The 51,687-nt window shown below is 46.7% G+C and overlaps 2 protein-coding genes across 3 annotated transcripts; both read right to left on the bottom strand.

Moving 5' to 3' along the window:
- Positions 1-229: 229 nt before the first annotated feature.
- CASC3 (CASC3 exon junction complex subunit) lies at positions 230-27,416 on the bottom strand. Of its 2 annotated transcripts, none has more exons than XM_049779130.1 (14): positions 27,152-27,416; positions 26,894-26,921; positions 26,358-26,395; positions 11,931-12,092; positions 11,687-11,838; positions 10,912-11,088; positions 7,491-8,176; positions 4,241-4,305; positions 3,965-4,079; positions 3,470-3,568; positions 2,623-2,837; positions 1,780-1,902; positions 1,586-1,650; positions 230-931 (listed from the first exon to the last, which is right to left on the bottom strand). In XM_049779130.1, the coding sequence occupies exons 1-13, from the start codon at positions 27,395-27,397 to the stop codon at positions 1,627-1,629; spliced, it is 2,130 nt and encodes a 709-aa protein (XP_049635087.1). In that variant the 5' UTR covers positions 27,398-27,416; the 3' UTR covers positions 230-931; positions 1,586-1,626. The 2 variants fall into 2 exon arrangements, with proteins under 2 accessions (XP_049635087.1, XP_049635096.1); XM_049779139.1 differs by having other exon boundaries at positions 230-926.
- A 6,648-nt stretch (positions 27,417-34,064) lies between these two features.
- On the bottom strand, positions 34,065-51,404 carry MSL1 (MSL complex subunit 1). The gene is made up of 9 exons (XM_049779918.1): positions 50,544-51,404; positions 47,736-47,956; positions 43,751-44,133; positions 41,799-41,846; positions 41,256-41,320; positions 40,050-40,117; positions 38,492-38,616; positions 38,081-38,153; positions 34,065-34,852 (listed from the first exon to the last, which is right to left on the bottom strand). The coding sequence occupies exons 1-9, from the start codon at positions 51,402-51,404 to the stop codon at positions 34,762-34,764; spliced, it is 1,935 nt and encodes a 644-aa protein (XP_049635875.1). The 3' UTR covers positions 34,065-34,761.
- Between the last annotated feature and the right edge of the window lie 283 nt (positions 51,405-51,687).

The raw sequence follows: 51,687 nt of genomic DNA, 5'->3' as shown, positions 1-51,687 counted from the left end.
GATGGAAGCCTGCCAGGGTGCAGAGATGGATGGAGACTCAGGTTCCTAAAACATGGAAGTCAAGAAGAGGGGCCAGAGCGATAGCAAAGCGGTAGGGCAGTTACCTTGCACTCGGCCAACCCAGGATGGACGGTGGTTCGAAACCCGGCATCCCATATAGTCCCCTGTGCCTGCCAGGGGCAATTTCTGAGCACAGAGCCAAGAGTACCCCTGAGCGCGGCCAGGCGTGACCCTCTCCCCCCAAAAAAAGAACCTCCAACCATCCACTTAAGAGCGTTTCTCCACACAATTTAGAGATGGGTCTGACACTCATTCTGTACAGATTAGCTGTTTCCAGGGAGGAAGAGGCAGTATGATAATTCAAGAATACAACAGTAGAGGCAAACCACAAAGAAAAGGTCAGCTCTTGGTAGAACTGGTGGGGGAACACTGGTACACTGTCAATAACTGGGATGTAGAAGAGCCAAAGGGAGCTCGGAGAAGCTAGCAGACCAGAAGGATGAACTTGTCCATTTAAAATCAAAGAGGAATAGAAAGAAATAAGGATATCAATATATAAGAATAGCAAGCCCAGGCTTTTAAAATGAACACATTAGGAAACAAAACAAAGAGACAGTATCCCTGGGAGCTGACTGGAGATTCCCAGGTAAAAGCAGAAACCAACAAAGACCTGGGCTTCCGGCGTGGACTTCGAAGCTTAGGCTGTCTGGGTCTCTTGCTCCTCAGACCACAGCCAACTAAAGTCAAAGGGGGAGAAGGGAGCAGGTCCACTGGGGCTGCCTTTCTCCAACAGAGCCTGTCCTCAGAGAAAGGCAGGGCACCTCCTCAGTCAGCTCTCTGCTGGCAGGAGTCACCCTGGATCTCTGAGGTCTCCAGGTAGTGGGTAGCCACTTGTATTTCTCTTCTCTCCTGGGCTCTCCCCTTTGCTGTGCTGACAAAGGTGAGGGAAAAGGAAAAACCACCAGTGTTAGTGGATCTTCTGGGAACATACAAGCTATTTTCAAAATCACATTTCTAAATTATGTGTTTTAAATAATGTCCCTAAAAAGCAAAGCAACAAAACACCTGTGGTCGTTCTTCTCCATGACATTTATAATAGGTTTCGCTTAATACCTCCAATTTATACTTCCACTTCCTTAATAAAGAATATACCCTTTTGTATTTTTGTTCCTTGCAGTTTCCCAAATGAAATTCTGCCAAGTTAACCATGGATTCTCTAGGGGCCTGAGAAATAGCACGGCGAGTAAGGCATTTGCCTTGCACACCGCTGACCTGGGTTCGATCCCCACACTGTTTCCCCAAGTCCTCTTGGAATGATCGATGGATGCAGAGCCAAAAGTAAACCCTAAACACTACTAGGTGTGGCCCCAAAAGCTAAACAACAACAAAAGACAATGCTTTCTACTCCAACCCTACTCAATGCATTCATGAAATAAAGAACCTGGCAAGTTCTGAGAACCTTTAAAGCCTCCACCACTAGGTACACCATGATTACACCAGAAAGTAATAATTAAGTGATTTTGTTTGTTAAGCAATTAAGTATGTGTTTAAAAACGTTACGGGTCTCAGTAAGTTGCACACTTACTTTTCATATGATGTCACATCAAAAATATTCAGAAACTCGTATTAACTGGAACCCCTGCTTACAACCTGGAATAATCGAGTTGGAATTAGTTATTAGACCTTTTTTTCCTTTTAAAAAGTTCTTCTCTACACATGCAGGAAAGGAAAGCCTGCAGCAGTTAGTGGGGGTCCCCAGCATGGAAGGCCAGCTCCTACCTCAGGGGGTGGGGGCTTGATGGTGACTGGCTGGGGAGTCCTGCGGGGTGGGGAGGGCTTTGGCTGCACTTGTTGCTGGGCAGGGTTATAGTAGGTCACTCCTCCATACACCTGTGATGGGGCCTATCACACCCAATAAGTTAGGAGAAAAATATATTAATCAGTCTAAAATACAATGAAATGAAAACAGTCACAAAAGCAAGAGTACTAAAGAACATTTTATTTTTTAAATCTCTAAGATGCCCCCCCTTTAAAGAAAGTAACAATTTCTGCCTTAATTTGCCCTATTTATATTCTGGTTCCTACTTCAACATATTCCCCTGCTTTCTCTAATTCCTACCATCAGCTGACAAGTGGAAGAGGCTGAGCTCAGTAGTGACACTCCAGATATCAGATGGTGTCAACCTGTGGGGAGTTAAGCAGCACAGGATGGGTAGGGCTGGTAAGTAGAATACAGTCTTATGCAGTATAATAAATAGTGACGTGGTCAGTTAAGATGCACCAAACCACAGAAATATTATTAGGGCAGAACGAGAGATTTCAAAGGGCTGGAAGTGTGTGCTTCGCATGTGTGAATCTTGGGTTCAATCCCTGGCACATGGGTCCCAGAAAAAGAAATATAAAAATAAATGATCACTAAAAATACTGAAGAGAATAAGCAGCAATTAATGGACATTACATAAGCTGCATTTCTAGCTCCTGACCACCATGAGGCGTCCTAGCACCAAAAGCACATCAGCTCTACTGAAATGCTTTCCAAAACTTTGAGCAGGACTCTCATAGTGCATTTCTGTATGATTTGAAATTGAGAACTTAAAAGAATTTTCTCGTTAGTCAACTCACCTGTGTATTAGGATATAGATGAGGCGGTGGTGGGGGAGGCAGTCCCCCTGGAGCATAAGGGTAACTGGGATTACCAAAGTTCATGACACCCGGAGCAGAAAAGTAAGTAGGAGCAAGCAACTGTTGAGGTGGTGGCTGTCCTGGAGACATGGACACCGGTGGGGGGTAGAGGCCTGGACTGGCCAGAGGTGCCGGTGTCTGGTGGGGATGTAAACCTAAATAAAATAAAATAAAATAAAATAAAATAAAATAAAATAAAATCTGAATGAAGTAGAAGATAATATCATCTCCATGAGATGGACGAACTGCTAAGCACAAGTAGACAAAAGTGAAGTCCTCTGGATGCTCCAAGCAGCCAGGCCTCACAGGCAGACAGCATAAAGCTTAAAAAGAAAATGGGTGGGGGAGCTGGAGTGCTACCACAGTGGGTAGGGCGTTTGTCTTGCATATGGTCAACCTGTGCTCAATCTCATGTATTCCCCTAGTGATTTTTTTTTTTAATTTTTAATTTATTTATTTATTTTTTTTTTGTGGTTTTTGGGTCACACCCGGCAGTGCTCAGGGGTTATTCCTGGCTCCAGGCTCAGAAATTGCTCCTGGCAGGCACGGGGACCATATGGGATGCCGGGATTCGAACCGATGACCTGCATGAAAGGCAAACACCTTACCTCCATGCTATCTCTCCGGCCCCCCCTCAGAAATCACTTTTCTGAGCGCAGAACCAGGAGTAACCTTGAGTACTGCCAGGTATGCCCCCACAAATAACAACAAAAGAAAGAGGTTTATGAAGGTCCTGACATACAGCTTCAAGTACTAGAAGCTTATAAGCAAGAGGTGCAATACTTACCTGGGTGGGGAAGGTGCATTTCAGGCTGCACAATCATGCCCTGAGGAGGCAGTGGGGCAGGGCTGTCGCCATGGGTATAGATTGGTCCCTGGAACTGCACTGTAAGATATCACATTGGAACTCTCATAAACCCTCACTCCTCATACCACAGAGATAAGTCTTACTCCCCAAACCTTTTAAAAGATGTTTGCAACCCGGGGCTGGAGAGATAGCACAGCAATAAGGAATTTGCCTTGCAAGCGTCGGACCCAGGACCAATGTTGGTTCAAGTGCAGGCATCCCATATGGTCACCGTGCCTGCCAGGAGCAATTTCTGAGCAGAAAGCCAAGAGTAACCCCTGAGCACCGCAGGGGGTGCCCCCCCCCAAAAAAAAAGACGTTTGCAATCAGACGTCTATTTGAGAACCACAAGGCAAATCAGGAAGCAAGAGGTTCATTGTCACTTAGCTCACTGAACCCCGCCCAGAAAGGAACCCTCAGGAAGGAAAAACTCACATGGATCATAGTAATGTCCCTCCATGATGCTGATATGCACAGGAGGGGCAGGGGGCTCTGGAACAGGTCTCTGGCGCTGGGATGAGTAGCGTTTGGCTCGCCCACCCTGGACACCCTGAAAGAAAAAAAAAGAAAAAGTGAAAAAATATTAGATTATGATTTGAAGCTATTATCTTTTACTCCACATTGTGGAAACCCAAATTAAAAGAAACATGGGTAATAATGTGTGAAAAAGTAACATTGAACTCCCTCCTTAAACTCCCTTCCCATGTATACCATTTCTTCCATCCGGTTGAACTGTGGTGGAGGTCCTGCTCCCACATGTATGTGGCTGGGCATGCCTACAACACAAGAAAGTCACTGCTGCAGAGCAGACTGATGATAGGAGACATGCAAGGACAGCACCAAGGAAATAAAGACAAGTTTTAGAACTAACATGGTAACTGCCTCCTAGATTTGAATAAAATTAAATTTCATATGAATTATTTAAGCTTCCTGTCAATACCAGCATTTAAAAAAAATTGTTCTCATTTTCATTGCTGCCTACTATAACATATCAATGGAAGCCTTTCTTTTTAAATTTTCGTTTTTTTTTTTTTTTTTTTTTGGTTTTGGGGTCACACCCGGCGGCTCTCTGGGGTTACTCCTGGCTCTGTGCTCAGAAGTTGCTCCTGGCAGGCTTGGGGGACCATATGGGGTGCCGGGATTCGAATCCCCGTCTGTTCAAATCAGCTGCTTGCAAGGCAAACGCCCTACCACTATGCCATCTTTCCGGCCCCCTTAAACTTTCTTTTACACCTGATCGTGCTCAGATCAGATCGTACTCCTGAGCTCAGAAGACCATATGTAGGCAAGGGTGGGGAAAGCGATAAAAAAAAAAAAAAAAAAAAAAAAAAAAAAGAAAAGAAAAGAAAAAAGACAATCTTGTAGTACCAGGGACCCTGGTCAGCCCAAAGGGAAGACAAGTGCCTTAATGCTCGTACAGTTTCTCCAGCCTAAAAGGTAATAACATTAGGGCCTGGAGAGATAGCACAGCAGCGTTTGCCTTGCAAGCAGCCGATCCAGGACCAAAGGTGGTTGGTTCGAATCCCGGCATCCCATATGTTCCCCGTGCCTGCCAGGAGCAATTTCTGAGCAGACAGCCAGGAGTAACCCCTGAGCACCACCGGTTGTGGCCCCCCCCCCCCAAAAAAAAAAAAAAAAAAAAAAGGTAATAACATTAATTTGGGAGGGGGTCATACCCGGCCACGCTCTGCGCTCCTGGCAGGCACACGGGGACCATCTGGGATGCCAAGATTCGAAACACCGTCCATCCTGGATTGGCTGCTTGCAAAGCAAACGCCCTACTGCTGTCTCTCTCCAGCTCTAACATTATTATTTTTTCAGTGAGAAGATTGATTAAATAGACTCTCTACTGGAGAGATTATAGCCAAGATATATAACATGATCAAATATACTTAAATAATCTCAGCTCAAAGTCTAAACAATGAGAGAGAAGGGATATTGTAAATCAACCGATTATCTTTGATCAGTAAGATCTGGGTGGAAATTTGGGAGAAAAAAAAATTTTTTTTAATTTTGGGCCCACAACTATGTTATTCAGAGGATACTCCTGCACTCCTGGAAGTGCCTGGGATACTCAAATCCATGGTCTTACACATAAAACAAAGTGCTTTGCAAAAAATTAAAAAAAATTAAAGTTGGGGCCGGGCGGTGGCGCTAAAGGTAAGGTGCCTGCCTTGCCTGCGCGCCAGCCTTGAACGGACCTCGGTTCGATCCCCCGGTGTCCCATATGGTCCCCCAAGCCAGGAGCAACTTCTGAGCACATAGCCAGGAGTAACCCCTGAGCGTTACTGGGTGTGGCCCAAAAACCAAAAACCAAAAAAAAAAAAAAATTAAAGTTAAAAATAAATAAAGGTGGGCCCGGAGAGATAGCACAGCGGCGTTTGCCTTGCAAGCAGCCAATCCAGGACCAAAGGTGGTTGGTTCGAATCCCGGTGTCCCATATGGTACCCCGTGCCTGCCAAGAGTTACTTCTGAGCAGACAGCCAGGAGTAACCCCTGAGCACCGCCGGGTGTGGCCCAAAAACCAAAAAATAAATAAATAAATAAAGGTGGGGGCAGAGCAATAACACAGTGGTGAGGCATTTGCCTTGCACTCGGCCAACAGAGGACAGACAGCTCAGGATAGAATTCTAAATGCAGAGTCAGGAGTAACCCCTGAGCACTGCTGGTTGTGACCCAAACACCTAAATAAATAAATAAATAAATAAATAAATAAATAAATAAATAAATAAATAAAGGGAGCTTGAGCCATATAACAGTAGGTAGTAGGACATTTGCCCTGCAAGTGGCCAATCCATGTTTGATTCCCAGTATTTTATGTGATCCCCTGAACATCACAAGGAGTAATTCTTTTTCTTGAGTGTAGAGCCAATAGTAACTTGAGCATCACCAGGTGTAGGCAAAAAAAAAAAAAAAAAGATGGGGGAAAAGCAGACTCTCTTCCAATGGCAGTTTAGGGCCTATAAAATATACTAGTAGTTTAGGATATACTAAGTTTTTAATGTTTAAAAAAAATCCTATCTAGGTGCCAGAGTGATGGTGCTGTGTTGCCTTGCACACAGCTGACCCAGGATGGACCATGGTTCGATCCCCTGATGTCCCATATAGTCCCCCAAGTCAGGAGTGATTTCTGAGTGCATAGCCAGTAGTAACCCCTGAGCATCACCGAGTGTGGCCCCAAATAAAAACAAATATAGCATCTAGGGGACTGGAGCAATAGCACAGCAGGTAGAGTTTTTAACTTGCACAAGGCCGACCTGGGTTCGATCCTCGGCATCCCATATAGTCCCCCGATCCTGCCAGGATTGATTTCTGAGCACAGAACCAGGAGAAACCCGAGCACTGCCGGGTGTGGCCCCAAAACAAAACAAAAATCATATTTAGGACCAGAGATACAGAGTAAAAGGATGAATGTGTTTTGTCTTGCACTGCTGTCCATACCAGTAAGATCCTCACACTTTATAATTCTCTAAGCAAGGCAAGGGATCACAACACTACTGAACAGAGAGCCAATAGCCTTTTACGAACTCCAAATACTAGGAAAGGCTTTCTTATCAAAAAAGATTTGAAGATGTATATACAGAATCAAGACTGAGCAATTATTGGGCCGGAGAGATAGCATGGAGGTAAGGCATTTGCCTTGGATGCAGCCAACCAAGGTTCGATCCTTAGCATCCCAGAGAGTCCCGAGCCTGCTTGTGTGGTTACAGCCAGGAGTAACCCTGAGCATTGCCGAGTGTGGCCCAAGAACAAAACAAAACAAAAAGTCTGAGCAATTAATAATAGGCAAAGGGTAGTCTTGGGTAACAGTTACTACCGCTTAGAGGTCTTTGAATAAACATTTGAGTCCATCTGTTTCCTGCAGTTAAAGAAACAGTTATTTGTCAGTCACATAACTTCCCTACATGGAGTCTATACTCTAAAACCCAATAAAGCAAAGAGTAAAGCGTCAGGCACCTACCCCGAAGCTCACGTGGTTGCAAGAATGAAGGCTGTCCCGGATTCCAATTCTGCTCTGTTAAGTTTAGTTGTGCCATGTCCTGCTCAAGTCCACCTGCAGTAGAATCCACTGGAGTCTCCCAGGTGCCCGTCTTCGTAGGTGGTGGGGGAGTTGTTTCAGAGACAGAAGGTGCTGGGATTAGCCCCTCGGGTGGAGGAGGCATCTCCTCTGCAACCTTGACCGCCTCTCCAGCTTTAACTCTGGTTCTTCTTGCCCGAGAATAAGATTTCTTCTCGATGGGTCTATCTGGGGCTGGTGGCACAATGTCAGGAGGAGGAGCAGGAATCTCTGAGGCCGACTCCTCTTTCTCGGGGCTGCCAAGCACTTGAGCATCTGCTTCTGGAGACGGATCCCTCACAGGAGTCTGCTCCAAGCGCCGTGATCGATAATTAGTGTCATGTTTGACAGTCTCACCAGACCGGCCACCATGATGCCCACCAGTCTCCAAAGGCCTGAAACTGGCACGACCTTCCTTGAAAGCCCCAGCTCGAGAGTAATTCCTGGGAGTAGACATGCGGCCAGTACCCGCTGCATTCCTGTTAATGAATGTTCTTGGTGGCAGGGTACCTCCAGGACCCAGGTGACGATGAGATTTGTTTGGTCGCTCACCAATCCAGTTAGGATCTCTTTGTGGAGGACTTCCAAATCTGAAACAATAGAATGGGGAAACAAAACCCTTAAAATATCAAAATAGGGGGCCGAAGTGATAGAACAGCAGGTAGGGCACTTGCCTTGCACGTCCTCGACCTGAGTTCGGTCACCGGCATCCCACATGCCCCCGTGCATGCCAGAAAGGCGTCCTGAGCAAAACTAGGAATAGCCCCTGAGCATAGCCGGGTGTGGTTAAAAAAGGACAAAAAAAAAAAAAAAAAAAAAAAAAAGACTAAAATATCAAAATAGGAACCAAAGTGTGGTAGGACCACTGTGGGTTGGGCATTTGCCTTGCACTTGGCTGACCTGGGTTCAGTCCTTGGAATCCCTTATAGTCCCCCAAGCTTACCAGGAGAAATTTCTGAGCACAGAGCCAAGAGTAACCCCTAAGGTGTGATCCCTCCCAAAATACCAAAACAACAAAACAGACCACTAGAGGTATACATCAATCTCTGGCACTCCATGTTTCCCAAGCCACACCTGGAATGATTCCTGAACAGTGCTAAGTGTGGCCTGAAGACAAAAACAAAAGCATCAAGGCTGGAGATCTGCACACAGAAGGCCCATGTTTAATTCTTTGTGCTACATGGTCCCTTGAGCATCCCTAAGCACTGAATCAGGAGGAGCCCCTGTGCACTGCCTGGTGTGTTTTTTTTTTTGTTTGTTTTTGGGCCACACCCGTCCGCACTAAGCGTTTACTCCTGGCTCAGCATTTACTCCTGGCTATCTGCTCAGAAATAGCTCCTGGCAGGCATGGGGGATCATATGGGATGCCGGGATTCGAAGTGTGAGAGTGTGAGAGTGTGAGAGAGAGTGAGAGTGAGAGTGAGAGTGAGAGAGAGTGAGAGTGAGAGTGAGAGTGAGAGAGTGAGAGAGTGAGAGAGTGAGAGAGTGAGAGAGAGAGAAAGAGAGAGAGAGAGAGAGAGAGAGAGAGAGAGAGAGTGTGTTTGGTTCACACCCGGTGATGCTCAGGGGTTACTCCTGGCTATGCGCTCAGAAGTCGCTCCTGGCTTGGGGGACCATATGGGACACTGGGGGATCGAACCGTGGTCCATCCTAGGCTAGCGCAGACAAGGCAGGCACCTTACCTCTAGCGCCACTGCCCGGCCCCCCCTACTGTATTTTAGAAAAACATTTTTTTTTCCATTTTCAGAATAACTTATTCTACCTATTTAAATTTTAAATAATTTTAAATTAAATTCTACCTATTTAAATTCTGGTACACCCCCCCCCCACTGCTCAATTTGAGTGGCCTTTTTTTTTTTTTGGTTTTTGGTTTTTGGGTCACACCCGGCAGCGCTCAGGGGCCACTCCCGGCTCTACGCTCAGAAATCGCTCCTGGGAGGCTTGGGGGAACCACATGGGACGCTCGGATTCGAACTACCATCCCTCTGCATGCAAGGCAAACACCCTACCTCAATGCCATCTCCCCGCCACCTCCCCTTTTTGGATTTTTGGGTCACATCGACAGTGCTCAGTTACTCCTGGCTCTATTTCAGAAATGGCTCTGGCAGTCTTGGGGGGAGGGGACCATATGGGATGCCGGGATTCGAACCACTGTCCTTCTGCATGCAAGGCAAATGCCCTACCTCCATGCTATCTTGCCACAGCCAACACAAGACTGAACCCGTTTCGAATCCCGGCATTCTATATGATCCCCTAAGCCTGCCAGTTGTGACTTCTGAGTGTAGAGTCAGGAGTAACCCAAGTGCCACTGGGTGCGACCAGCCCCTACCCCCCAAAAAAAAGGTGGGCCTGGAAAGTGGGTAGGATGTTTGCCTTACAACAAGGCCAAATGAACTCAATTCCAGACATCCTGTATGGTCCCCATACACTGCCAGAAGTAATTCCTGAGTGCAGAATCAGGAATAACCTGAGTACCACCGGAGTACCACCAGGTGACACGGGCCAACTCATGCCATTCAAAAGAAAAACTAGGGCTAAAATAATAGGACTTTTGAACACCACTGAGATGAGCCTTGAGCATTAAATCGGGAGTAGTCCCTGAGCACTGCAGTTTGTGACACCACTACCCTGGCTAAAAATAAAGCTAAAAACCAAGTCTACAGAGCTAGATAGTATAGCAGGTAGGGTGCCTGCCTTTCATATAGCTAGCCAGGTTCAATCACTGGCACCTCATGTGATTCCCTGAGTCCCACCAGGAGTGATACTTGTACACAGAGCTAGGAATAAGCCCTGAGCACTACTGCGTGCTGCCTGGAAAGAAAAACCATCTAAAACTGGAGAGACAGTACAGGAGATAAATAGAACCCTTATCTTGCATGCAGCCAACATGGGTTCAATAGCAGGTACCCTATATGGTCTCCCAAGCCCCACTGAGTGATCTCTTGAGTGGAAATAAGTCCTGAGCACCACTGAATGTGGCCCTAAAATGAAGTTTTGGGGGGCCTGGAGAGACAGCACAGCGGCGTTTGCCTTGCAAGCAGCTGATCCAGGACCAAAGGTTGTTGGTTCGAATCCCGATGTCCCATATGGTCCCCCGTGCCTGCCAGGAGCTATTTCTGAGCAGACAGCCAGGAGTAACCCCTGAGCACCGCTGGGTGTGACTCAAAAACCAAAAAAAAAAACAACAACAACGAAGTTTTGGGGTTGAATATATAGTTCAGTGGCTAGATAAGAACAAGTCTTATATGCAGGAGGTCCTGAATTCAACTCTTGGCATAAGTAAACATAATACAGAAATAAGTCTAGGCCCAAAACTTTTCTTAACCTGGGTTTCCGAATTCTTCGAGGTTTGATGTCATCAGGATTATGGGCTGAGCGAATGTCATAGCCATAAAGAGCAATGAGCTCCTGTCGAGACTTTGGAGCTTGTTCATCTTCCCGAAACTTGTCATGTTCCCATCGACCTTCATCCTTCCACAGCTTTCGCTGACGTCCCTTGGGTCTAGATAAAACCAAGGAAAAGTATCTTCAGTTGGCACAGTCTACCAAGTCTACCAAGTTTACTGGCTAGAGAGGGAACTCAGCGGTAGATATTAGTGCATGCGTTGCATGTACTTGTGAGGCCCTGGTTCCTACCTCTGGCTCCTCCTCTCTCTTCCCCTCACCCCAAACACAATGTTCATGGCAGGCAAGAGAATAAATAAAACATCAGGTCATTTCCTCATCTTTCCAGATAGACCTCTAAAACTTCCCAAAAGAAAGACTGTATCATAGCACCCTGAGCCCAAGGTAAGGTCAAATGCAAAAGTAACAAAGAGAAAACTCCTGAGCATCTCAGTTTCTCTCCTGGAAGACTACTTAAGCACACGTTTCACAGTCCAGAAGCTGAGGCTCGGAGATGGCAGGCATGGAAGCCCAGATTTGGATCCCAGCTCCTCCACCAACAATCACCAACTACATCATTTGTCTCAGAGGGGTCATCATACTTACCACCTTCCAATGCTCTGAGTAGTGAGTGGGATAATACAGGGGGAGCACTACAAGAGACCTGCCACCCAGCAAGTGTGATAGCCATACTACCCAGCATCAGAGGCTCTTACCTGACTTCTTCCTCCTGAGTTTGCCCTCGAAGATCATGCTCAAAGAAGAGTCCTTTCCGGGGGATGTAGGCTGGGTTCTTGCGATCTTCATCATCATCCAGATGCTTGGGGCCCTTTTTCCCCACTTTATTCTCCACAGGCTCTGTGCTCTCCTAGAGGACAGGATGGGCTCCTTACTCTTCCAAGGTCACTAGAAAGTACCTATCCCTGTTCCCTTCCATGGAGGACCTCTGTGGGCACTGACCTGTCCATCACCACTCTGCCGCTCTCCAGTCACAGTGCCTTTGGTGTCAGACTTTTCTTCTCCCTTTTCCTCCTTTGCTGAAGAATTAGCAGCATCATTGGCTTCTGACTTCAGTTCCACTTTGGAGTTTTCCTCTTCACTATACTCCCCCACTTCTTCACCCTGGGGGAGAAAAAGAAAGGTTCCCCATCAGTTATGGGAACATCTTTTGTTTTGTTTTGTTTTTGGGTCACACCCGGCCACGCTCAGGGGTTACTCCTGGCTCTATGCTCAGAAATCGCTCCTGGCAGGCTCGGGAGACCATATGGGATGCCGGGATTCGAACCACCGACCTTCTGCATCCAAGGCAAATACTTCACTTCCATGCTATCTCTCCGGCCCGGGAACAACATCTTCTTTTTTTTTTTTTTGGTTTTTGGGCCACATCCGTTTGACGCTCAGGGGTTACTCCTGGCTATGCGCTCAGAAATCGCCCCTGGCTTGGGGGGACCATATGGGACACCAGGGGATCGAACCGTGGTCGGTCTGTCCTACGCTAGCGCTTGCAAGGCAGACACCTTACCTCTAGCACCACCTTCCCGGCCCCATCGGGAACAACATCTTAAGGGAAAATTTTTATTTATTTTTTATTTTTTGGTTTTTGGGCCACACCCAGTGATGCTCAGGGGTTACTCCTGGCTATGCACTCAGAAGTCGCTCCTGGCTTGGGGGACCATATGGGGGACCACTGGGGATCGGACCACAGACTGTCCAAGGCTAGCACAGGCAAGGCAGGCACCTTACCTCTAGCGCCATCGCCCAGCCCCATGGAAAATTTTTATTTATTTTTATTTTTTTATTTTTTTTGGTTTTTGGGCCACACCCGGCGGTGCTCAGGGGTTACTCCTGGCTGTCTGCTCAGAAATAGCTCCTGGCAGGCACGGGGGACCATATGGGACACCGGGATTCGAACCAACCACCTTTGGTCCTGGATCGGCTCCTTGCAAGGCAAAGGTCGCTGTGCTATCTCTCCGGGCCCTTTATTTCTTAATTGTTAGGAAAACATTTTCAAATAATCTTAAGTTCTGTACTATCTCTTCAGCCACACAATATAGGAATTTTATTTATTTTTAGTGACACCGATAGTGCTCAGCCCTCTGAGATGATGTCCCCACACCCAATCTCTTCAACTCCCAAGAAATCCCTATAAAAGGTAGGACTAGATAAATAGTTCAGTGCAGATGGCCAACCCAGTTTTGATCCCCAGTACCTCCAGGCCCCCAAGTACTACCAGGTGTGGCCCCCAAAAAATTAAAAAATAAAATATACATGGGCCCGGAGAGATAGCACAGCGGCGTTTGCCTTGCAAGCAGCCGATCCAGGACCAAAGGTGGTTGGTTCGAATCCCGGTGTCCCATATGGTCCCCCGTGCCTGCCAGGAGCTATTTCTGAGCAGACAGCCAGGAGTAACCCCTGAGCACAGCCGGGTGTGACCCAAAAACCAAAAAAAAATAAAAAAAAAATAAAACCATACATGTATGTTTAAAATATTCATGTTTTCGAAAAAAAGAAAAAGCACAACTTTTAGCAGTGATCACCTATTAGCATTATCTAGGCGCAGGGGTCCTCAAACTTTTTAACCAGGGGGTCAGTTCACTGTCCTTCAGACTGTTGGATGGCCAGATTATAGTAAAAACAAAAATTATGAACAAATTTCTATGCACACTGCATATATCTTATTTAGAAGTGAAGGAACAATATGGGAATAAATACAATATGTGGCCCGTGGGCCGTAGTTTGAGGACCATTGATAGAGACACTGGGACTCTCTAATGCCTAGCAAGAGTTTATTCAGTTGTTTTGTTTCTGGGTCACACCCTGCAGCACTCAAGGGTGTTGACTCCGGCTCAGAGCTCAGAAATCGCTCTTGGCAGGATTGGGGGACCATATGGGATGTTGGGAACTGAACTCTGGTCCACTCCCGGGTTGGCTGCTTGTAAGTCAAATGCCCTAGAACTTCGTTATTGCTATGGCCCCTTTTTAAGTTTTTGAAAAATACCCAGCAGTGGTCAGGGGTTACTTCTGGCTCTGCATTTAGTAATTACACCTGGAGATGTTAAGGAAAACATACAGGATGCCAAAGTTCAAACCCGGGTCAGGCATAAAAGTGCCCTACTTGATCGCTATACTATTGCTCCAATTCATAGCTTAATCACTATTTATTAATGTCTCCCATTTTCAAGAACTTTATCTTAAATGTAGAGTATCTAACACATTCAAGTTGTGAACTTGACATCTCAAAATAGCTGTGTAGTGATTCCCATTCTTTAAGACATCAGTTCTGCTGTACTGCTCACTTTATTTGGTGCAAGATAACCCAGGTCAACTACCTATTAGGCCAGCAACCCTACCTCCTATTTCAGTTTGATTCTCCCTTTTGATAATTTTTTATTTTTTTTGTTTTTGTGCCACACCTGTTGACACTCAGGGGTTACTCCTGGCTATGCGCTCAGAAATCACTCCTGGCTTGGGGGACCATATGGGACGCCGAGGGATTGAACCGTGGTCCTCCCTAGGCTAGCAGGGACAAGGCAGATGCCTTACCGCTTGCTTACACCACCACGCCAGCCCCTGGTTTTCCCTTTTATTTGGAGGATGAGGCAACTAGTTCACGCCCAGCAGCACTTAAGAGCTACTCAAGGCTCTGTGCTCAGGAGAGCCCTGGCGGTGCTCAGGGTCACCACTGCTGCAGCTGCACACAAGAGCCTTACCTAGAGGCCGGAGCAATGGCAGAAGCGGTAAGGCCTTGCCTGCGCTAGCCTAGGACAGACCGCAGTTCGATCCCCTGGTATCCCATTTGGTCCCCCAAACCAGGAATGATTTCTGAGCACATAGCCAGGAGTAACCCAAGTGTCAGCAGGTATGGCCCAAAAAACAAAAACAAAAAAGAGCCTTACCCCCAGTACTTTCTTTGACTGCAGCTTTTTAAAAAATTTTTTGGGTTTTGGGTCAGCCTATGGAACTCAAGAGGGTTATTTCAGTGCATTTCCCAAGGTTCTCTTTGGGGACAATGTGTGGGGACTGAATCTAGGTATTGGCACAAAAAACATATGCACTAGCACTATGAGCTCTCTCTTCAGTCCTTTTTCAAAAACAAATTTTCATGGTGAACTAAAAGGGGATTAAGAAACTTGCCTTGCATGCAGCTGACCTAGGATCGATATCCAGAACAACATATAGTCCTCTAAGTACAGAGCTAGGTTTAGTCCTTGAGCAGCACTGGGTATTGACACCAAAAGATAATTGTGTTCATGGTCTCCATGAGACAGTCGTTCAGCATGCACTGAGAAAACTAGTTGCTACATATTTGCTACATACATTAACTAATTCATTCTAAACTGTGTTCTAGGGCCCGGAGAGATAGCACAGCATCTGCCTTGCAAGCAGCCGATCCAGGACCAAAGGTGGTTGGTTTGAATCCTGATGTCCCATATGGTCCCCCGTGCCTGCCTGGAGCTATTTCTGAGCAGATAGCCAGGAGTAAACCCTGAGCATCGCTGGGTGTGGACCAAAACAAACAAACAAACAAAAACAAAAACAAACTTTGTTCTAAATAGTATGTATCTAGTCTATAAATAATGAGTTTACCTAATCTTTAAGATCCTTATAGTAAATTCTGTAATCCCAAGGCATTATTATCCTCTAGGAAGAGTGGCTTACATTTTAAAAATCTATATGAAAACTGCAGCATGAGACTGTTAGCCAGTATCTGTAGATACATAATTATAAAAATTTGACCTGGAGGGCCCAAAGCAAGGGCATTTGCCTTGATATGCTGACCCAAGTTTGATCCCGGGGAATCCCGTAAAGTCCCTAGATCCGGCCAGGAGTAATTTCTGTGCTCAGAATAAGGAGTAATGCCTGAAAGCTGCTAGGTGTGGCCCATAAAAACAAAAGATATGGGGGACCAGAAAGTAAAGGCATTAGCAGGGGTCTCAAACTCGCGGCCCGCAGGCCGTTTGCGGCCCTCCATACAACATTTTGTGGCCCTGCCCTAGAGGAATCTTTTTTTGTTTTGTTTTAGTTTGGGTCACAGCCCCCAATGTTCAAAGCTTATTACTGACTTTGCACTCAAGGGTCACCCCAACTTTGCCTCCTGCGGCCCCCAGGTAAATTGAGTTTGAGACCCCTGCATTAAGGCCAGAGAGATAGTACAGAGGATAGGGCACTGGATTATCCATGGGGCTAACCCAGGTTCAATCCCCGGCATAACATATGTTCTCCGCCAGGAATAACTTCCAAGTGCAGAGCCACATAAGATTGGTACTACTGGGGCCGGAGAGATAGCACAGCAGTAGGGCGTTTGCCTTGTAGGTGGTCAACCTGGGACTGACCAGGGTTCAATTCCTGGCATCTTATATGATCCCCCAAGCCTGCCAGGAGCAATTTCCAAGTGCAAAGCTAGAAGTAACCTCAGCACCACTGGATGTAACCCCCCAAAAAACAAAAACAAAAAGATTGGAACTGAAGAAATAATACGAGGATTAAGAGAATTGCCTTGGGCCCGGTGAGATAGCACAGCGGCATTTGCCTTGCAAGCAGCCGATCCAGGATCAAAGGTGGTTGGTTCAAATCCCGGTGTCCCATATGGTCCCCCGTGCCTACCAGGAGCTATTTCTGAGCAGACAGCCAAACCCCTGAGCATCGCCGGGTGTGGCCAACAACCAAAAAAAAAAAAAAAATTGCCTTGCAAGGAGAGTTACTCAGATTCCAGCCCTACACTTTATACAATGCCCTGCGCACTGCCAGGAGTAAGCCCTGAAAACTACCAGGTATGCCTCAAAACCAAAATGAGTCTGGTTGCAGCTGGAGAAAGTATAATGCAATTGCCTTGCATATGGTCAACTCAAGATCAATCTCTAGTATCCCATATGATTCTCCAGGCTATCATCAGAAATGATTCCTGTGCCCGGTGTGAACTCTAAACATATAGCTAGTGTGGCCCACCCCCTTGCCCCAAAAATCCCCCAAAAATGGTTACTCCTGTGACCAAAGTAGTATAGGAGGAGCTAAGAGGTTTCTTATATGTGGCTGCAATTCTGGTTTGATTCCCTGGTACTATCACTGAGGGTTACTACTGAGCAGTCAGGAATAGCTTTGAAGCACTGTCAGAAAGGAGGCCCCCAAAACCTCAAAAACAAAAACTCCAACCAGCTGGATATTCCAGTTGGTGAAGTAACTGGAGTGAATTTAGGGTCCAGAGAGATGAAGTGAGTTCTATCAAAGGGTAGACAACCTGGTGCCCGGGACTGATCCCTAGTATGGTCTCCTGAGCACAGCACTGGCTGTGACTCCAGAACATCAACTAGCTAGTAGCCCCTGACCACTGCCGGGTATGGCACAAAACAAAAAGATTGAATGGAACCATACAATGGAGAATCTTGAGCTATCAGAAAATGAAAGCTAACAGAGGTGTGGCAAATTCTTGGCACAAAAGAATCTTACTTGGTAAAAGGAATATTTCTTCAGAGCTCATATCAAGGTTTTAAAAAAGTGTTCATGCCATTTTCTCGTTTTTTTTTTTTTTTTTTTAGGGGGTCACACCCGGTATTAGTCATGAATTATTCTTGGCTCTGTATTCAGGAGTTTCTTCTACTTGGTCAGATGTGTTCTAAACTCAGAACTCTAGCCCTTGGCTACCCACAGGAATCTTTTTTTTTTTTTTTTTTTTTTTTTGGTTTTCGGTTGCACAGGGGACCATATGGGATGCCGGGATTTCGATCCACTGTCCTTCTACATGCAAGGCAAATGCTTTACCTTCATGCTATTTCTCTGGGGGCCCCCACCCATTTTTTGTTTTTTACCCACAGGAATTTTAACAGATCAAGACATTTGATAAAGCAAGCAGCTCTAATGTTCTTTCTTCAGCAGAGCAGAATCTACCTCAACAAGAAACAAACTAATAAATTATTTGTAGGCTAATGTGATAACACAGCTGGTAGAGCACTTGCCTGGCACACAGCCAACTTGGCTTCACCCCATATGCTGACCTGAGCACTGCCAAGAGCTCTGAGCACCCTAGGTATGGCCCCAAAACAAGACAAAAATTTTTGATGGATGGTTTGGGCAACACCTGGTGGCACGCAGAAGATATTCCTCGTTCTGCGCTCAGTAGTAGTTCCTAGCAAGCCCAGGGGACCATATGGGATGCTGGGGATAGAACCCGGGTCGACACTGTGCTATTGCTCCAGCCTTAACAAAAAAATTCTTTTCCCACACTCAACTCTGCTCAGCCTCTGGGGATTCTGGTCTCTGTATGTTCTAAATTCCCAGAAAGGTACTGCTGCTATGAAATACAGATTTGAGAAAGATTGCTTGATCATATACACATTAGGAAAATCAAGATTTCACCTGCAGTTTTTTTTTGTGTTGGCCACATCTGGGATTACTCCTAGCTCAGAGGATCTGGGATGCCGGGGATCGAACCCGTGTCCATATGGGATGTTGGAATTCTAACCACCATCCATCCTGAATTGACTGCGTGCAAGGCAAATGCCCTGCCGCTGTGCTATCTCTCCGGCCCTTAGACTATGATCTTTTCTAATGGGGAGAGGGGGTCCACACCTGGTGACGCTCAGGGGTTACTCCTGGTTATGTGCTCAGAAATCATTCCTGGCTTGGGGGACCATATGCGACACTGGGGGATGGAACCGTGGTTCACCCTAGGACAAGGCAGACGCCTTACCGCTCCAAGCCACCACTCCAGCCCCTAAACTATGATCTCTTAAAGAAAATATGTGATGATATGGGTTAGAGATATACAGTGGGTAGGTGTTTGCTTCGCACATAGCTAACTCGGGTTCAATCCTTGGTATTCTTTATGGTCCTCCTCCAAGCCCTTCAGGAATAAACCCCTGAGCACAATGGGGTGTGCAAAATAACAGTTATTCTGGGGGCTGGAGAGATAGCATGGAGGTAGGGTGTTTGCCTTGCATGCAGAAGGATGGTGGTTCGAACCCAGCATCCCATATGGTCCCCCAAGCCTGCCAGGAGCAATTTCTGAACGTAGAGCCAGGAGTTATCCCTGAGTGTTGGCGGGTATGACCCAAAAAACAACAACAACAAAAAAAAAACCCAAGTTATTCTGAATTGGAAAAAACAATCAGAATATTTAGCCTTGGATGGACCGCGGTTCGATCCCCGGTGTCCCATATGGTCCCCCAAGCCAGGAGCAACTTCTGAGCACATAGCCAGGAGTAACCCCTGAGCGTTACCGGGTGTGGCCCAAAAACCAAAAAAAAAAAAAAAAAAGAATATTTAATGGTAAAGGGCATCCTTTGCAGACATGAGTCCTGTGTTTATTGGATCCTTGTCACCAAAAAAAAAAAGCAAAGAACAAAAAAACAAAAACATTTTCACAGGGGCCGGCGTGGTGGCGCTAGAGGTAAGGTGTCTGCCTTGCCAGCGCTAGCCTAGGACGGACCTCGGTTCTATCCCCTGCGTCCCATAAGGTCCCCCAAGCCAGGAGCGAGTTCTGAGCGCATAGCCAGGAGTAACCTGAGTGTTACCCAGTGTGGCCCAAAAACCAAAAAAAAAAAACATTTTCACAAAGAAATTTTCCAGAAAAACATCTATGTACCAAATCAAAATTATAATTTCTGGGACCCAAGCGATAGCACAGCACTAAGGCGTTTGCCTTGCATGTGGCCAACCCAGGACGAACTCTGATTCAATTCCTGGCATCCAATATGGTCCCCCAACCCTGCCAGGAGCAATTTTTTTTTTTTGGGCCACACCCGTTTGATGCTCAGGGGTTACTCCTGGCTAAGCGCTCAGAAATTGCCCCTGGCTTGGGGGGACCATATGGGAAGCCGGGGGATCGAACCGCGGTCACGATCTTTCCTTGGCTAGCGCTTGCAAGGCAGACACCTTACCTCTAGCGCCACCTCGCCGGCCCCCCAGGAGCAATTTCTGAGCACAGAGCCAGGAGTAACCCCTGAGCATTGCTGGGTGTGTCCCAAAAACCAAAAAAAAAAAGTATTTCCATTTTATGAGTCATAAAAAAAAATCAAGAAAAGGGTCATGGAGCCAGAGAGATAGCACAGCGGTAGGGCATTTGCCTTACACATAGTTGATCCAGGAATCCCGGCATCCCATATGATCCCCCAGTCTGCCAGGAGGGATTACTGAGCAGAGTCAGGAATAGCCCCTGAGCACCAATGGGTGTGACCCAAAAACCAAAAGAAAAAAGATAAAAGAAAATTAAGGGGCCGGGAAGGTGGCGCTCGAGGTGAGGTGTCTGCCATGCCAGCACTAGCCAAGGATCAGGACTGCGGTTCGATTATCTCGGTATCGTTCAATCCCATATGGTCCCCCCAAGCCAGGGGTCTGAGCGGATAACCAGAAGTAACCCCTGAGCGTCAAACGGGTGTGGCCCAAAAACCAAAAAAAAAAAAAAATGGTCAGAATATAGTGCGCAAAAGGCATGATTTTTTCATTTTTGGACCACACACGGTTATGTTCAGTGGTTTCTTCTCCTGCCTCTGCACTTCGGAATTGTTTCTGGCAGTTTTCAGGGGATATGAGATATATGAGATGCCAAAAATCGAACTCAGGTGGTCAAATACAAGGCAAAAGTTCTATTCTTTGTACTATCACTTCAGTTCCTGAAGAACATACACTGCACTTGGGAGGCCTAGGTTCAATTTCCAGCATCACAATTTCCTAAGGTGCCAGATACAGCTCAAAGAGAAAAACAAAAAAAGTAAGAATTAGGAACTGGAGGGATCAAAGCAATAGCGCAATGGTAGGGCATTTGCCTTGCACACAGTTGACCCTGGATGGACCCAGGTTCGAGCCCCGGCATCCCATATGGTCCCCCGAGCTTGTCAGGAGGTCACTCCTAACTCTGCACTGAAGAATCAGTCTTGGTAGTGTTCAGGGACCATGTGGGATTGAATCAGGGTCAGCCAAATGGACTATCTTTCCAGCTCCTTTTTTTTGGGGGGGGGGGGGGGGGCACATCCAATGGTGCTCAGAAGTTACTCCTGGTTCTGCACTCAGAAATCACTCCTGGGGCCCGGAGAGATAGCACAGCGGCGTTTGCCTTGCAAGCAGCCGATCCAGGACCAAAGGTGGTTGGTTCGAATCCCTGTGTCCTATATGGTCCCCCGTGCCTGCCAGGAGCTATTTCTGAGCAGACAGCCAGGAGTAATCCCTGAGCATCGCTGGGTGTGGCCCCAAAAAAAAAAAAAAAAAAAAAAAAAGAAATCACTCCTGGCAGTCTCGGGACCATTTTAGATGCCAGGGATCAAACCAGGGTCCGTCCTGGGTCAACCGCATGCAAGGCAAACTCCTTACTGCTGTGTTATCCCTTTTTTTAAAAAACATCTTTTATCTTTTTTTTAAATTTTTTTTTTTTTTTTTGGTTTTTCCGGCCATACCCGTTTGATGCTCAGGGGTTACTCCTGGCTAAGCACTCAGAAATTGCCCCTGGCTTGGGGGGACCAAATGGGACTCCGGGGAATCGAACCATGGTCCTTCCTTGACTAGTGCTTGCAAGGCAGACACCTTACCTCTATAGAGCGCCACCTCGCCGGGCCCTAAAAACACCTTTTAACTTGAAAGCACTTTGAGGTAAGAATGCAATGTGATCCAGTAGCACAGCACAGTGAGGCCCTGCATAAGGTGATCTTTAATACACTGTAACCAGGAGTGATCAAATAAGTTCAGATTCCAGTCACAGCTGTGATGTGGGAAGGATAGGGAGGTGGGGACAGGAATTAGTTTTGTTTGTTTTGGTTTTTGATCCACACCTAGCTTCACTTAGGAGTTACTCCTGGCTCTGTGCTCAGAAATCGCTCCTGGCAAAAAAAAAAAAAAAAAAAAAGAAATCGCTCCTGGCATGCTCGGACCCATATGGGATGCCAGGAAATAGAACCAGGGTCTGTCCCAGATCAGACTCTTGCAAGGCGTACACCTTATTGCTGTGCTATTGCTCTGGCCCCAGGAATTAGTTTTGAGAGCAGAAAAGTGACATAAAGGGTCTGAGCAATAATAGCACAGCAGGTAGGGTGTTTGCCTTGCACGTGTCTGTTCTGGGTTTGATTTCCAGCATGCCATATATTCCCCCCGAGCCTGCCAGGAGTGATTTTTGAGCGCAGAGCGAGGAGTAACCCCTGAGCACAGCCATGTATGGCCCAGAAACAAAAAAAGAAGAAAATGCCTGGCTAAAACCAAAGAAAGTAATAAATGAGAAAAGCATGTTGTGCTTTACATTCAGGAGACCCAGATTCATTCCCTGGCCCTGCATGGTGCCCTAAGCACTGAATGCTCTGCCAAGCAAAGAGAGGACAAAATGAAGTGATTCTCAAGAACTGAGCCAAGAGTAGACACCCCCCACTCTCCAAGACTGCCCGACTAACCACTACTCATCTCCAGTTCCCTATTTTAAAATGCCGTTGCCAATGATCACTCAACATCCTACATGAACTTATTTTCCCTGCTTTACCCTCTCAAGGCACCTACTCCTTCCAAGATCATGACATTTGCCAAATGTTCCAAATTTTAAATTACTGTAGTAACTACTCATCTGTCTATTCTCTGTTTCCTCCTTGGACAGTAAGTTCCCATATGGTAAGTCTTTTATTGCCTGCTAGGATGAATCACTTAACAAAGAGGATAAACAAGGGATCTTGAGATAATTCAGCTGTGGAGTCTCCTGCCCCACAAGTGTGATGTCTGGCTCTTTGGGGTTCCCTTGTCACAACCAAGTTTGTGATCTCCTGCATAATCAAGCATGCAACTAAGTATGTGCAAGACCCCTAGTTACAATGTTTGACCCCAGTTGTAGTAGAAAACAACAGAAGGGAGAGGGAAATGAAACAAACTAGTCCCTTCACAATCAGTAATTTTCCCTTTCTGTTTTTTGTTTGTTTGTTTGTTTGGTTTTTGGGTCACACCCGGCAGCACTCAGGGGTTCCTCCTGGCTCCAGGCTCAGAAATCGCTCCTGGCAGGCTTGGGGGACCATATGTGATGCCGGAATTTGAACCACCATCCTTCTGCATGCAAGGCAAATGCCTTGCCCCATGCTATATCTCTGGCCCCTTCCCTTTCAGTTTTTGATACACAAATGCTTCAAAGCCACACCCAACTGTCTTCAAGTGTTTGAATAGTCAATCTTCTCTCCTTTTCGGTCTTTTGTGCCTACTGTTCACTCAGCTTAACACAAGGTTTGCCAGGCTGATTCCAACCTATTCTTTCCTGAATGTCTAAAATGTATTCGTATGCATCCTATATAGCCCACCACAAGGAGCAATGAACAAGACCTATAACTGCCAGAATGTTTCTCTGACTTCTTCACTAATCTTAAGGTAGGTAGACTTTTTTTTGTTGGGTCACACACCCTATGATGCTCAAGGGTTACTCTTGGCTATGCACTCAGAAATTGCTCCTGGGCCCGGAGAGAGAGCACAGTGGCGTTTGCCTTGCAAGCAGCTGATTCAGAACCAAAGGTGGTTGGTTCGAATCCCGGTGTCCCATATGGTCCCCCGTGCCTGCCAGGAGCTATTTCTGAGCAGACAGCCAGGAGTAACCCCTGAGCACCGCCGGGTGTGATCCAAAAACCAAAAACCAAAAAAAAAGAAAAAAAAAAAGAAATTGCTCCTGGCTTGGGGGACTATATAGGCCACAGGAGGATCAAACCGTGGTCTCTCCTAGGTTAGCTGCCTGCAAAGCAAGCGCTCTACCGCTGCACCACTGCTCTTGGGGGGCGGGCGGGCGGGGAAGGGGTAAATGCCCTACCTGCTGTGCTATTGCTCTGGCCCTCTAAGTAGATATTTTGCTAGTGCTGTTCTAATTTTATTATCTGGTTTTGAGCTGTCTTCAGCTGCGATCAAGGCTTACTCTGGCAGTCATCAGGGATCACTTTAGGTGGTGCTCAGGACCATATGCAGTGCCAGGGACAGAATCTAGGTTAGTTGCAAGTAGGGCAAGTGCCTTTAAGATAGTCAGCACATAAAGCAACTAAGGCACTTGCCTTACATGTACCTGATCCAAGTTTGATGTCTGGCATTCCATAAGGCTCCCCACTAACATGCCAGGTGTGTTTACTGAGTACAGAATCAGGAGTAACCCCTGAGCATCAGTAGTGTGATCCAAAAGCAAAGAACTAAAAAAGTCCCTTAGAGGCCTTACCTCTCCAGCCCTATCTCCTTAGCTCAATGGAAATCCAAAATGTAGTGATAATTATATGAAATTTATAGTATGAAAAAAAAAGAAATGTATAGCATGACTCAATTTACACCCAACTTATCCTATACATAACCCAATAATCAAAATGCTGAACACAGGAATCTATTGAAAATCTCTAGTTTATCAGAAAAAAAAAGTTTGCTAAAGGTGGCATAGAAAAGCTTTCTTAAATACGAAGAAAGACCTTCTACAAACCAGAAAAACACTTTTTGTCTTGGGGCCACACCCAGCAGTGCTCAGGGGTTACTTCTGGCTCTGCACTCAGAAATTGCTCCAGGCAGGCTCGGGAGACCATATGGGATGCCTGGAATAGAACCTGGGTTCATCCCAGGTTGGCTGCATGCAAGGCAAATGCCCTACTGCTGTGCTATCACTCAGACCCTAGAAAAACATCTTATGGGGCCGGGCGGTGGCGCTGGAGGTAAGGTAAGCCTTACCTGCGCTAGCCTAGGAGACGGACCGCGGTTCGATCCCCCGGCGTCCCATATGGTCCCCCAAGCCAGGAGCGACTTCTGAGCGCATAGCCAGGAGTAACCCCTGAGCGTCACCGGGTGTGGCCCAAAAACCAAAAACCAAAAAAAAAAAAAAAAAAAACAAAAAACATCTTATACATCTTAATCAGCATTATGTCTTTCCAAGTCTTTAGAAACACCAGGTGACCACCAGGCTAAGGAGACAACGCCTACGGCTGAGGTGAATGCTTTGTATATTGCAGTCCTGGGTTCAATTCCTGGCACCACATGGTTCTCTAACCAATCCCCTAATATCCAAAGAAAACAGCCCTGGGGAAATTTTAAGTCTGCTTAAAAAAAACAAACAACTGGGCTTCACTTCCAAGGCAGCACATAACCATTATGGGTGGAGAGATAATACATCCAGTAAAGCATTTCAAAGCATTGCTTTGCCCATGGCCCATCCATATTTGATGACTGGCATCTGATATGATCAATCCCTTGAGCTTCATCACTAGAAGTGATCTCTAAATGCAGAGCACAGTTGTGGCCCCCTAACAGAAATAAACTAATACCTAGAGAAGGGCTTTAGGTTGCTCACATCTTGTGTGTGTGTGTGTGTGTGTGTGTGTGTGTGTGTGTGTTGTGTGTGTGTGTATGTGTGTGTGTGGTTTTTTGGGTCACACCCAGCAGTGCTCATGGGAAACTCCTGGCTGTGTGTGTGTGTGGTTTTTGGGTCACACCCAGCAGTGCTCATGGGAAACTCCTGGCTCTGTGTGTGTGTGTGTGTGGTTTTTGGGTCACACCCAGCAGTGCTCATGGGAAACTCCTGGCTGTGTGTGTGTGTGTGTGTGTGTATGTGTGTATGTGTGTGGTTTTTGGGTCACACCCAGCAGTGCTCATGGGAAACTCCTGGCTCTGTGTGTGTGTGTGTGAGTGTGTGTGTGTGTGTGTGTGGTTTTTGGGTCACACCCAGCAGTGTTCATGGGAAACTCCTGGCTCCATGCTCAGAAATTGCTCCTGGCAGGCACGGGGGACCATATGGGAAGCCTGATTCGAACTGATGACCTGCTGCATGAAAGGCAAACGCCTTACCTTCATGCTATCTCTCCGGCCCCAGGTTGCTCACATCTTATTCAACCTAATTTCAGCACAAAAGGTGAAATTCAACTACTACCTTAATACAGGTGACCTGATGAGACTTACCCAAGTTTCTCTCATTGTGACTGCATAAGACTTTTTTTTTTTCCCTAACAGCTTTTTCAGAAACAAAGTGCACAATTCTTTCTTTTTCTTTTTTTGGTGTTTGAGTCACACCCGGCAGCATTCAGGCATAACTCCTGGCTCTAGGCTCAGAAATCGCTTCTGGCAGGCTCAGGGGACCATATGGGATACTGGGATTCAAACCATTCTTCTGCATGAAAGGCAAACGCCTTACCTCCATGCTATCTCTCCGGCCCCATGCACAATTCTTTTGCAGAATTGGAGAAAAAAAAAAAAAAAGAATTGGAGAAGAGGTAAGGGACACACCCAGTAATGTCTAGGGACTGGTCCCAACTGCGGAAGGACTATGTGGTGATCTGAGGGAAACCTGAGCCTCCCACAAGGGAAGGACAAACACTATCTTTGTTAAACCATCTCTCACAACGGGTGAAGGTACTTCTGAATCACAGGCCCGTATTTGTTTTTGAGAGGCAGTTCCCAGCCTACACAACAGAAAGAAGGACCTTATATTACACTCACTTCCGAGTCTTCTGCACTTTCATAATCCGAGAGGACAGCTGAAAAGAAAACAGAAATACGTGAGTATATAAATATTCACTGACACGAAAGAATGCGACCAAAAACCATCACTCTTACTTCGCTAGGGCCAACTTCGATGGGTCACGCGAAGCCTCTCATTGGATTTTTTTTCATCCCATCAGTTCCTACAACTTGCAACGACTTAAATCGAAGCCTTTTTTTTTTTTTTTTTTTCGGTTTTTGAGTCACACCCGGCCGCGCTCAGGGGTTACTCCTGGCTCTATGCTCAAAAATCGCCCCCAGCAGGCTGGGGGAAACATATGGGATGCCAGGATTCTGTATGCAAGGCAAACGCTTTACCTCCATGCTATCTCTCCGGCCCCAGAATCGAAACCTTTTGCCCCTGGACAACTAAAAACCACACCCGGGGACTCCCTAAAAAAAATCCTTTCACTGTGTCCAATACTAGAAATGAGTGACCCCATGGGGTCCAGGAACCCCATGTTAGGAGGGGGTTTGGGTGGTACACTACTCACCGTCGCCTTCGATGCCATCTTCACTCTCCTGCAGGAAAGGAGACATGATGGGGGGTTAAAAACTAGGTGGGGTAGGGGGTGAACCCCAGAGCCTTGAGGCTGAGCACAAAATGGTTGAATGGGGAGACGAATCCCCCTAATTGAACAGCACCCGAGGGCCTGTCAAAGAGATCTGCATACTCCGATTGCATCCCAGATTCCTTCCCAACTCAGTCCCGGGGATCCCGGGTGCCACGAGGCTGCATCCTGCGGACTCACACACTCCGACTCCTCGGCGCTCTTGGCGCCCCCGCTCTCCACCCGCCGCAGATGAAGGGCCCCGGCCCGGCCTCCTCCGCGCTGCGAAGGCAGAGAGCCGCTGCCGCTACCGCCGCCGCCGCCGCCCGCGCTCCCGCTGCCGCTGCCGCCGCCCCGCGCCGGAGAGCCGCCGCTATCCGAGCCCGAAGCGCCCGATTCTTCGTCCTCCGTGTCCTGCGAAGCTCGCTGCCGCCGCCGGTCCGCCATCTTACGGAGAACGGCCGTCGCCGTCCAGTTCCTGCCAGACGCACCGCGCCCGCCGCAGGGGCTGCCGGGAAACTGGCCCAGCGCGAGTCCCAGCATGCTTCACGGCCCGCCGGTCCGCCCCTTTGGGGCGTGGTTATGTTTATGGGCGTGGTCAGGGCGTGGTCTGCGCCCTCTGCGGCACGTTTGCGGACGTGCGGCATTACGTCAGGCAGTGACGGGTCGGGCCGCCCGGTCGGGCCGCCCACCCAGGGGGTCTCCTGACTCGCCTCTGGTTGTCTTCCCTCTTTGGGCTCTCTTCTAGGGTTTTTTCGCCCGGCCATCTTGGGCTTTCCGAAGTGGGGAAGGTGTAAACTTGTTTGTCTGTCACTGTATCCTGTCTCTTGCGGCTTTTTGAAGCTGTTTTCGGAGTTTGTTTCAGTTTCCATTTTTCTCTCCTTTCTGCTTTAGGTTTGTTTGAAGCAGATCCTTTGACCTGCTGCATTGGCCTGTTGGTTGGATTCAAAATCATGCCATGGAGGTTCAAGTTTCAAAGGCGTTCTGCATCACATTTGCTGCAGCCATCCCATTTAAACTCATCCCAGTTTAAGCTCAGGAGAAATCAGTTCTTTGTGGAATTGCCCGGGGATTTAGTGTGGTGTTTTCCCTGTGCTTTTATATTTCTTTTTCCCACTTGTGTCTCTTCCAAGGCTAGCCATCACTTCTCTCACCAAGTGCTGGCTGGTGCTTGGCCAGCCTCAACAGGGGAAATTTTAAAGCTTTTCTGTCTCACACACACACACACACACACACACACACACACCCTTGCACCTCAAAGATGCGACAAAAGAACCGTCTTTGTGTTCTTTCTATATCCTGACATGATTTATTTCTTGCTACAGTGGAGTAGATGAGGACATTCTTGATCATGCATTCGTCAGCACAAAAGAAAAAGAGTATTTTCTTTGGATCATGATAAATACATTCAAAGAGCAGCATGAGTTATGAATAAGGGAGCACAGGGTTCTAGCTTTGGGGTTCACAGCTTGCGGTACTTGTGAAAGAGAGCTCCCTTGCCTGGGGTTCAGGAGTCCTTGGGGGATCGACCGAATCTCCAGACCTTTGAGCTATCTACCTGGCTTCCATGTAATACTTTTACCAATGTTAAGGATTTTGAAGATTATCAAATTTATAAACAAGGGAAAACAAGTTATACTGAATGTCTTCAGAGATAGAATCAATATTCAAACAGATCTCTCAGCAGATTAAGCCAGTAACTAGATGTGAGTTAATAATTTCAACTCTAAAAACTGGGTTCAAGATGGAGAATGTATGATTTAATAAGCACTAAAAAGTGGGCCAGAGTGATAGTACAATTAGGGCTATATGGCACCCCATATGGTCCCCTGGAACTGCCAGGAACGATCACTTAGTGCAGAATCAGGAGTAACTCCTGAACACTGTAGGGTGTGGCCCAAAAATATTAAGTGCTAAAAAAAAAAAAAAGTAGAACTATAGTCTTAGGGCACAAGGTAAATGGATGCAAATAAGACTGCCAAATTCAGTGTTTAAGTGATAGTCTGCTATTCTGCCTTTCAGTTGGTAGGTTTTTGTTTTGTTTTGATTTGTTTTGGGACCATACCTGGTGATACTCAGGGGTTACTCCTGACTTTGCACTCAGAAATTACTCCTGGTGGTGCTGGGTTATCATGGGATGATGGAGATAGAACCCATGTCATCTATGTACAAGCAGGCACCCTACCCACTGTACTATCATTCTAGCCTATGTACAATTTTTGTAAGAAAAAATTGTCTATGATGTATGGTGGTGATGTTGCTAGGATCAAAGCCAGGGCCTCACATGTGTGAGGCATGCTCTCTACTACTGAGCTGTATTTTAGACATTTTGTTTTGTTTTGTATTAGGGCTAAACTGCAAGTACTCAGGGGCTATTTCTGGCTCTGCATTCAGTAATCATTCTTGGTGTTAAGGGGGACCTTATGGGATGCTGGAGATGGAATCTAGGCTGGCCACCTGCAGGGCAAATGTCCTGCCTGCCATACCATCACTCAAATTCTGGCCCTTACATCATTTTTATTTTGCGGTGGTCTTGGACTACAACTAGCAGCACTCAGGTGTTACTCCTGGCTCTGTGATCAGAAATTACTTCTAGCAGGCTCAGGGAACCATATGGGATACTAGGGATTGAATCTAGATTGGCCATGTGCAAGGCAAAAACATCTTACCTGCTGTGCTATCACTCCAGCCCCATGTTTTCATTTTTTTTTTTTGGGGGGGGGGAGGTGGGGCCACACCCACTGACGCTCTGGGGTTACTCCTGGCTCTGCACTCAGAAATTGTTCCTGGCTTGGGAGACTATAAGGGATGCGGGGGGATCGAACCAAACCGCAGTCTGTCCTAGGCTAGCGCCAGCAAAGCAGACACCTTACTGCTCGCCACCGCTGTGTCCCATGTGTTCATTTTTAAATGGTCAAAAACAAATTGTTCACCCATCCAGTGAAACAAAAAATTCGGTATTCTTTTGAGGACCTATCCTAGTTCTTTGAATGTTTACCAGGAAAATAAGACTTGGTAGGAATATAACAATATTTTATGGGTTTTGTTTTTGGGTCACCTGCTCATGGACTACTACTTTTAGGATCACTCTGGCAGGCTTGGGAGATCATATGGAGTGATAGGTATCAAACAGGTTAGCAGTGTGCAAGGCAATCAACTAACCCCTGTATCAGTTCAGTCTCTCATAGCAATATTTTGACTATTCAAAGGACAATGAGGAAAAGAACTTTTATCTTTTTCTCATCAACCTACAAAGCAATCCAAACACCAATGAGTTTGAGTTACACATTTGTCAACGTGTGAATTTGTTTGTTTTTCAGGCCACACTCGTTTGATGCTCAGGGGTTACTCCTGGCTAAGCGCTCAGAAATTGCCCCTGGCTTGGGGGACCATATGGGACGCAACCTCGGTCCTTCCTTGGCTAGCGCTTGCAAGGCAGACACCTTACCTCTAGCGCCACCTCTCTGGCCCCAATGTGAATTTTTTTTACAAGTTTTATTTTTATGTACTTTGGGTTTTGGGTCACGCCGGCAGTGCTCAGGGGTTACTCCTGGCTCTGTGATCAGAAATGGCCCCTGGCAGGCACAAAGGACCACATGGGATGCCAGGATTTGAACCACTGTCCCTCCTGGATCAGCTGCTTGCAAGACAAATGCCCTACCGCTGTGCTATCTCTCCAGCCCACAAGTCTTATCTATTTTTTCCTCCTCACAAGTTTTATTTTTAATTTCTATTATTAGTTGTTGTTTGAATGTCACACCGGGTGGTATTCAGTGGTTACTCCTGGCTCTGAATTCAGAAATCACTCTGGGCAGGCTTGGAGGACCATATGGGATGCTGGGGATCAAACCCGGATAGGCACTTGCAAGGCAAATGCATGTGCTATTGCTCCAGCCCCAATAAAATAATTTTCTAACACTTCAGGAAAATATATAGAAAAATCAGTATTTTTGATTTGCTTGTCTGGAATGTAGTGAAGGTGAAACATTTATCACAGGTAAGTAAGTCTACATGATCTCTAAGGTCTTTCTAACTATGTTTTATCAATTTAAAACCCAGGCATCAAGTATCCCATAATCTCGTTTTAAAACTTGCCACTTACCAGAGCTGGAGATACCACAGTGGATAGAGTGCTTGCCTTATATGGTCCTCTGAACACTGCCAGAATTAATTCCTGAGTGTAGTAGTCAGGAGTTAACTCCTGAGCATAAATCAGGTGGGGACCCCAAAAAATTTGGGGGGGTTTACTTTGGGGGGCCACACCTGGTGGTGGCGTTCAGGGGTTACTCCTGGCTCTGTGCTAAGATATCATTCCTGCTCGGGGGACCATATGGGATGAGATACCAGGAATCGAACTGGGGTCTGTCCTGTATTGGCCACGTGCAAGGCAAACGTGCTTACTGCTGCGCTACTTCTCCAGTACCAGGGGAAAGATTTAAAAAGAAAATTAAAAATTGCCACCTATGTATATGAAAGAACACAGGAAAAAGGATTACTATTTTGTCCTCACATACAAATGGAATATCTCATTTAAAAAGAGGGGAAATGGGGGCCGGAGAGATAGCATGGAGGTAAGGCGTTTGCCTTTCATGCAGGAGGTCATCGGTTCGAATCCCGGCGCCCCATATGGTCCCCTGTGCCTGCCAGGAGCAATTTCTGAGCCTGGAGCCAGGAATAACCCCTGAGCACTGCCAGGTGTGACCCAAAAACCAAAAAAAAAAAAAAAAAAAAAAAAAGAGGGGAAATGGTATTTTGCTTCTTTGTGAAATTATATTTTTTATTACTTTTTTTTTTTTTTTTTTTTTTTTGGTTTTTGGGCCACACCCGGCGGTGCTCAGGGCTTACTCCTGGCTGTCTGCTCAGAAATAGCTCCTGGCAGGCACGGGGGACCATATGGGACACCGGGATTCGAACCAACCACCTTTGGTCCTGGATCGGCTGCTTGCAAGGCAAATGCCGCTGTGCTATCTCTCCGGGCCCTCTTTTATTACGTCTATGTATTTTTTTTTAAAGCCAAATTGAGCAGTTGGAGGGGTTATATACCAACTTTTGTGATACTAACGTTAATAAGTTCTGATAAACTACTGCCATCGGACCAGCCATGCATTTGGTTTTGGGGTCACACTAGTGGCAATCAGGAATCGAGGATCAATTTCTACCTCAGTGTGGTCACTACTAGATGTGGTCAGATACCAGAGCTCAAACTAGTACCACCTGCATGCAAAATACATGTTCACTATCACTAAGCGATCTCTCCCGTTCCAGCCCTTTTCTACCTTTTTGAACTATAAGAGCAAATAAAAATAAAATATTCAAGCAGAATTATTTGCTGTTTCCCAATAACTAATAAATTGAAGCAGAAGTTCAAAAATTAACAGCCACAATAGTTTATTTACAATTGAACTCTTTATAAGATATTTACAAGACAACCAATTTTACACATCAGAAATGGTATCAAAAGTATGAATTACAACACAGACAACAATATGAAATGGGCATAAAACAAAGCTGAAGGTGACAGACAAGCAACTTTTCTTTTTAATTTAGTAACACTAGCTTAAACTTTGTTAAAGAAACAAGGAATTATGTTTTCAGAGAATAGCAGGGCCTTCCGTTGGTGACTGAATTTCACAGTGTTGTATCCTATGTGGGGGAAAATATTAGACTGCCTTCTCCCCACCTTAACTGTGATCTTATTCTTGAAACTCCACTTATCTGCTCTCTATACTCCTTTTCAACAAACCTCAACACACCCAAATCAAGGAGAATTGAACTAAAAGAAAAAAAATTTTTTAAGAGGTCTTACATAGAGAGAATCCAAAAAATGGAATCAATTTAAGTCTGGTCAGATAGCACCTCATGTATCCCTCTTAGTGTAGCTCAAGTTCAGAATCTGGGGAGTTCCCTGGTTAGGGCACAAGCACAAAGGTTAGGTTCATAACCAGATCAGGAGTCCAGCAAATGCTGAAAAAATATCAAGGAACTGTGAGGAATCAAAGAACAAAGTAAAGAGACATTGGATCTTTTTCTTCTTGGGCACACTGTAAAGGAGTATAACACAGGTCAGGGTAGAAAAGTCAAACAGCCTGCCAAATTAAGATGAAGAACAAAGGAAATCTGGCCCAGTTTTTCTAGAAATCTCCTTCCTCTCCTTAAGGTGTGAGATGAGAGCCCCTAGTGGAATAAGTCCTATTTCTTTCTACATACCCTTGCTGCAGTGAAGTCACAGCAGGTTCCCTTGAGGAGAGTCTACTCTCCTAAGCAGATGGAGATACACATGATAACCCATACACACACACACACACACACACACACACACACACGCGTGCACGCTCACATACACACATACACACATGGAGAAATAAGAGCAGCAAGATTATCCAAGTATACTACATGTGCTGCCAGAATAATTCCTTTCAAAGACAAACCCAGGGAGCAACGATCAACATCTCACAAAAAGCTTCAGCAGTGGGAGGCCCCTGAGGAACATTTCTTTTCTTCCCACAATGGTGTCCGTTCTCTCATGCTCCATCGATGGGCCGGCCACACACCCTACATACCTTGGCTTCTCCTCTAAAAGTGCTAATAACTGGGGACATACTCTCTTCAAGGATAAAAGCCCCTACCTTCTAGGAGATTAAGCCCCTACTTGTTTTCACACAATAGTCCTGAAGACTAAGAAAGGCAATTCCTATATATTTAAGACCAGAGGCCTTGGCTCTATTTTCCTTCCAGATAGTTAAGGGATCTTACACTGAGACCAAAGTGGCCTGGAGTGCTGTCCTGAAACTTTTTAAAGAAAATGGAGAAAAGGGAGACCAAGATGATAAACATACAAATCTGTTTACAAAGTGAATGGAGAAGCTCGTTAGGTACATCTATTTGTTTGAAGATGTAGGTATCTGCCAGCCAAAAGAAGCACTTATTTCCACATATACCCCCTCCCCCCACCCTCCCCCCCAAATCTCTATCCCATCACCAAGAGCTCAGCTCAAAGGATAAAGCCTGACTAAGGGATACTTGAAAAGTGATGTGACACAATGACATCTGTACAGGTTCTGGCATGCCATCCCCAAATGCCAACTGCTTTCATTTAGAGCCCAAACTATCTCCATTCTCTTTTACAACAATTTTATTTTTTGAGGGGGTGGAGGAATAAATTGTTACCCATTAACTAAGAAAATAAGCATCACCAAATATCCCTTTTCATATGGCCATGTCACAGAATAAATCTTGAGGAAAAAAATTTGTTTTTTTTTTTACACATAAACTCTCCAAACTGTGAAGATGACTTGTTTTATCTTGTAATTCCTCATCTGGTCCTTAAGATTGTAGTGAGGTTTTTTTTTTGTTTTTGTTTTAGGGTAAAAATCACTATACTGAAAACAATAAGGAAGGATATACCAGGGCAAGAAGAGTGCCATGTAGGCACGGCTCTAACTGTGGGGGCTGCTTTGTCTTCCCCAAGATTAAATGAAGAGAGCCCTTGTACCCCTTTAACAAAGGCAAATGTATAGAAGCAAACCCCAATGCTTCCATACCTGCCCATCCTATAAACTGAGTTTGGGAGTTCATTTCCCCAAAAAGAAAAAGAAATCCCAACACCCTCCATAATTCACAATTATCCCAATAAAAGAGTTTTTGTGAAATCAAGAGTGATGCAAACAAAACCAAGATCAGGGCGTATGGAAGGGCATTTATCAGTGAACGGTAACATACATAAGGACATTGGTCACATAAACAGGTCTCTGCCATTCTCTGGGAATGGCAAGCTACAACTATCTGAAGATAGATGGTTCTTGTCAACACAGTTATTTCCTACACGTCCGGTGTGGTGTTTGCTTTTTCTGGATCTCCAACCTACATCGGCTACGTTCATCCAACCAGGGCAACTCAAAATTCCTGTCAAAAGAAAAAAATTAATTTGTACCATTCCATTTTGGAATTTGTCATAACCAAACTGGTACATATAATTCCTTTCTATTTGTTTTTGTTTTTGTTTTTCGGTCATACCCTGCAGTGCTCAGGGGTTACTCCTGGCTCTATGCTCAGAAATCACTCCTGGCAGGCTCAGGCGACCATATGGGATGCCGAGATTCGAACCACATCCTTCTGCGTCTAAGGCAAATACCTTACCGCTGTGCTATCTCTCCAGCCCCTAATTCCTTTCTTTTAGTCACAAGGTTCCTTAGTCTCTCAAATTGCCTTAAAAAATCGTTAACTTGGGCCCGGAGAGATAGCACAGCGGCATTTGCCTTGAAAGCAGCTGATCCAGGACCAAAGGTGGTTGGTTCGAATCCCGGTGTCCCATATGGTCCCCTGTGCCTGCCAGGAGCTATTTCTGAGCAGACAGCCAGGAATAACCCCTGAGCACCGCCGGGTGTGGCCCAAAAACCAAAAAAAAAAAAAACAAAAAAAACACGTTAACTTTGGGCTCGGAGAGATAGCACAGCGGTGTTTGCCTTGCAAGCAGCCAATCCAGGACGAAAGGTGATTGGTTCGAATCCCAGTGTCCCATATGGTCCCCCGTGCCTACCAGGAGCTATTTCTGAGCAGACAGCCAGGAGTAACCCCTGAGCATCACTGGGTGTGGCCCAAAAACTGAAAAAAAAAAAAAAAAATCGTTAACTTTGGGAGCCAGAAAGATAGCATGGAGGTAAAGTGTTTGCCTTGCATGCAGAAGAATGGTGGTTCGAATCCTGGCATCTCATATGGTCCCGCATGCCTGCCAGGGGCAATTTCTGAGTGTAGAGCCAGGAGTAACCCCTGAGCACTGCAAGGTATGACCCCCCCCCCCCAAAAAAAATTCGTTAACTTCAAAAAAATGAAGGAAGGGCCAGAGTAATAGTACAGCAGGTAGGACATTTTCCATGCGTACAGTAGGCCCAAATTAAATTCTGGTATCCCATAAGGTACCCTAAATTCATCAGGAGTAATACCTGAGTGCAGAGTCAGTAGTAAACCATCAACAGACTGGCATAGCCACACACAATCCCCCCCATGACACAATAAAAGAATTTTTAAGATTAAAAAGATTCAGTGTGGGGCCGGCGAGGTGGCGCTAGAGGGTAAGGTGTCTGCCTTGCAAGCGCTAACAGAGGAAGGACCGCAGTTCGATCCCCGGCATCCCATACGGTCCCCCCCAAGCCAGGGGCGATTTCTGAGCACTTAGCCAGGAGTAACTCCTGAGCATCAAAAGGGTGTGGCCCCCCCAAAAAAAAAGAAAAAAAAAATACTGTTCCTCATTCCTCAGTTCTGACTTTTAAGTCCCAAAGTTAGAGTGATTTTTTTTGCCTCAAAACCAATTAACAAGGTCCAAAATAATAGCACAGTTACAGCTGACCCGGGGTTCAATCCCTGACATCTCATGTGGTCCCCCGAGCCTGCTAAGAGTGATTTGAGTGCACAGCTAGGAGTAATCCAAGTTCTGCTCGGGATGACCCCAAAACCAAAAAAACAAAACAAGACAAGCAAACCAAAAACACAACAATTAACAGTGTGGGGGTTTTTTGATTGTTATTTTGGGCCACACCCAGTGATGCTCAGGGGCTACTCCTGGCTCTGTGCCCAAAAACAGCTCCTGGCTTGAGGGATCATATGGGATACCAGGGGATCGAACCATGGTCTGTCCTAGGTCAGCCGCGTGCAAGGCAAATGTCCTCCCGCTGCACCACCGCTCGGGCCCCAATAGTGTGCTTTTAAAGTAATTCTTTTCAGGGGCCAGAGCATATAGCACAGCAGTAGGGTGTTTGCCTTGCAAGCAGCCAACCCAGGATCAATGGTGGTTCGAACCCTGGCATCCCATATGGTCCCCCGTGCCTGTCAGGAGTGATTTCTGAGCAGAGAGCCAGAAGTAACCAACCCCTGAGCGCTGCCGGATGTGGCACAACCCCCCCACCCCCCAAAGAAAAGGGAATTCTTTTCAGCAAAGTTCTGCAGTCAGGAAATAATCTTGGCAGTGCTCAGGAGGCCAAATGGGATACCGGAGATTGAACCTGGATCAGTTGCAAGCAAGTCTAGAGCGCCACCCACTGCTATTGCTCCAGTCTTTAAATTACCTATTTATTTTCTTTTACTTTTTGGGCCACACTCAGAGGTGTTTGCGGGCAACTTCCAGCTTTGTGCTTAAGGGCAGAAAGAGGAGGTAGTCAGTCCAGGCAGTACTTGTTGGGCCATGTGGTGCCAAGAATTAAATCCGGGGGCCGGGCGGTGGCGCTAAAGGTAAGGTGCCTGCCTTGCCTGCGCTAGCCTTGGACGGACCGCGTGTCCCATATGGTTCCCCAAGCCAGGAGCAACTTCTGAGCACATAGCCAGGAGTAACCCCTGAGCGTTACTGGGTGTGGCCCAAAAACCAAAAAAATAAAAAATAAAAAAAAGAATTAAATCCAAGCCATCAGCATGGAAAGCTGATGCCTCAGCCTATTGAACTATCTCTAACTTTCTGAATTATTTACCTCAAGAAGAATAAAATGGGGACAGAGAGATAGCATGGAGGTAGGACATTTGTCTTGCAGGCAGAAGGACAGTGGTTCAAATCCCTTCGCGCCCCCCCTCTCAAAAAAGGAAACAAAAAACAACAATCCTAGTTTTTTTTTTTTTTTGGTTCTGTTTTTGGGTCATACCTGGCAGCGCTCAGGGGTTACTCCTGGCTCTATGCTCAAAAATCGCCCCTGGCAGGCACGGGGGACCATATGAGATGTCGGGATTCGAACCACTGTCCTTCAGCATGCAAGGCAAATACCTTACCTCCATACTATCTCTCAGGCTCCAACAATCCTAGTTTTTAATTAGAGAATCTTTTTTTTTTAGGTCACACCCAGTAGTACTCAGGGGTTCCTCCTGGCTCTATGCTCCGAAATCGCTCCTGGCAAGCTCAGGGGACCATATGGGATGCAAGGATTTGAACCACCAACCTCCTGCATGCACAGCAAACGCTTTACCTCCATGCTATCTCTCTGGCCCCTAACTAGAGAATCTTATCAATACGAAAGCTAATAGCCTTATTTCTGTCAAGGAATCATGGTTGTCCCTTAGTCACAGTTCTACCTTCTATATAGGTTCTCATGAAATCTGAAAGGGAGGTGAAGTACAGGCTAGCTGAAAAGGAAAGAGGATAAAAGCTTTACTTACTGTGGAGTTAATTTTGGTAATGGTCGTCCAAATGCTACAACAGGCAAGAAGGGGGTAATCATCAAACTTTCAACTATGGAAGAAAGCCAGATGGAACTATGTTAGTGACATATATCAGAAATGACTACCAGAAATACCTGTTCCAAATACTGTACACTCATTCGGATCATACTGTATCCCACAGTTTTGTACCCTTTCCCTCTTTTTTTTGTTTGTTTTGGGCCACACCCGGCGATGTTCAGGGGTTACTCCTGGCTGTCTGCTCAGAAATAGCTCCTGGCAGGCACGGGGGACCATATGGGACACTGGGATTCGAACCAACCACCTTTGGTCCTGGATCGGCTGCTTGCAAGGCAAACGCCGCTGTGCTATCTCTCCGGGCCCACCCTTTCCCTCTTAAACAAAACTTACCATCATCCGGCTCAGGGAAAAATGAGGTAACCTCAGGCTCAGATTCCTGAATTCCTTTCTTTTTATACATTCTGAGCTGTAGTCGCTGTAAAATTCTTTGTTCCCTGATCCTCTGAATATCCCACCTGGTTAAAAAAAAAAGCCAGACAAAACAGACCCAACATTATTGAAAACCTGCTCTATAAAAGCAATATACACAATACAGACACTATGGAGATCTTTGCCCTTGCCAATGGGGTAGGGTAGCAGAGGTGGTCAAGAGAACGGCCATTTTTGTTTGTTTACACCTATCAATTTAGACCGTGTGTTGATATCTAGAGAGTACAACTGAGAAAGAACACACATGAAGGAAAAGGGATCCAAACATCTTGACCTACAACTACTACTTTGATCAAAAACAGTAAGTCAATTAGGGAGCCCAAGAACCTTCTAGAACATAAATAAGAGGTGAGAGTCAGAACTACCATATTTTCCAGCGTATAAGACTTTTGAAAAAAAAAATTAAAAGAAAATCGGGGGTTGTCTTATATGCCGAGTATATCCCGAAAAATGTTTCAATATGCTGCTAAACGAAACAAAAAAAATCAGGCCGCAGTTTCCAAATCTCTTTCTTGGGGGCTCCCAAACAGTACTCAGGAGATCTGGGGGCCACTTCTGGCAAACCCAGCTAACCGTGTTTGTGGTTCAGTGCTAGGGTCCGAGGATGGGGTGTTGTCTGGTTCATGTAGTGGGGAAGATTAATTGATGCCACCAGGGAATTGCTAGAAAAGGTGCCTATGATAAAGGACCAATCACTGCAAGGCTGCTCGGACCTCCTCTCTAACTCAGGTAATTCAAGCAGGCTTTTTATGCATGCAAATTAGACAATGTTCTGGACCCGAATCTACACTGTCAAAAGCCTGCTCAGATTGGCCAGAGTCAGAGAGGAAGTCTATGACAGTATAACCTTTGAACCTTTTTTTCTATTTTTATTTTTATTTTTTATTTTTGGTTTTTGGGCCACACCCGGCGGTACTCAGGGGTTACTCCTGGCTGTCTGCTCAGAAATAGCTCCTGGCAGGCACGGGGGACCATAATGGACACCGGGATTCGAACCAACCACCTTTGGTCCTGGATCGGCTGCTTGCCAGACAAAGGCCGCTGTGCTATCTCTCCGGGCCCAACCTTTGAACCTTTGCTTGTTGTGATTGGCTCACTGTGGTACATACAGTTGCAGCACAGGAACTTTGTCTGATACAGCGAATATAGGCCTAAACCTATGTTTTAACTGCAAAATTGGGGGGTCGTCTTATACTTCCAGTCGTCTTATACGCCGGAATATACGGTATTATTGTTGGTTCTCAGATGAACTTTCTTTTTTTGTTTTTTGTTTCTGGCCACACCCAGTCATGCTCAGGGGTTACTCCTGGCCATGCGCTCAGAAATCGCTCCTGGCTTAGGGGACCATATGGGACTCCGTAGGATTAAACTGCGGTCCGTCCTAGGCTAGCTGCACAAGGTAGACGCCTTACTGCTTATGCTACTGCTCTAGCCCTCAGATGAACTTTTCTAGCCTTACCTTTTCCTTCTCTTCTCATCCAGCTCCAGTTTTGCATGCCGCTTTGAAAACACACTGTCATCCAGGTTCTGTGTAAAGAACAGCAGCTGATAAAAGCTATTTATCACACCATCATGTGCCATGCATATATTCACTTTCAATTTTTAGAAAAGCAAAAAACTTTCACCTCATGTTTCCACCTCTAAGTTCTATATAAATATTATGGGAATCTCTGGGTGTGAAAACCAATAAAATGCATATTCTTCCACACTACAGTACTTATGGAATTTCCACTTTTTAAAAAATAATCCATAACTTTCCAAAGTGAAAGTCGTCAAACTGAAACAAACCTCCCTCTCTCCTAACCCTTTTTATTTGTTTTTGGGCCACACGAATAGGTTTCAGGACTTAACTCCTGGCTCTGTAATCAGGAATTGCTCCTGGTGAGGCTCAGGGGACCATATAGTAGTACTGAGGATCAGACCCAGGTTGGCTATATACAAGTCAAACTTCCTATCCACTCTACTATCTCTTTGGCCCCTCCATGCCGCCATACCCTCCAAACTGTAAGGGCTAAAATAATAGCACAACAGGTAGGGTTTTTCCTTGCATGCAGTAACCAGGTTGAATCCCCAGAATCCCAGATGGTCTCCCGAACACCACCAGCAGGAATTCCTGAGTATAAGCCAGAAGTAACCTCTGAGCATTACCAGTGCAGCTCAAAAAAAAACAAAACAAACAAAAAACAGGGGCTAGAGCAAAAGCAATGGCAGGGCATCTGTCTTGCACGCAGCCGACCTGGGAGAGACATGGGTTTGATCCCCAGCATCCCATATAGTCCCCCAGCCTGCCAGGAGCAATTTCTGAGTGCAGAGCCAGGAGTAATTCCTGAGCACCACCAGGTTTGACCCAAAACCTAAAACACACACACACACACACAACAACAACAACAAACAAATCTCTCCTGGCTTGGGGGATGCCTGTAGATAGAACCGCAGTTCATCCCAGGTTAACATGTGCAAGGCAAGTGTCCTACCACTTGCGCCACCGCTTCAGCCCCCGTTTTCCATCTAAAACAAAGTCAAACTACATAATATTCTCAAGTGCCATTCTGACTTTAAAGTTCTAAATAATCCACAGAATTACAATGATATACACACAAAGTCAAGTTAGCTATACTACCATCTCTATCTTAACCCCTCCAATGAACAGTTCTCAGGTACCTACCTCCAAAAGATCTGAAGGATTTGGGTCCCTTAGCGGCTCTACTGAGTGGTCCCTCCAAGAAGGAACTGAAAAGAAAAAGAAAGAAAAAGAAAGGGAGGAGGGGGTGGAACCACCCTTAAGTCCAAGGTCACACAACCCTCCTACCATGTACTAGGAAAAGAAGTTTTCCCCAGAGAAGATGAAGTTACCAAGTGTTAGGAATCCATTCTATGACTTCACTTGAAGCCATTTTCTGTGTCCTCACTATGATAGACTCTAAAAGAACCTAAAATGCCATTGCAGTCTGCCACACACAGGATCACCAAAAAACCTAAGCCAAATGCCTGACAAATTCATATAATGGATACTAGTGCAGTTCCTGAAAAACAACTGAAATTTGTAGTCATTTTGCAGTCTAAAGTGTAATCGAATGCCAAGGAATCTCTCTCTCTCTCCTCTCTCTCTCCCACATCCAACTGATGGGAAATGTAGTTCCCAACCATCCACCAGCCCACCAGTCCCCACCCCACCCCAGGCCCAGTCAACAATTCCTATTCTACTCACCAGCCAAGACTGAAGTTTCTCCTGCAACACTTGATGGCATCAGACACCCTAAATAACGCAGGAAAGAAGAATCATCTCAGTGTAAAAAAGAAAAAAAGCCCATACCCAAAATGGAGGAAAGGATCATCACTGAAGTTCTCACTAAGAAGCCATTTTGGTTTTTTTGAGTTGTTCTTTTGAGAATTTCTCTCTGGGGAGGGGAAGAGGGAACAACAGACAAAAAGAAAAGAAAATAAGCCCACCACTTTTTTTTTTTTACACTGAGACGACTTCTTTTCTTCATTATTTAGGGTGGTTTCCCTGCAACAGTTGATGGCCAAGGATATCAAACCTTAAACTCAGAACATGGCAGGTGAGTAAAAGTTGACCCTATTTTTCAAATAACAGATCAGTGTTCTCAAAACTTACATACGTAGTCTTCTTCAACAGCTCCCTCCTCCCTCCAAACAAACTAACTTGCAGGTCCAGCCTGAACAACATGCACAAAGACTTTGGCTTCCTAAGAACAAGCCATTGAGACTTCCTCTTGAGATAGGGGCATCAAGAATAAAGATTCACACATTTATTTACAACTAAGGCTCCTCAAAGGGCTGGGATTCCCCCCAAGCAGACTCTTCTGAACAGCAATGCCAACAATCTCAGAGGTGTTTTGTTATTTTCTGTACTGGGGCAGAAAGGGTTTTCAAAAACAGCTAGTCACAAGAACAGCTCTGGACCAAGCCATTTCCCAATCCCGAATGGGAAGTTACTTCACCATTTCCCTTAAGTTGATACACAGAATTGCCATGGCAGCAAGAAGGGTAACCATTAAGGACGAACCTGTTCAACTGACTGAACCAACAAAGAACCCAAACCTAGACCAGGATCCTGGCCTAGCTAGTTTACTCACTGCGAGACCTAAATGACTTTTAAATCTATCTTAAATCTTGAGTCTATCTGTCCCATATAAATTTGTCACCAGAACAGCCAAACAAAGCCTGGAGAATACTCATCTCATTGGAATGAATACCCATCCCCAGCCTTGCTAAGGAAAGACATAGCTGTAGAAACTGGGAGCTCAGTTCTATCCAAGAAGGCTTCTCCCGCCATCACCCCAAGCACCCCGAGTGAAAGTCATAGACTAACATTACACTATTAAAGGCACATTTTAGTTACTGGTCAATGTAGGAAATAGGGAAGTTTCTGTATGGGAACCATGAAGAAAAAAAATGGAATGAAGAACAGGTCCCAATCCCCACACCCTCCCAAAGCAGCTCAGATATCCCAAGATAGTCCTTATTGTTTGAAAAATAGTTTGTAGACCATTTTATTTAAATATATGAACAACCAATGGGCTACTGCAATCCAAGTAAACTCTTCACATTTAGAACCTTTGTGAAGTATAGTAAGGTACGTAAGACTGTTGGTCTTTGGCAGATTCCCTTCCCAACCGGGACATAGAGATACAGATAAATGTTTATATAGTTAAAGAGCGGAGGCCCAGGTGAAATCTCCCACCCCAAGCTGGCTCCCAACCCAAAAATTACCATTGATTGGCCCCTGAGAACACCCAAAGACCACCCGCCCGAATTTCACACAATATAAATTGCAGAACAGTCGTGTATGGCAAAGTGTAAGTTCTATGCATTTCACAGCACAGAAAACCCTTCTTTCAGAGGGCATGCAAGTTGCCGGAGATTACACCCCCAAGTCTGGTGCTCTTGTGATGAGCAACTTACTGGCAAACACATCTCCCAGTGTTGTAAGCAGGCAAATACATTGAGCACATTTTGCTGTGATTCCATCTATTTGCAATGCCTGCACAGTGTCTGTCTCTGGCTGTTAACTTACTCATTCTTGACAGAACTCTGCTTTATTGATTGCACTTTTTTAAAAATGCCAAGGGCATTTTCACACTTGTTAGCTTGACCGCCACCACTAGGGTATAAGAGCAAGTGTTCTCTATGCCTTACTTGCTACAGTCTCCTCCTTCTTTGGAGAGGATTCCCGTAATGGTAACGGTGATGGGGGAGGCTGGTGCCAACGACACAAGTACATTTCTGTGGTGGAAAGGTACGGCAAATCTTCTATCTCACTTGAGAAGGTTTTCTCCTTGGGATGGGTGCTGGGTCCCTTCTGGGGAGTGGAGAGTCTTGGTGGGGTGTCCACTGAAGAGCGGGTTTTTTCTGGAGTTTCTTGGCTCCTCAATTCACGTTTACAAACAGTTTCAGATAAGGAACCACAAGGTTCCTCTTTAACAGGAGAGTGCTTAGGAGTTTTTGTTTTGACTTTTGAAAATTCAGGAGCCAGCTTTTTAACAGCAATCTTTCTTTCTGTACTTCCAAATGAGGATTTCCTATTAGGTGGGGGAAAAAAATGTAAGATTTATTGACTCTTGAATTAAACTATTTTATTTTATTTGGAGACAAGAAAACAAAGTAGTTCTCATGCCCCCATATTACCAGTATATAAGTACCAAGATGTTTTTGGTTCATATGTACTAATGAGCAGGAACAGAGCTCATACTTAATAGTATGTATGCCTGGGGGCCGGAGAGACAGTACATGGGTAAGGAGTTTTGCATAATAGCTGATCTGGATTCAATCCTTCATGTCTGTTGAATGAATTTCCAACCTCAAGAATCTTTTTTATTTTTTTATTTTTTTTTTTTGGTTTTTGGGCCACACCCAGCGGTGCTCAGGGGTTACTCCTGGCTGTCTGCTCAGAAATAGCTCCTGGCAGGCACGGGGGACCATATGGGACACCGGGATTCGAACCAACCACCTTTGGTCCTGGATCGGCTGCTTGCAAGGCAAACGCCGCTGTGCTATCTCTCCGGGCCCTATTTTTTTTTATTTTTTTTTATTTTTTTTTTTGGTTTTTGGGCCACACCCGTTTGACGCTCAGGGGTTACTCCTGGCTATGTGCTCAGAAATCGCCCCTGGCTTGGGGGGACCATATGGGACGCCGGGGGATCGAACCGCGGTCCATTCCTTGTAGCGCTTACAAGGCAGACACCTTATCTCCAGCGCCACCTTCCCGGCCCCCTTTTTTATTTTTTTTATTTTTTTTTTTTGGTTTTTGAGTCACACCCGGCAGCACTCGGGGTTACTCCTGGGTCTATGCTCAGAAATCGCTCCTGGCAGGCTCGGGGGACCAAATGGGATGCCAGAATTTGAATCACTGACCTTCTGCGTGAAAGGCAAACGCCTTACCTCCATGCTATCTCTCCGAACCCATGCTCAAGAATCTTGAATAGGGCTAGAGCAATAGCACAATGGGTATGGTGCTTGCCTTGCATGTGTCCAACCAGGTTCAAAACCCAGCATTCCATATGGTCCCCCAAGCTTGCCAAGAGTGATATCTTGCGTACAGAGGCAGGAGTAACCTGCACATTACCAGGTGTGGCCCAAAAACATTTGACAAAAGTCTTGAATAGGGGCCAGAGCGATAGCACAGCAGTAAGGCGTTTGCCTTGCACGAAGCCAACACTGGACGGACCCTGGTTCGAATCCCGGCATCCACTCTGGTCCCCTGAGCCTGCCAGGAGGCTCTTTGCTCAGAAGCCGCTCCTGGAAGGTTCAGGAGACCATATGGGATGTCGGGAATCAAACCCAGGTTTATCGCATGCGGTGCAAACACCCTACTGCTGTGCTATCTCTCTAGCCCCAGTAGCAACTTCTTAGCACAGAACCAGGAGTAACCCCTGAGCACCACTGGGTATGGCCCAAAAGCCAAAAAAAAAAAAAAAGTAAAAGTTAAGATCTAGGGCCAGAGGGTCCAGAGTGATATAGCACAGTGGTAGGGCTTTTGCCTTGTATGAGACTGATCCAGGACCTGGGTTCAATCAATCCCTGGTATCCCATATGGTCCCCCAAACCTGCCAGGAGTGATTTCTGTGTGTGGAGCCTGGAGTGACCCGGAGCACCGCCAAGTATGGCCCAATCCCCCCTGAAATAATCTAGGGCCAGAGATGTGGTTCATTGATAGAGCACTGCCTTCATATGTGAGGTCCTTTATTTAGTCCCACCACTGCCAAAAACAACTATAACGAAACGATAACAAAAAATTTAATCATACTTATCAAAGAGATGATTGTCTATCTCTAAGGATGTCTTATATTTTGAAAATTCAATTACCTTGGGTTTTGGCCCAAGTTATGCATGAGGCTTACTCCTAACTTTGTTCAGGGGTCATACCTGGCAATGTTCAGGACATGATCTATGCTGCTAGAATCAAATTTAGGTAGGCCATGTGCAAGTGCCTTACCCACTCTTGCCCAAGATAATTTCTCCCTTCCCCCACATTCCTAGAATGCCATTATCTTTTCTCTTTAACACCCTAAATTCTGTACATTTTAAAAGATCTTTCTCCCAGGTTACTACTGGCTCTGCACTCAGAAATCGCTCCTGGCAGGCTCAGGGGACCGTACGGGATACCAGAAATCAAACCTGGTTAGTTGCCAGGTCATCAAATGCCCTACCATTATGCTATCACTTTGGCCACAACTTTTTTTTTTTTAAATATCTACCAGTACCCTATACAATTGAACTATGGGGCCAAGTGTTAGTACAATGGATAAGGCGCTTCCCTTACAACCAGTCAACCCTGAATTGACCCCTAGTATCAAATATGGTCCCCTGAGCACCTCTAGGAGCAAATTCCTGAGTGCAGAGTCAGGAGTAAACCCTAAGTATTGCTGGGTGTGGCCCCAAAACAAGAATTTTTAATCTGAAGTTAAATGCTATAGTTTAAGAAACAAAACTGGTAATAGTTGCCCTCCCATTTCTTGGTTTTTGGGTCACACATGGCAGTACACAAGGCTTAATCAAGGTAATCCATGACCTTAGGAATTTGACCTTAGGGATTACCTACTGGTGGTGCTCAGGGGACCATATGGGGTGCAGGGAACTATATAGGGTAAAAATGCCCTAACCACTGTACCACTGTTCCAGCTCTAGTTGAAATTTTCTTTAGGACAGTTGGTTTCTGCATTCTCTAATTACTATTATAACCCAAGTATTCTTTTTTGTTTGTTTGTTTGTTTGTTTTGTTTTGGGGCCATACCTGGTGGCACTCAGGATTTGCTCCTGGCAGGCTTGGGGGACCAAATGGAATACCAGGAATCAACCTCTGGCCCGTCCCAGGTCAGCCACATGCAAAGCATACACCCTATTGCTATGTTATCTCTCTAGCCTCCCAAATGTTAATAGATTTCTTTTTTTTTTTGACGGGGGGGGGGGGGGGGGGGGGCCGGCTACATACAACAGTGCTCAGAGATCATTCTTGGCTATGCTTAGGGGAGCTAGATGAGAGATACCAGGGATCAAACCTGGATTAGCCATGTGCAAGGCTGAACCACTGAACTATATCACTGGCTCTCACAACAGATTTCTGTACAATGCACAGAATATCTCTAAGAGGGCCCGGAGAGATAGCACAGCGGCGTTTGCCTTGCAAGCAGCCGATTCAGGACCAAAGGTGGTTGGTTCGAATCCCGGTGTCCCATATGGTCCCCCGTGCCTGCCAGGAGCTATTTCTGAGCAGACAGCCAGGAGTAATTCCTGAGCACCGCAGGTGTGGCCCAAAAACCAAAAAAAAAAAAGAATATCTCTAAGAGTATTTCAGAAACAGAAGATATCCATGTATTAAAACTAAGTCCCGGGCCCGGAGAGATAGCGGTGTTTGCCTTGCAAGCAGCTGATCCAGGACCAAAGGTGGTTGGTTCGAATCCTGGTGTCCCATATGGTCCCCCGTGCCTGCCAGGAGCTATTTCTGAACAGACAGCCAGGAGTAACCCCTGAGCACTGCCGGGTGTGGCCCAAAAACAAAAAAAAATAAATAAATAAAAATAAAAAAATAAAATAAATAAAACTAATTCCCAAGTCCCTTACTCTTGGTCACTGGACACAAGTGTCCTCCTCATATCCAGAGAGCATAACAGAGAGATCAGCACACCTTTTGTGTCCCTTTCCACTCCGCCCACATGAGAAAGGCTTGGGAGGCAAAGTCTGGGAAGTTTCAAGCTCCTGCTGGCACTCCAGTTTAATTTTCTCAGAGAGCTCCGTTTCCTCTCTCTCTTCAGTTTCATAGCCCTGAAACAGCTTGTGCCTTTCCTTCTCGTTATCCTTCTTTACCAGCTGCATCCGCCTTTCCATACGTTCAATCCGAGCAACAAGCTAAAAGATAGAGTGGCAAAATAAAGGCTTAAAACAAAGTTAAAACACAAAACTTAGCCTCATTTAGGAATCAGTTTAGCTTTCTGTCTCGTTCGGTAACTAGCAACTCAACATAATTCTAATTATGCAAATCACTAATCTGAAACGTTCTCCTTAAAATAGAAAAAACAAGGTACACTGCTTAACTCTAGGGATGACCCTTAAGGAGAAAGATTATGAGTAAATGTGTAGTAGTAGTAGTAGTAGTTCAGTCTTCTGAAAGATGATCCTCTCTACTGGGAGGGGCCACATCCTGCCTTTTAAATGACACAGATTCTGCTACTGCTGCTAAACCTTGTGGCTCCAAATCAGTTTGGGAGTTTCCAGAATTAACCTTGCCTTTTTTTTTTTTTTGGAGGCCCTAAGGTTCTTCAGATTCTGCCTTCTCCATTTCTACTCCAAAACTATACACAAGAGCTAAGTCTGAACAGTACATACAGGAATAAAAAGTCACACTGTCACTAGGGATTGAATGTTATTTAAAGAGGATATGTATGTATTGGGGAGGGGGGTAATGGGTGTTGGCTGCCACCTCAACAATGAATTGGTAATTTGTAAGAATTATAATAAGAACTAGGTACCCTCAAACCACAAAGACCATGAACTATGTACACTCTTTTGCATTTAAGGTAACAGAAAAAGTTTATGCTTTATATTTAAGTATTTTTATAAGCTTTAATTTTTTTGTCCTTTTTTTCTTTTTTTCTAGCTTTAATTTTAAATAGAGGACTATATCATCATATAGAAAATGGAGATTATAATCTAAAACCACACATTTAAATGTTCTGAGAAAAAGTTCCAAAATATGGTACTTATATATCCTATAACAAGAATTTTATTTGGGCTAAACAGTAATATTAATGTTGTCTTCTTTACATCCACTCAGCTGCTTAGATTTCAGGAAAGGCAAAACAACTGGAATGAGAAAAAAATAGCTTAAGCAACACTAAGACTGCAACACACAACAGGATGAATGAACGCCAAGTTCAGGTGGACACTCTATCCTTAACTCACACCACTCTCGGTGGCTAGGAAACTCTGCAAAGAGACCGTTACCCCTAGGAGCAGAGTAGAAACCTCCCTCCACAATCAGCAGAAAGCCCCCCTGGCAACCACACTCCCATCTCATATCCTTCTGCTTTGATTTGCAGCCTTTCCAGTACTGAACCCAGGCTTGTGGGTGACATTCACTTGGTTTCTTCTCCTTCACCACCACCACCACCTCCCCCCCCCCCAAGAATATGATGTGTTGTAATTACGGCACCATCACAGCCGTGGACTGCAGTCCAGTGACTGAGCAGTGCCACCTCCATGTTGAGTAACTTCCACAAATCAACACCAGGAGATATTTTAATAAGACCTGTCCCCTGTCCGGCTCCCATTCCACCTTACAGAATGCATTCTCTCTCATGAAAGAGCCACTGCCTGATGCCATTCATTGGGGAGGCAAACAAAATGAATAGCCCTCTGCTCCCTTGTTCAGTCTTTGGCGCACACATCGCCAGAGAGACTGTGTGTTGAGAAAGAGTATGTGTGTGTTGAGATAAAGAGAGAGAGAGCTCTGCAGTCTGCACACAATTGTAGAAACCATGTTTATTTTTAGGTGGCTGGAAGGTATGCTAGCACAGTACTATCCTGCCACAGCTTTCCTGACATCTGAAGGAATACGTTTTAACTCTTTAGGGGCTCTCCGCTACTGCTGCAGGGAGAAATCCTAGAAGCCTCAAGAGTCATGCCCCTCAGAAGTACAAAGAAATAACAGATGAGTTCTCTGCTTTAAGATATTTCTAAAAAAATGGGAATTTGGGGGGGGGGGGCCAGAGGGTCTAACTTAGAACATTGAACAAACTTACTTTCTGGACTGCCTTTAACGGATCTTCCAGCCCCCAAACCACAAAGCGGCTGCTCGGTGCCTGGGTCACATCTTACAACTGAAGACAGCCAATTAAGGACTGCCCCCACATGGAAGGCGGTGGGTGATGCTCCCGGTGTCCTTTCAGACACCTGAAATCACCGCTAGCTACCTCGCTGAGAGTCCTCCCAGGTCAAGATGCTGAGGCTCCCGGCCGGGTCCAGGACGGCCTTATCAGCACCCCGTAGACCTCTCCCACTGGGCCCTCAACACAGCAGCAGGGGCCGGCTTACCCACCACCGCCGCCCCGCACACTGCCAAGTCTTTTCCCAGGGCCAAACGTCTTTCCCCGGCCCACCATTCTGGGGCTGCTGTCATCTTAAATTAACCCTTCCGCGCCCCATTTCCACCACACCACCAGCTTTCCTTTCCGTCGCCCTTTAACCCTTCCTTTTCCTCCATCCCAACGTGCCTGGGGGTGGGGTGGGGGCAACCTGGCTGGCCCAGGCCTCGCCGCCCTGGGCGACACTCGGGGACGGGCCACCTCCTGACCTTAGCCTCCAACTCGGGGTACCCCTTAAGCTCCCCCAAACACACACACACACACACTCCGCAGCCGAGCATGCGCGCAGCGAGCTCCGAGGCGGCCCCCCCCCCCCGACAGGCACCCCGAACGCCCATTAACCCGTGGCGTACCGTGTCCCGCTCCGACTTGAGCTCCTCGATCTCCTTCTCCTTGGCCTGCAGCTGCTGCTGCTGCTGCTCGATGAGGTCCAGCTGCAGCAGGAGGATCTGCTTGAGGCAGGCGGCCTGGCTGGAGGCGCCGGAGCCGACGCCGACGCCGACCCCGACCCCGCCGCCGGCCCCGAGCGGGCTCTTCCTGAGGCTCTTCCATCGGCCCTCGCTGCCCGCCAGGCTGCCGGCCGCGGCGGCGTTGGCGTTGGCGTTGGCGGCGGCGGTGGGCGCCAAGAGGGGCGGCCCGGAGAGCGCGAGCGGCGGGGGCCCGACGGCCGCCGGGTCCGAGGCGGTGGCCGCCGGGGGAGCCGCCCCGACTTGGTCGCCGACCCAGGGCGTGGGCTCCGTGGCCGCCACGAGCGAGCCCGTGTGCAGGGGCAGCACCGCCTGGTACTTGGGCCGGGGGCTGCAGCCCGCGCCGGCCGCCGCGGGCTCGCCGCCGACGCCGGCTTGCTTGGAGGCGGGCGGCGGGCAGGGCAAGGGCGCCGAGCCGCCCCAGCTCTCTTCCTGCTGCCCGGGGGCCGCCCCGGCCGGCAGCAGCAAGCCGCGGCCCTTGGCGCCGCAGCCGGCCGGGGCGGGCGCGGGCGCGGGCGCGGGGTGGCTGCCGGCCTGGTGGGCCGAGGCGGCGGGCGCGGGCGCCGCGGACGCCAGCGGGGGGCCCGGCTCCTTGAGCTTGCGGTGGCGCGGGAGGAAGTGCGCCTCGGCCGGCCCGGGCTCGTCCTCGGGCCCGCCCAGCGCCGCCGCGCGCTCGTAGTCCAGGCGCTGCTGCTCGGGGGTGCCGCCGGCCGGGGCCGCGGCCGCCTTGAACACTGCGGATCGCATGGTCGGTCGGTCGGTCGGTCGGTCGGTCGGTCGGGGCGGGCGGGGGGTCGGGCCGGCGGGGCGGGGCGGGCGCGCGGGGGGCGCGGGGGTCGCGCCGCGGGGGAAGGGAGGGCGCGGGCGGGCGAGCGGGCGCGGCTCAGCGAGGCTCAGCTAGGCGGCGCGGCCGGCTCAGCCCGCCGGGGCCCGGGCGCCATCCCGCCGGCGCGCGCTGAAGGGCAGGCCGCGGCTGCCGAGGCCCGTCGCCGGCCCATGGGGGCCTCCGCGTCCGCGTCCGCGCCCGCGC

This window comes from Suncus etruscus, chromosome 1 (assembly GCF_024139225.1).
Source record: "Suncus etruscus isolate mSunEtr1 chromosome 1, mSunEtr1.pri.cur, whole genome shotgun sequence".
Taxonomy (NCBI): Eukaryota; Metazoa; Chordata; class Mammalia; order Eulipotyphla; family Soricidae; genus Suncus; species Suncus etruscus.
This window is presented reverse-complemented; position numbering and strand designations above follow the sequence as displayed.

Excerpts from the sequence above, each read along its gene's own strand:
- CASC3 (XM_049779130.1), bottom strand. The coding sequence starts at position 27,397 with ATGGCGGACCGGCGGCGGCAGCGAGCTTCGCAGGACACGGAGGACGAA. Across the intron at positions 26,922-27,151 it reads GCGCCGAGGAGTCGGAGTGT|GAGAGTGAAGATGGCATCGA; the intron begins GTGAGTCCGCAG and ends CCTTTCCTGCAG. Across the intron at positions 3,569-3,964 it reads GGGACATTACTATGATCCAT|TGCAGTTCCAGGGACCAATC; the intron begins GTGAGTTTTTCC and ends GATATCTTACAG.
- MSL1 (XM_049779918.1), bottom strand. The coding sequence starts at position 51,404 with ATGCGATCCGCAGTGTTCAAGGCGGCCGCGGCCCCGGCCGGCGGCACC. Across the intron at positions 40,118-41,255 it reads ATCCTTCAGATCTTTTGGAG|AACCTGGATGACAGTGTGTT; the intron begins GTAGGTACCTGA and ends TTCTTTACACAG. Across the intron at positions 38,154-38,491 it reads TTTCCCTGAGCCGGATGATG|TTGAAAGTTTGATGATTACC; the intron begins GTAAGTTTTGTT and ends TTTCTTCCATAG.